Below are 67363 nucleotides of genomic sequence, written 5' to 3'. Positions count from 1 at the left end.
AGAGAGAGAGAGAGAGAGAGAGAGAGAGAGAGAGAGAGAGAGAGAGATTGATTTTGGGTGGCATACTTACACAGAGCCACTTAGATAATAATTTCCTACATTCAGCCATCCATACTCCGAGGGCATCTCAGCGATGTGTAGGGGACACCTCTGCTGCTTGAACTATTAGCACTCCTTAGCTCTGTCCATATGAGACTGGTATGATAGGCTTGCATTATTTAAGAGTCATGGCATCCTGGAAGATTCCATTAAATTTTCAACAAAAGGTCTAGGAGGTCATACCTTGTGTGCCAGGCTCAGGATGCCTTCAGGCTTCTTCTGACAGTGCTAGAAGTGACCTAAGAAGATCATAGGCATTCAGCAGAGTCAACCCAGGAGAGAGGCTAGATGAGCACCAGCTGGTGAAGTCACGGGGACTGGGATGCCCAGCATATGAAACCCACATCCTGTCCTTTGGGGATGGAAATGTTTTCCCTGTCCCACTATTTATGCTGGAACTATGGAACCTTCTCCTCATCCTCCTCATCCTCCTCATCCTCATCCTCCTCGTCCTCCTCCTCCCCTCCTCTCTCTCCTCCTCTTCCCCCTCCTCCCTCCTCCCTCCTCCTCCTCCCTCTCCCCCTTCTCCTCCTTCTCCTCCTCCTCCTCCTCCTCCTCCTCCTCCTTTTAACTTTTTATTGATTCTTGTGGTTTTCACATCACGCATCCCAGTCCAGCTCATCTCCCATCCTTTCATATCTACCTAGCAACCTCCCCCACAAAATAAAACACACATGAATAAACAAACAAACCATAGACCATCTCATCATGGAAGCTGTAGTGTGTCACAGTGTGTCCCACACTGTATCCCTCTGTTCACACAGCTACACTTGCAAATGTTCATTGCAATGAGTCACTGGGTTGATTCGAGATCTCTGGCTTCTGTGACTCTATCAATATTGGCTCTTCATCGGATCCCTTTCCCAGCTATCCTGTTATGGCCCTGTAACTTGGACATCCTGAAGCTTTGGAACAGCAGGACTGACCCTTTCAGATGTCCCAAACATTTCCAAAAGTTATAGATTTGGGAATGGGCTAATTCAAAGCCCTGGATCTAGGCCTGGGTGGTAGCTGAGCTGGTCAGCTCAGGAGATCTCCTTTATCCACTACACATCCAGGACTAGCTTTGCAGCACCGCTGCAGCTAAGCTACCCCATGCCTCTGTCAGAAGGAACCAGGGTCACCTCTCAAGTCCTCAGGGCCAGGTTCACCCACACCCATGCCTCCAGCGCTGCTTGACCAGTCTGCAACATGAGTGTGTGTGTGTGTGTGTGTGTGTGTGTGTGTGTGTGTGTGTGTGTGTGTGTGTGNGTGTGTGTGTGTGTGTGTAGGTTAGAGAATAACTTTCTGGAGTCAGTTCCCTCCTCCCACCACATGGCTTCTGGAGATGGAATCCAGTTTTCGGGCTTGGTGTCAAGCATCCCTAACCTGCTGAGCCGTCTCAGCAGCCCAGGCTTGAGTTGAATCATGCTGGAAGAGTTGAGCGGTTGCGAACTCTTGGGGGATAGAGTAAACATATTTTGAATTACAGTGTGACCATGAACCTTTAGTAGCCAAGGACAGAACTCTGTGGTATGAAATGCCCCTCGAAGGCTCGTGTGTTGAAGACTTGTTCCCCGAACCCTGGTGTTATTGAGAGGATAACTGGATCCTGAGGATGCTAAACTTTCAGTCTTCTTTGCTTTCCTTCCATTAAACTCGACTCAGCTCCAGGGCCCAGTGCTCATTCCCTGTCAGTTGTCACAGATGGCACTGTGTATGCACAGACTAAACAGCCTCATTTGACACCAAATCCTCTAGAATGGCTACTAGAGATGTGCAATAAGAACAAACATATTGCCTGATATAAGAGACAGTGGGGAATAACCTTCAACTCATTAGCATAGGAGAATACTTTTTGAACGAAACACCAACAGCGCAGGCACTAAGATCAAGTAATAAATGGGACCTTATGGACCTGAAAAGCTTCTGCATGACAAGGGCACCATCATTCCGACAAAGTGCCAGCCTACACAATGGGCGATGATTTTTACCAACTACACATCTGCTAGAGGGCTAATAGCCAAAATATTTAAAGGACTGAAAAAGACTATATATCAAGAAAACATATAATCTAATTTTAAAATGAGGTACAGATCTGAACGGAGAATGTTCGAAAGAGGAAACTCAAATGAGCTGAGAAACACTTAAAGAAATGTTCAACATCCTTAGTCATCAAGGAAATCCAAATCAATATTACTTTGAAATTCCCTCTTGCACCCACCAGAATGGCCAGGATCAATAACGTAAGAGGAACACTTATCCATTGCTGGAGGGAGTGCAAACTTGTATAGCCACTGTGAAAATCAGTGTGGCAGATTCTCAGGAAGACTGGAATCCATCTACCACAGGACCCAGCTATACCACTCTTGGACATACGCCCATAGGACATCCCCTCCTACCACAGAGATGCTTGCTCAGCAACGCTCACTGCTGCTCTGGTTCAGTCGCCAGAAGTCGGAAACAACAGATGTCCACCAACAGAAGAACGGATAAAGAAAATGTACATTTATACAACGGAATATATTACTCGGTCATAAAAAGAAATGATAGCATGAAAGCACTCGGCACACTACAAAAGGAGAATCAAGCACCAAGCCGGCCACAAAACCTTTGATCTCCAATCGTCTTCTGCCTACAAGATCTCCTGGTGCAATGGCGGTACTCCACCACTGTGGGATGAGCCGAACAATATCTGATTTGTCTGAAGGCCAATTCCATGAGCTAAAACCCATATCTGACACTGCTTGGTGACCAAGAACCTGAGATGGCTCGAAGACTACTGTTCTATATATATTTTTTTAAATAGCGGTAAAATGACTCCTAATGACATTCTGCTATACTCATAGATCTCTCCTGGCTCTGCCATTACCAGATAACTTCATCCCACACAGGGCCTGCACAGATCTGCACCAGATAATGTCCTAGAGCTGGAAGGAGAAGGGAGCCCAGGGCCCATCCCCAACCCAGATGCTCTCTGCAATCGATAACTATCTGCAAATGATAAGCTGGTTTTCTCCAGCGGAGTCTAACTGGGGTCTAACCATTCTTAAGGGTGGACTGCGTTCCTCGCAGTAGACGGCCAACAGACAACGGCACTGGGGATTCCTCACCTCACAATGTCGTGCCAGGCATGTTCTATATTTTATTCATGTGTCCTATCCTTTCACCCTATAGTCCTTTAGGTATATATTATTTTCACCGTATAGGTCCTTTGTGTATACATTATGGGCTCCAGGCTAGTGTGTTTGCCCAAGTTTGTGGATGAGCGAGTCTCTGTACCTACATCTGTTCCCTGTGCTTCCTCTTGGTCTCTCGCCCTTATGTTTGATTGTTTTGTCCATTCCCAGTGTCAGTTGTTGTTCTATATTAGTACGCTATATTTTATTATTATCCCGTAGAAACAGGCAGAGGGTAGATCCAGATGAGAGGGGAGGTGGGAGAGAACCTGAGGGAACAGGGAGGGCAAACTGTAATCTGGATATATCGTGTGGGAAAAATAATCGATTTTCAGTAAAAGAAGACAAAAACCTATATTGACCTCACAACTTCCTTCAAACAGAGCCAACCATGAGCTCCAAGGGCCTGAGTGGGCCCAGAAAAAAAACAAAATCTGCACTAAATTGTACATCCAGTTCAATCCAGCAGGGATTCTGATTCCTTTGAAAGCCAGGCCTAAGAATGACAAAACAAAACAAAATTAGACAGCAGACGTGTCGCCCCATGGCATTCACTTTGTATTTAAACAAAAATGTGTGTGGGCCAGGGGCATAGCTCGGCGGAGGCGGGGGTGGGGGTGGGGAGCATGTGCTCAGCACACTTGAGGGCCTGGGTTTGATTCCAAGTACCAGAGAAGAACAGAGTACAAAACAGGAGGAAAAGAACAAAAAGGAGAGGGGAGGGGAGAGGATGGTAGAGGAGGGGAGGGGAGAGGCAGGAGGGGAGAGGAGGGGAGGCAGGGAGAAAAAGAAGGAGGGAGTAGAGGGGATGGAAGGAAATGAGAAGTAAGGGAGAGGGAGGAGGGCAGAGGAGGGGATGGGAGAGGAGAGGATGGAAGGGGAGAGGGGAGGAGAAGAGAAGANGGGAGGGGAGGGGAGAGGAGAGGAAAGGAGAGGAGAGGGAGGGGAGGGCAGAGGAGGGAAGAGGATAGGTGAGAGGGGAGGGGAAGGGTGAGGAAGAGAGTGGAGAGGATTGCCATCACACGTTCAATCTACTCTGTGTCCCATCTCTTCCCTGGGGTCTCAAAGCAGCCCTTTGGGTGAAAGGTGGGTTACTGTGATCAAAAGCTCTTCTTTGCAGGTCAGTGACCCATCAGGGACAGAGGCACTTGCCTTGTGTAACTCACAGCGCTTACATTCATGAAGGAAAAAAAGCACTCAGAACTGTACAACCCAATACACGGCACAGGAAATATCCTTTATTAGACTGTACATTTATTTGGTTTTTTTTTCCACGAAGAGAACTTTCAAAATAAATCCAAAGCAGGCGCAGAGATTCGCATGACACTTGGACAGTCCATGACACGAGAAGATGCAAATGAAACAATCCTATTTACACAGACGTAGAGACAGCAGAGCAAGGATAGGTGCCCCCGACTTCACATTCACCAACCAGGGCCAGGCACCCTGCCTGTGGGCAGAGCTGTGGGTCCCCAGGCCAGCAAACACAGGGCAGAGCGACACCCTCTACCTTCTCAACGCTACCCAAGCATCAAATTGACTGGGCTGGACTTGACTTCTTCTCAAACATCAAGGCTTTCTGGCATGAGATGAAAAGAAAACTCTAAAAAAGAGGATCTACTGGACCTAGAGGAATAGCAAAGCTCTGCAGGCAGAAACCTCTATTTCTAAGCCCAATAGATGGTCAGTTATGGGGTCACTTCTGGAAAGCTTCTGAGGTGACATGCTTTCTTCATTGTGACTTTAGCACAAGGACATTATTCTACTTTATTCTGGTTTATGTTTTCAATTGGATGTGTCCTTTGATGACATGATCAAATCCCTGTTTTATAGAGATGTGCCCCACGTCCCAAAATCCAAAGATGCAAAGTTCCTCTCTCAAGGTATAGCTAATTGGCTGCAGAGCCACTGCTAATCAATTCTAAATGCTGTGCTGCCTCCTCTACACCAGACACCCACTCTGATTACTTCCTCGCCATAGTTTTTAAAAGAAATAAACACATGAAGTGAGTGAGCTTAACGGGGTAGAAATGATTTCTTTGGTAAGAACATGTCAATCTTACATTACCAAATCTAGAAAATCTAGACTGGATGACTATGCGGCAGGGGACTGGCTTCCTCCTGGGCTGGAATTAAGACAGTTTAAGGACCTTTGTTGTGTAGGATATCTGCAGTGAGTTAGAATCCACTTTCTCTCCTGTCTCACTTGACTCTAGAATGGAGACTGGCGGGCGGAGGCTGAGTAATGCTAAAGTCTTAAACAAAGGTCTCACATATCATAGAAAACAATTCTCTAAAAATCAAATTAACAATCAAAAGCATCGAGTGTCACATTCAGTACTGTGAGCATGCTGGCCCTGAGTGAGCCATACTACTAAGAAAAAAAAAAAAAAGTCAGTCAGAACACAGAAGGCAAGCATTACTTATGATGACACAGTAGCCCCCATCTGGAAAGTGTGGGTGAAAGGTGGGTACGGGTGACTTCCTAGCACCTTCGTGAGAACCTCCAGGGGCTTTCCGAGTGTCTCCCCACTCCCCCCCACTAGAGCACCTGGGCATAGAGCCGCAAACCACTTTGTCCCAGTCTCAGGAGCCCACTTTGCCACAAAGCAGCACCATTGCTTTAGTCTGGGGCTCATTCGGCTAGCACCACATTTTCAACTTCAACCTCCCCGCCCCCCCAGGAGGGAACAGTGTCTGCAGGCAAAGAGGTCACTCAGATGGCAACGAGAAAATGGTGGCCCTCTGCTGATCCAAGGCATCCAGGCTTTCTGAGCATGTGTACTGGAGACAGTCAGGTGGACACTTGCTTCTCAGGCCCCACTATTCAAAGGGTGAGTTGTCATCAAAGGCAAGGACAATGCCTCTCAGGGAGCCAGTGGGGGAAGATGAGTAACATCCTTTTGCCCTCCTCCCAACACTTTGTTCTGCTAAGAAACACTCTTCCCCCTTAAGTGGGACTTTGCGAATCCTGTTCGGTGTCAGCCCGCGGTAGAGTAAACAGGGAGTTCCCTGGTGCTCTGGACTGTGAAGACAAGAGGAGGATGGAGAGTCCACCCAGATTCCTAGGGAGCAGAGACCTTGAGCAAGCGAGATTTCTCATCTTCTCACCAGGGAAGCGGGCAGACAGGAAGCGGCCTTCCTTTCTACGGGGCAGCTGGGAGGCAGGGAGGGCCAACATGGATTGTTTACATAATAATAATAGTAGTACGATATTTTAAAGGTAACAACTAGAAAGGAGTTACTACTCATGAGAGGTGTTGAGGTGGTTGCTAGCAGGGCCCTGGCTTGCACCTACCTTGCAGTGGAGTGGAAGAACTTTCCCTTCCCCAACACTCCAAGGCATTTGCCAATGAGGGATGCTTTGAGCTGACATGGCTGCCTTACATGGAAAGATCAAATTTCCTCTGAGGAATAACTCAAGGACTCTGATTCGGGGGGGTGGGGGGAATTTTGGCAGTCCTCAGAGTAAACTATCTCCCCATCCCCAGCTGGCCTCACCTGGCCTCTTTTTACAGCCTCCATGGGACATGGGGACATCCTAATTTCTCCATGTGCCTTCTACATGACTCCAATCACACACACACACACACACACACACACACACACACACATGAACATGCATACCAACACACACATATACACACAAACATACACACATACACAAGGACACACACATATATACAAACATATATACACAGACACAGACACACACAAACATGTACTTATAGACATGCACATACATATACACAGAGACATACACACACACATATATATACACATACACAGATACACACAAACATGAACTTATAGACATGCACACACACACACACACACACACATACACACAAAACCTAGGAAGGGAATCCTACTATCACAATGGCAACCTATGATTCTAGATTTCAAGAAAGGGCGTAAGAGATTCAAACCAGAAACAGAAATGCCAAGGAGACACCAAGGAGACACCATCAATTTACCAAACCATCCTTTCCCTCAATGAACCAAACCTAACCACCAGAGGGCACTAGTTGCAAGTGTGTGTCACATGTGAAACTTAGAAACTTCCTGAAGCCATCTCTGCCTGTCCCCTCCAGTCAGAATACCCTCCCTGGACTTGAGAGGCTAGGCTGGGCTGTGGTAAGTCCCATCGTGCCCTCCAAGGTGCCAAGTCAAGTAAATAAGGAAACAGGCCATTTTCAGAGCCAACAGACTCCACTGCTCAGGCCCCCTGTCTGCTGCGGTTCCCAGGGGAAGACCATGAAGAACCACGGCAGCCTATCAAGTTGTCCTACGACACCCACCTGGCCTGCCAGGACAGAAGTCCCTGTGGTGGGCCCACATATCTGGCTGTAGAGAGACCCTGTCTCCTCCCTAGGAAGGCCTTGGGGACTACCCATATGTCTGACAGAACAAAACTAGCAGATGGCAGTTTGTCTAGCCGTTACTACCTTTCTAAAGGATCTGACTTTGGGGAACTCCCTCACTGGTGGTGCAGCTACATTCTTCCCCTAAAATCATGGTTTGGGGACTCTCCAAACACCAGAAGTTAGAGTAATATTCTAGGACACACCCAAAACCAGCCTTTGATTAACTAGATAGCTAAGTAAGAGAGTTTCTACCTAACACCCCCCCGCCCCCAGCCTCAGAATATCTACCAGCTGCATTTTCAGTGCAAATAAAGCCCCACTCCCAAATGGAGGCTCAGATGCCGGAGCAGTGACAGGATAAATGGAAAGAGAGGGGTAACCTGCACACCCTGGCCCCACCCTGTCAGGCTTTGGTTGGGCTTTTGATATCTAACCAGAAGCCAATCTCCTCTCAGCCTGGGTGAACGGAAGATTTCGTTTATGATCTGTAGCGCAAGCAAATCCGGGAGGGGTTTCTGCCCGAGCCGTGGACCTCAGCTGAGGTGTGCTCCCAATGCAGTAAGCTCGCCCTCGAGCCAGGGTTCCAGACTTCACGTCCCACTTCCTCCTTCTAGCCTCTTCCTTGAGGCTCACCAGTTCTCCACACTCACTGCCTCCGGGCCAGATGAACAGAAGGTGAACAAAACCAGCGTCACGGAATCATTAGTAACTGAGAAAAACGGGAGCGATGGGGAAGGTGTCTTCCAGGAGAGGAATCCCAAGGCGGTGTCCGAATGGGGGCAAAGAGGGTGCCCTGGATCTGGACGTTGGCGCCTGGGTCCTCTTCCTCCTCTTCCTCATTGCCAGGTTCAGATCGCCAGCCAGTGCCGCAACTGCAAAAGGACAGCAAGGCCACTACCGTGAGGACAGAGCCAGTGGGGACTTAGAGGACAAGGGACCAGCTGGTTGGGGCTACACGAAGCAAAGGGCAGACAAAACAAATAGCCACTTTATTGACCCAGACCTCAGAACACCTTCCCTAATTGGCTCTAAGGCCGGATGCAAAGAGACCACCCCAAAAGGAGAAGGTCAATAGGGATCCCCCTCACTACCTGGGCCAGCAACATGCTATTATTAATGTCCTGCAATTATGCCTTCTAGGTCTAACATGCTCAGCTTAGCTTGGTGACACTCAGAGGCAGAAACAAAGTCCAGCACTTGGCATCTCAGGATGCCAAGAAAAACAGAACAGCAACAGCAGGAAGCTGGCTGGAGACACAGCAATCTCATCTCCAGCCCCCTTCACCTTTGTCCCTAAAATGAAGGTGGCTGCCATCCGGACTTTCCTGTGATCTCTCGCTTGGGGGCACCCAGCAGGGGACAACCAGAACCCACCACATCCTGTCCCACACAACCCAAGTTCAGCTCTGCATCTCTACCTGGAACTGTCTCACGTCTCTCTGGGCCACCCGATGGTGCTCATTCTCCGGGGTGATTCCATAGGCCACTCTCTGTGAGAAGGGAGAAGAAGGGAGGGAGCCTCAGGAGGCCAGGGAAAGCGGCCCGGGGGCGAGGTCTTTGCCTTACAAAGTAGGGATATTCGAAAAGGCCACCAGCACTAGTTATATGGCCAAATAAGTGTCGTAAAATACTAAGTCAGAATAAGAGGTACTTCTGCTGTGTGTGTGTACGATGTATATGTGTATGTGTATGTGTGTATCATTTCAGAAACCCCTGGTTTAAGCTGATCATATTGTGATGATTTGAAAAATGGTAGCGGGGCTCCTACAAAGAGAAATGGGATATCTGAAGGCAGCTCACACATTGAAAGGGGACAGGCATGGCAGAGTTTTGCCTTCTCGTGTGAACAGCAGAAACAGACGTGATACTGGCAGGAAGCATGCAGAAAGCATGCAGGAAGCACTTCCCGTGGGCCAGGTTCTTTACTTAGTACCCGAGTGCTCTTCTCTTCCAAGCTACACAGCATTATTCTCAGGCTACAGGTGTAGAAACTGAGGCTCGGGGTGGGTCTTCTCAGCAAATGAGGCAGGTATGCCGAATCTAAGTATCCTTTATCTCCGTCTTAGCTCGACAGGACAGCCACCTCCACCCTCATGCCACAACAGCCACCCAGAGCTCACCTCCCACAGGGAGCCGCGTATGCTGAGGAACTTGTAGATGACATAGGCAGGTACCAGGATCATGGATGAGAGGGCAATGCCCCACCCGACCCAGTTGGCCCAGGGAGGATAGACGTAGTCATCGTAGGTGAGCGGCTTGAAGTTGATGATGCTGACCACCACCACAAACTACGGGAAGGGAGGGGCAGAGAGGGAAGATGGACGCAGGGAGCAAGTGAGGACAACAGTCCCTGGGGGACCTGCCCCGACTCCCACTAAGATGAAACACCCTCCACACCCATTAAGGCCTGCATGACCAGGGCTTCCAGACCCCAGCACTTCCTCCCTTAGGAAATAAGTAGGCACACCCTGCCCCCAACCTGGACTCAGCCACCCTACCGACAGGCACCCCAGCCACACCCTACCCACCAGGAGAAAGGCAGGGCTCACGAACTTCCAACACAGCCTCCAGTACAGGCCTGGCTTAAACCCCATCATCTGCTGGATATCATTGCTGAACCTGTCCACACCTGTGAGCACATGGGGCAAGCATGTCACAGGGAGCCCAGAGATGCAGGACCGGGGCCTCCCCCTGAAGCCATTCCATGAGGTGCTGTCAGAGTGCAGGGCAGGTGGCAGGAGACTGACACCTTGGAATGCAGGAAGTCTGGCAGGCACTTTGATGATGGCAAGCAAGGGAGCCAACAAACTCTGGGACAGAGTCACCTTGCATGTGTCATTGTGATTATCTTACAAGACAGAGACAGAGCTCAGAGAAGGGAGGGCCAGACTGAGGAGCCAGGTGCCTGGATTCCATTCTGGCTCTTTCTTCTAGCATAGACTTTCTGCGAAAACAGTTTGTTTGTTCGTATGTTCATGGACATGGACGCCCTCAACCAGAATCTAAGAGAGACCATTAGACACTCTCACTACGATCTTTTCCAGAAAGAGTAAGAACAAGATTTACCAAGGGGAAATGAGCAGTTAGAACCCATTTGACAGTTTAGTAAGTAAAATCCAGGATATCTGTTTAAAATTTAAGTGCAGACACATAATAGAAAAAAAAAATCAGTATCAATAGATTCTATGCAATATTTGGGTCCTGTAGATCTAAAAACCTTATGTTCATTTTTCACCTGAAGTTCAAGTTCAGCTGGGCATCCTGTTTTGTTTGTTCAAGCCGTCTGGGTTGGGGATCTGCAGCTCTCTACTGATCTATTTCAGGTGCTGGTACCTGGCGTCTCCCAGGTCTTACAACCCAGATGAGCTGAGGATTGCAAGAGACTCGGGCCTATATTTTAATAGAGGCTGCTCACCTCTGGAGATCCATCCAGATGGCTGTCCTGGACATGAAAAAAAAAAAAAAAAAAAAAAAAACCCTTTCCCCCTCCAGATAAAACAGCCTCCAGGAGTTCTAGGGACCAGAACTTAGGATGCTCACTTACCATAAAACCAGGAGACCCCAATCGCTTCCATAAGCACCGCGAACAGAATGGAGGTGCCTGCTGCAAAGGTGTCCAGCAGAGTGAGGACATAAATCCCTCCCTGGGGCACAGAGAGCAGAGAGCAAGGTCACTGACTACATCTACCAAATCCCACCCACCCCTATTCCCACCTGCTCCGGGCCATGTTTTTACAAACACGCGTAATAAGGCTAAGGTATAGCTCAGTGTGTCTGTATTCTAACCGAGGGCTCTAGGAGCTGCTGGCAGGGAGTGTTTTATTTGATAAACAGTATGATAAGCTTCCAGGGAACTTCTGCTGGCTCTAAGTCAGTGAGTGGTAAATAATGATGCTTGGAGATCATCAGCCCCCAAAGCAGCAGAAGGCAAAGGGATTCGCTGTTTTATTGACATACTGTTTAACAGAGCCCTTTTACACTCAGCCTTGTCCAGCTCACCCCAGTGCCAAGGCTGAGAATGTCCCGGTTTTTGAAACACAGTCCTAGAAAGTCCGAGAGTGTCTCATGTCCAGCCTCACCTTGGTTATACAGAACAGTGCCAGAAGGAAGGTGCTGATGGTGACAACACACGTGAAGAGTTTCCGGTGTCGCTTCAGGACCTGGAAGTCATCAGCTAGTCCGGTGATGACTGCTTCCATGCCTCCCATCTATAGAGAACCAGGAAGGTGGGGTGGGGATGAAGGGGTCCTTGGGGCTCAGTATCAACCTCAGTTACATAAGACTTTCCAGAAAATAGCAGACCCTGCCTTCCACCCAAGCATCGTTCCCTTTTTTCTACCCCAAACTCAACCAAGCTCAAGTTATATACGATGGTGAAGAGCTAACTCTTTCCGGACTCAGCAACCAGTCCCTAACCCCTTACTAGCTCAGCCTGAGTGGGTACTGATGAAAAACAGAGAGTAGGGGATATAGTTCCCAAATGATACACCTACATGCAAATGGGGCTCTCTGGAAACATCAGCCAAAGAATTTCTCCAAAGTGGGAACTTTATCCCACAGTAGATGACAAGGGTCCCTTGCTGCCTTGGAAGCAAGTATTCCCAAGCAAAGTGGTTACTTTAAATACAGACTCTTGGGGTCTATTCCTTACAGACCACGGTTGTGGCGGACAATAATCACACATGTCCCTTGTTCCTCTCTCCTGCCTTTGGCAGACATTGTTAATCAACATCAGTACTCTATCCTGGGGTCTGGAATCAGTCTCAGACCCCTTTCCAACACAGTGCTCTGGCAGATCCATCAAATGAGAAGCAAAGACAGTAAGATCCATTGGCTAGCTCCTCCCTACATCATTTAAGAATGAAGGGTGGAAACAGATATAAAAGGATGACAGGAATTTAACTTTTCACATGACTAAATAGTAATAATAGTAATAATAATGATGATGATGATGATGATAAAAAATAGGGATCTAGTAGCAAAACAGGGTCCAAAATGTTTGAGCTGGTTGTCAGTAATAAAATTTAAAGAATGGGAAAGTGCTGGGTCACAGAACGTACTATTCATGTCCTTTCTGAAGTCTGACTCCCCATCTGCAAAAGCAGAGTGTTGGGCTGGCGTGTCTGAGGCCCAGTACAATTTGGAGTTCCCATAGGTTCTGGCTGTGATCTAGGCTATCATTTGGAAGGGAGACTCACTTCATTGTTTGGATTAAAACAGTGCCCTTGGAAACAGACACCAGACAGCAGCAGCCCTACAGACTGAGTGCTGGAGTGGGTCTCAGGGGTGGAGAAAGGTGTTCTGAGAAGGGTCACTCACTGAACTATCTAGCCCCAGAGCCAGGAGCATCAAGAAGAACAGCACAGCCCAGAACGTGGATCCCGACAGAGTAGAGATGGCTTCTGGATACAGGATAAACACAAGCCCAGCTCCTGTAAGAAATATTAAGGCCTGATCAGTGGCTGGCATGCTCAGTAAAAGCTGCACAGAGCAAGGGAGCTCCACCCCAGCCTCAGGACATTTGGTCAGTCTTGTGTGGGCAGCGGCAGCACAGACTTGGGATCTTGGAATGAGTGATGGAGCCACAATTCAGTTGTGCTATTGTCTGGATCTCTGCTTCCCAAGGTGCCCTGTATCATAGACTTGATCTCCAGCTGGCGCAATTGTGCAGTGATTCAAACTTCAAGAGAAGCCCAATGTAGTCTTCCAATCTTTGAGGATGCACCCTTTAGGGAGATCCTAGGACCCAAGTTCCTTTTCCCTGTCTCTGCTTTACACCTTGGTCATCAGGTGAACAGGTTGCTCTGCCACGTGGGTCCCACCGTAGGCCCCAAAGCAAGAGTGCCCATTAGATATTGTAAGTAACCCTGTTATTTCATACATCAATTATCTTGGGTATTTTGTTAATAGTAATACAAAGCAAATGAACACAATCTGTGTATCAAACAAGCAGCAGAGAGAACAGCACCTTGCCTGAGCAGCTCTGAGTCATGTGTGGCCAACCCGCCTTCCACTTTGTGGGATTCTACTCTGATTCTCAGAAATTCATGATCCCCAGGATCCATTAAAGGCTACCCTTCCCTGGGTCTCACCTTCCTTATGGCCTTAAGAATATGGAAGGCCATAGAGAAGAACTGAGGTTCTAGAGTCAGGCTAACTGGGGCCAAATGCTAAAATCACCTCTCATTAGCCCATATTTAGCTTAAATCCCCAATCACTCATCTTTAAAGAGAATCCATTAAACCCCTGCCTTGTAGCTTTGTGAGAACTAAGTGGAAGGAAGTATGCTGGTATGTTTCGAACATAGTTTGTCCCCACTAAAGCTCAGGCTTGCTCCTCAAAATAGTGATGTGAAGAAGGTTGAGGACCTTAAAGATTTAATTAGATGCTAGTGAGATTAACCCTCTCTTTGGGGAGTTCCTACTCTCTGAGGGTTAAGCGGGCTCTTAGGGAATAGGGTGCTATAAATCAGGGCTGTCCCTCTAAGCATGACTCTTTTGACACACAGACATTTCTACTACTTCTCTATAGGAAGAGAAACAGACATGGCCTACACCAGAAGTCTAACTGATAACCAGTCTTCATGCTCTGGACTTCCAGAGGTGTAATCTAGCTAAGATTGCCAGGATGATGACCTCAAGGGAAAGTCCAGCAGATGGGGCCCAGAAATCTCCATAGCCAGACCTCTCCAACTACAGAGGCGTTATGAAGCCAGCTCAGTCTTTCTCCATTTAGCTGGAAGCAAAGTGGTTTGTCCACCTACCTTCAGTGGCAACATCCTCAATGTTGACCTTATGTTCGTGGGCCATGTAACCAAGGATGGAGAAGATGGCAAATCCAGAAATAAAACTGGTAACACAGTTGATGGTGCTGGTCAGCAGAGCATCCCTGGCAGAAAGAGAGAGGCGGCTAATGACGGTCCATATGACTCTATCTCTACTCTGCCCACCAACCACTGGCCATCTATGGAACATTCAGTCCGATCCAGCCTCAAAGGTAATCTCTCCTTTCCATTGACCTCCTGTCACATAGATACCCAAAGCCTTGCTATCACTGGGTAAGTACCTGCTGGTGCAGTGCATAGCAAAGAGCTAAGCAAAAGCATGCAGTCAACTCTTGGGGATCAGAGTTACTCTCCCCATAAGTAAACTCTGTATTCCTCTGTCTCCTAGCTCCTTGTATGGTCATTTCAGAGTGTTGCTAAGATGAACCACCCTACCTTCTTGTCTTATTTCTAATGACTTTTAGCATAGACTCATCTTAGCAAATAAAACAAATCAGCTCATTGATCCACAGACACACTGCCTCCCTGTTTTTGTCCATACAGTTTCTTGCCATAACTTATGTCATCGGCTCTACATCTGTCTACTGTAATCTCAACTATCCTCCCAGACTTGCCTTGGGTATACTTCTAGACTCTTGATGGTGGCAGCCTTCTAAGGGAATGATGGCCACCCCATTTTCCGACCTCCCTATAACCTCTCCTGACTGAATACCCATCCTGTTCTTTCTTGAATCAAAGATAGTTTTCTGCCTTAAATGGAATGAGAAAGGGAGACCCAAATCTTCCAGCTCTGAGGTCCTCATAGCACAAGGCCTGCAGGAGGTAGCATTAGGTTTTCATTGATCCAAACTGGAGGTTTCTTCTGTGTCCTGTCTGCCCTGACGTCTTACTTCTGAGCCAGCTGGCCCTCACCAGCCTGTTCATTCTGCCCCTGCCTGACAGAGTATCTGATGGACAGAGTCAAACAACTCCATCATCTCTTGCAGCCATGCCGTGCTCCTCTGTCGCAGTGATCCTTCCCCACAGGCTCCTATAGCTGCTGACGTCATCTTTCCCAAGAGGTGTCTTCTAGTGAAATCTGCTCCTTGGACCCCCATAGACCACATAAAAGGTCTCAGAGTGACCAGGGTGGTCCACAGGGGACAGTCCCATCTAGATAAAACCCTCTCGGTTCCTACAAGAGCCAGCTCCAGGATTCCTAGTGCTGGCGAGCACTAAAAGGGTGCTTACCTGTAACAGTTGTTGTCAAATTTATTGTAACTGGCAAATGCAATCAAGACTCCAAATCCAGCTCCCAGGGAAAAAAATATCTGGGTTGCAGCATCAATCCATACCTGGAGCCAATAAACAAAACTCATCACCATCTCTACTTCCTACAGACCGAACAGCTGCCCAGAGAGTGCTGTAGACTAGGAAATGTGGCAACAACCCGGGATCTCCCTAGATTCTCCTGGAGTCAGACATCAGAGTAATCATGTCCTGGTGGAGCCCAATGGATCCACTGAATGCCCAGATTTTGAAGAAATGTAATAAACTAGAAATTCTAAGCTAGAAACGTTGACAGGGCAAGACGAAAGATTCTGGCCATCTCAGCAGTTATGAAGATGGGATCTTAAGAAGATAATGATTTCTTTGGGACTTCCCCATGCAGATGGTGACAATCAATGAGAGCCTTAGGACACAATGGAGTTTACTTTTCTATCCACCCTCCCTGTGGATAGAAAAGTAAACTATCAAAAAAAAAAAAGTGACAAAAGTAGATGGCTGGTGAACTAAAGATCTAACCTCTTCTCCAATCTCTATGTCGTGGTTTGGCCCTAGCCAATCTCACCTCTCCAATATACAAGCTTACAGATACATTATATATTTATATATTATATATGTGTATATTGTATATAATATAATACTATTATAATTATATCAGTACACCTATGGCACTTGAGTGAGATAGTGTCTGCCATGTGTCTACTTACTATTATTTTTGGATTTCCCTAACCTTCTACTATAATGGGGAGAAGGCATATTCATTCACTGAAACCACACTAAGGACTCGGCGCCTGTATAGCTGACTGAATGAGGGGAAGCTAAACCGGTGCAGAACCCATGGAAGCCTGCTCTGCTTCGCGAGTTTCAAGATGACTCACGGCCTGTGGTCCATCATCTTCCTAAGAGTTACACAGGAAAGAGGTTGCTTCTAGGTCCTTGATCTACAGCACAGTGACAAGCTAGACACTCAACTAAGAAAGATGCATATCTAAATCTATACCTCTTAATGCTATGTTACTGCACTTGCCACCTTCCAACCCGAGGAGGCCTCCCTCCACCTGGCCGTTGGGTGGGTAGATGAACCCTTGGCACTCACCGTGGCCTCCTTGAGGCGGTAGAAGTCAATGTGCAAGTAGGCGTTGATGCCATTGGAGGCACCGGGCAGTGTGATGCCATGGACCAGGAGCACAAACAGGACAAAGTAAGGCAGGGTGGCTGTGATCCAGACAACCTGAACAATATACAAGATGGCTGTGAGAATCTCACCCTGACCATGACCTGGGGAGGTGCTAGGACAAGGACACTGGGTCTTTTCTCGGGCCACAAACACGCCATCCACCACTTCCTTTCTCTTAGTGTTGGAGGTGCCATCATCATTTCAGGGCCAGGTCCTCGGCCTGACCCCAGGGACAGAAAAATAAACGGATGCAGGGCTTATTCGGAGAAGCCCAGAACTGATCGAGTCAGTCACTGGGAGAAGAGAGGTGAGATGAAAGCTGAGGTCACCAAAGGCGAACACTAGGTTTTCAAAGCCCTTGATGCCTCGTTCTCAACAGAGCTGCCTCTCTCGACCCCTTTGCACTATTTTATATGGAATTGCATGCTCACAATGTAAGGCAGTGTCAGTCTTGTCAGCCTTGCCTCTGTCACACTAAAGACATGGGTTGTTAACACCCAACTTACAGGCAGGGTATTTAAAATCCCAGTCCTTCCTCTTCTCTCTCTCTCTCTCTCTCTCTCTCTNCTCTCTCTCTCTCTCCTCTCTCTCTCTCTCTCTCCTCTCTCCTTTCTATTTCCTTCCTCTCCTTTGCCACTCCCCTTCTCCTTTAGCCCTTCCTCCTTTGTGTGCTTTTGTTGCCTTCAGTGTTGAGAACCGAGCCCAGAGGATAGAATCCAGAACTTTCCACACGTCAAGCAAACGCGCTACCACTGAGAAACTTTTTTTTTCTTTATGAGACACTGGCTCACTTGTAGCCCAGGCTCCCTCAAATTCATGATCCTCCTGCCTCAATCTCCCAAGTGCTGGGATTACAGACACGTGCCTAACACTTGGCTTTTCTATTTTTTCTTTATCCACATTTCAGTATATCCTCTCAAGTCTAGTACATGTGACTGTGCAGAAAACAGGAAAAAAAAAAAGAATAAAACAATTCTCCACTCGATAGGAGAAGATTGAGATCAAGACAAACAATCTTTGCAAAAACACAAAAGGGAAGAAATTACCTTCAGACTCAAAACAGATAGCCAAACCCTTCCCGACATGGAGAAACAGAGAAAGGGGTGACTAGGGGGGTTGTCATCCTCACTGGTCCCTCATGCTCTTGGCCACACATTAAAGTACTCCAGGGGAATTGCACACGAGAATGTGGAAGACAGTTCCCAGGCCTGGGGTTTGAGGTTTAAATGGTCTAAGGTACAGCCTCAACTCCAGTATTTTTTTCCCAACTGAGGTCAACGTGTAGCCAAGGTTGATGTCTTCACTCTGTGGGCTGTAGCATTTTCTTTGCAGAAAAGCTGTGCACCAAACTGAGCCAGGGCTGGGTAGTCAGATCCAAAGAAGACAAAGCTGAAACATGAATGGGCATGTAGCTTAAAGACCAAGCTGTTCTTTCCCTACAGCTCAGGAACTCTGTCTCCTAAAAAATCCATACACCGCCCTGGATGGAACATGGAAATGACTTAGGGCATGACTGAGAGTAATATTCTTTGTCAGCCTAGAAAGATATCGCCCCCCCCCAAATTGACATATTAGTGACAAACTCCCACGTTTTTCCATACTCATGTTTAGAGGCTGGAATTTATCTTCCCAATTTTCCTGTTCCCAGTATATATGGTTCCTTTGAAATGCTTGTTAGGTGAGTGAATGGACAGTCACAGGGGTGAAATGTTGCACTAGAAAATGAGACAGATGGTGAGATACAGAATGGATTTTAATTAAATGAATGGATGGATGGGTAGCTAAGTGGGCAGATGGTTGAGTGAGATGGAAGAATGCAAGAGCACGTGAGCTACAAGCCAGAAGGTTAGTGAATGACAGTCAGTGGAAGAATGAAATTACAAGCAAAGGAATGGGGGAGGAAACACAGTGTGTAGACTCTCCAGTGGTGAGCACATCTGGTTCAGAGGGAACCAGGAAGGCTCTCCTACTTTATGGCATCCAGTCAGTCACTCTCCAGTTCTAAGAATAACTTTGAGAACATGAGCTTTGGGCTCTGTGTTCTTTGAAGGGTCATGGGTGCAGAAAGATGGCAGACAAACTTGATAACAAAAGGGGGAGAAAACCATGCCCTTGAAAGAGAGGTTGTTGCATCTGGGTGGCCTCACCCTGGTCTCAGATGATTCCGTTTCTCAAACTGGGGCAAGTGGATCCCAACCCTTGGCAACAGGAACAAAGATGAGCCATCATTCATCCTTATCCTAACAGTTACAGTTGCCTGCCACTCTTGTCAACAGCTGTGGCCCAGATGCACTGTCATGCCCAGGAGGCTGGGTGTGACCACACTTCTCCCATGCAAACAGCACCCAGTGTTCTGACTCCAAGGAATCGCCCATGGAGCCTGGGAGCTCCTGCACTGGCCAAGAGTGTGACTCCAACACAGATCTGGGTTTCCCCAGGAACGTATAAAGGTATAACAGAGCCGACAGTGAGTGTGTTAAGCATCAAGAAATGCTCATACATTCAAAGTTAAAGCTTTGGGTGGCAAACGTATTTTCAGACATCTAGGGCATTTGTCAAAACTAGAGGACATCTTCCTCACATCCATGTGCTTCCCTGTGCACATAGCAAAGGAAGAGACCTATGAGCTCTGTTATCTCCATCCCAGGCTTCTCTTTTAGCATGAGATAAAAATCAAAATGAGTAATTCCTTTTTCTGTTTTATTTTCTGTCACTTCAAAAATAATTTTTTGTTGTTATTACTTGTTTTGTTTTGCTTTTTTTTTTTTGAGACATGGTGTCACTAGGTAGCCCTGGTTAATCTGCTCTCATAGACCAGGTTGGCCTCAAACTTATTGGCATCTGCCTTACTCTGCTTCCCAGATGCTGGGATTAGAGGCATGTTCTATCATGTCCATCCCTAAACATAAATTATTACCCACTTGTATGTGTCTGTGGATAATTTCTGAAGTTCTACAGTACCAAATTCAAACTAATGGCTGATCATAAAGCTGAGGAAGACTGTAGCCTGTGGCTCATAAAAGGAAAAGCCTCCAGATGGCAGGGCTCTCTATTCAAAGTTGTCCAGGGAGAGGCTAAGTTTCCATTACTGAAAAGACACAAGCCTTGGGACTTGTCATGCATCCAAGTGTCAGGCCAAGGATGGGGCATTAGCACCGATGTCACCCAAAAGCTCATCAGAAATGGGAGCTCCTACCCCCACCCATACCAAATAGACTCTCTGCAAGAAAGATCAGAAATCTGTGCTTGTCCCTTGGGGTCCACTTAGACCTGCCATTGGAGAAGTGCTGGTGGTGGTCATGCTTCAAAACTAAGAATATAGATACCCACACTCCCAGAAGAAAGTTCCCTAGAGTTTGTGGGCAGCTAGCCTCCCCTACTTGGCAACTGCCAGACCAGTGAGAAATCATATCTCTAACAAACAAACAAACAAACAAACAAAACCAAGCACAGTGCACAGGAATGACAATCTGAAGTCTTCTCTCTGGACCTTGCCTGTTCACACACACCCAAATACACATGTGCACCCCACACACATACAAACGTACACATGTGCACACAGACAAGAACAAAAATAAATACAAAGTCATATCCACTCTGTATCCCTGTAAAACTGCATTAGTTTTTCCAGTTTTACTTTTTGTAGTCTTTGAAATGAATTTTGGGGCCATTTTCACTAACAATGAAGACAGTCTATAGTAGAGAAGAATTTACAGGGTATGGCATAACGATAACGTTGCTCAAGAAAATAAGGAGCTATAAATAGTTTAGTGTAAGCATGGACCATGTGCAAATGACTCTGTTCTGTGTTAACTCCATCAGGTCAAGTCAGGAAGGCAAGCTAGGATCAGCCTGGACTGACACAGTAAGGGGAAGACAGCTGGAATTTTGCCTTAACCATAAATAAAAATGCAAACACAGCAACAACAGCAAAGCTTTTTAATCAATTAAATATTCTAACGCTCTAATCATCTCTAAATTTGTCTGGCTTTCTCTCTTTTCCCCATTCTACTGCGTCTGCTAGAATCCAGGACATCGTTTACATACTCCAGTGGACTATGTGTTCCCATCTTCCAAGCAGACCAAAAACTGTCAGCGAAGCAGGTGATGGGGAATGGCTGGGGCTGGCCAGCTCTGTCATCCCATCTCATTTCCCTGGAAGAGGAGCCTCTGAAGTTTCTCAAAGTGTGATGCAGTGTGTAAACAGGTTGTGTGGGAGACGGGGAGACGAGCCCTGCCCCGATCCCTTCTGACCTCCTTCTACTTTGAAGTGATCGCTGGACCAACACAGCTGCCACTGAGTGCATGGTCTGGGATACCACCTCACCCCAGCACAGACTGTGCCCTGCTCCCACCTTCCCAAGAGCCAAGCAGTCAACAAAGCACCTTTCCAAATCATCTTCACTTGCACATTTCTGACTCATTCCAGGCCTCCTCTGTGACTCTGGGGGATGACTAAGAAAAGCGTGTGTGCTGTTCCAGAAAGAAATACGCAATACTCTCAGATTCCTCATCAGCCAGTTTATAAAAACAATGAAAGACGAGGCACTGAAATGTCCCAAGTGAGGCCGATTCTAGAAATAACCTCGTCATGGACCACCTGGGGCCTCTATGTGCTCAAACTCAGGGGGGGCTTATGCAAATGGGGGCCTTGGCTTCAGTTGACTCTGTAGGGCCTAACACATCCCTCATCATGTCTCCACGTGGATGGTGCCTTCATGGGAAACACTCCTTCGCAACTCAGAAAGTACAGTCAGTGAGAAGAACAGAGCACGCTCAAGCATTCCTGCTCCTGCTGGTATCTTGGTAACACCAGTCTCCCTGCCGGCAGCTTATTATGGTCTGCTCATGACTTTGAGGAACAAGTTGGGTTCCATATTAGAATACTAATGGCTCACATCCATCTTCTTCAGCTCAAAAGATGGGCTGTGTGGCCTGCTCCTGGTGCCAAGGGTAGCCCAGAGAAACCTAAGCAGGGCTTGTATGGGGCTTCCGTACCTTGGTGACTTTGCTCATGGGTTCTTCCAGAGAGACTCTCTCCCTTTCTTCTCACTTCTTCCTATGCCTATCCTGACAGGGGTAGCAAAAATATCACCTTCTCCACACACCTTTCTCTCAGCTGACAGAGCATTCGTTGCCCATGGCCTATAGTAAGAAATACTGCCTACCTCGAGTCAAAGTGCAGATAAACATACAGCTGTCTGCATCTGTCTGGTGAGAAGTAGCAAACTGAGCAGGTAGCCACTTCTACAGCTTGAAATAATACCAGCTTGAAAGCTTACAGTTGATATTTCTATTAAGGAGTAACTGAACTACCTAATGTGAAATTATTTCTAAGGGTAATGGCAAGTTTAAAACAAAACAAAAAAAGCAAGCTACATAGTAACAAGTGTAGTTTGTGACCACAAGTGCTTATTTAAAGGAGGCTACACATCGATGTGTCTGTATCGACACTCAAAATACTGCACATCTGGGTCAACCCCAAGCCCATCAGGGACACAAACAGAAGAAAGAAATGGAGGAAATAATCGGTCCTCTATTTGTGTAGCGCTAGTCTTAGCATCTGAAACAGCACGTAGTAGGTGTCCATAAAAGCTTAGTAAGTTGAGCTTAGCACTTAATAAAGTCCCTGAAGCTTGTCCACCCATCCTTCAACCCATCACTAAGCATTTACTAAGACCTATTATGCACCAAGCATTAGATGACAGTGATCCTAGATCGGTTTTGGCATTGAGACAAAGAATAAGCATGATGCAAGCAGAAACCGGAAGAGCTACTTCATGCAGGGTCTCCCCTGTGTGAATTGTGTTCTGGGAAGTCAGCTGTCATGATGTACAATGTCCAGGAAACACAAAAAAAGCTACATGGAAACAATCCCATACCCATTGACTCACAGCTCCAACCCCGCTCCTAGACAGCCCCGACCACCTAGGATGATTCTGTCCAGCCAGGTCTCCAGACACATGGCCCAGGCAGTATCACACAGAGCAGAAGAACCATGCCTCTGAGCCCAGCCAATCCTCAGAATTGGAACATGATAAGATGTTGGCCATTTTTAACTCTCTCTTCTTAGGACTGGCTTGTTCCAAAGCTGTATGTAAGCAAAACATCAGAAAGGACACCTCCTAGCTATGTCACTTCAATTACAGTTGAGTTCTAGACTGCATCCAGTCCCTGGGAGATTGTTACTCCCATATTAATCCCCAAGCGGAGAATCATCAGGAGCCACCTCCCAAACATACTCCATCCCACAGAAGACCTCAGAAAGCAGCAGCATCCGAGTTCAAAACACCACCCCATTAGTCTGCTAACCTGTATCCTCCTCCTAAGTGTCCAGACACTTTCGGGAACCCAGCATTTTATTAGAACCAAAGCACACATCTGATTGTCTTTCAAAGAATTTTCTCCCAAACATCCATACATAGACTTATTGATTCTATAATAAAGCCCATTGTCAATTTCCCAAGAAAGATGCAATGCTTACATGCAGTTTTAGGTAAGATTTCAAGGCCAAAGATCAGTCAGTGGTTGTTTTAGCCTTGGTCTCAAACCTTAGAGGATGCCCCAGGCTCTGATCTCTGCTATTATGGAAATTATCCAGAGAAAATGTGAGTATCCTGATCCACTTGCAGCCCTTTAGCCTGCTCTAGCACAGAGTCAGGCTCTGGGTAACAGATGTATCCACACAGGGATAGAGATGAGGATGCAACCAGAACTTGTGCTCCTAGAGCCACCTCTTTGCACTAGCCATATGGCTGTAGTTAGGAACACACACACACACACACACACACACACACACACACACACACACACCACCTGTGTATCTTTCCGACGTCCCAGCTGCGGAAGCACAGAGACATTACCTTTCCTGATGTCTTCACACCTTTCCAGAGGCTGAAATACAAGACAACGATGACGACCATCAGGCAGAGCAGCAGCTGCCACTGAGGCAGGCCGATGTCATGGATCCCACTGCTCTCGTGCAAGTGTAGGACTCCGCGTCTGCGAGCAGGAGAGAGGACAGCATTATGGAGGATGACCAAGTGGCCTAGAGATGGTAACAGGATCTGCCATTCTCCGTAAGTCTAGAGTTCTTGTGTGGGCCAGCTCCGGTCAGCTATGACCCGCATCTAGGATGGCCTGTTCAAGTACCACCTGCTGGCCATGGGAACACGATGACTAGAGAGGGAAGACCCCTCCTGTCCTTCAGACTTCATTCTCTAAACTACCAGTCCTCAGAAGGAGAAAGAACTCTGTCCACACACACTACAACCCTAGCGTGTTAATAGCTACCATTCGTAGAATTAATGTTCACAAATGCTCCAACCCCACATAGTAATGCCTACCATTGGTGGAATTAATGCTCACACAAACACAACTCCATCCCACATCCCAATACAAAACTCCACCATTAGTAGAATGGATGGGGTGTAGGGTACTGTGTAGCATCTAACCTCATGGAGATGAGCCTTTCACATCTTACTGTCATGGCAACAAATAAATGAGCATTTTCTTTCTGATTCCATTCATATGAAGTTCTGTGAAATATAGAAACTTGATCCAGATGGTTAGAAGTCACTCTGGGCTGGAAGAGGGGTGAGCAACTAGGAAGCGACTCATGGGCACATATAGAGACCAGGATTCCTGGACTGGGTGTTAGTCACATGACTGTTGGTGACAGTCCCTGAGCTGGCCCTTTATGATATGTTACCCTTCAATAAAAGGCATTTTAAACAGCAAAATCAAGCAGAATGAGCACTCTGAAAGCCTGGGGCTTTCAAGACCCCGTATATCATGTACAGCGAGGGAATGAATGACAGAACAGCAAGGAAAATGACCACTTGCTAATTAGGACCCAAAGTTACTTGTGGACATGGTCAAATGAGACAAATGGATAGATAAAATAGAAGATGAAGTCGATGGAACAGGGTGTCCCAAAGGGCACAGACGCTCACCAACAATACACACCCTCGAAAGTCAAGCAAGTGGAACAAAGAATACTGTAGTATTCTTTGGAATACTGGCCCAATTCTTTGGGCCTTGGACAACATCTATGCCATGCATTCCTCTCCAAAGGGTGCTGTAGGCTGACCCATTTGGGCTATAGACACACTTGGGAAGCATCTGGCATTCAACCCCTGCCTCGGTGAGGTTATACTCCAACGTCAGCAGTAGCCTTAAGTGTAAAATTACTATAAAGAGTGACTTTGTTAGGAGGAGTCAGGAAGCTGCAGGAGCCCCCCCAGAGTGGTCTCTGCCTTCTTGCTTCACTCAAAGGCTGTAGCTGGCTGACAGCTGTTGCTTTCAATATCCTTTCCCCTAAAAAGGCTCACCACTCATCCTTGATAGACATCTTTAACCCATTCAGTTCCCGCAGCTCCTGACTCATCTGGCAGAAGAACTGCCACACAGTTGCCCCTCAGTATCCCTGGGGGATTAGTTCCAGGACCTTCCATGGATATGATAATCAGTGGATGCCTAAGTCCCTTAGATAAAATGGCATTGTATTTGATATTTCTTGCCCAAGCCCTTTCTGTACATTCTAGATCATCTCTAGGCTGTTTTAAACACAGTAACAGTAAACGTGCTACTCCGCATCACTGCAGAGACAAAGGCAAGATACAAACTTTTGTCTGTACCTGTTCAGAATAGACACATCTCCACAGTGTGATATGGGGGGAGGGGGGTTTCACTGCGCAAAGGTCTTCCCAGAAAGAAAGGTAAATAAATGACTCCTGGGTGGCTAGGGCTCAGCCCAGGTCTGGCAGCTGCACGTCGGATTCAGCACAGACAAATATCCTAACTTCTTTTTGCCAAGTCCAACAATCTGTCTTCTACTTAAAATAGAAATAAGAACCAGAGCCACCCCCAAGGAGATCTAGGGAGAAAAGGTGAGTCTCCAGAAAGCATGATTTTGCTTCTCTGAGTAAACCTGCCTTCTACTTCTGGTTAAATCCCAACTTTCCAGGTCCTTCACACTGTCTGCGCAACCTCCCATTTTCCCATGTAGACACTTCATATGTCTGTGTGTCAGTCTGCAAATGTCTATGTTCAGCTTCAGACAGTTATCAATCGTACTACATGTTATAAGGAAGCAGCAGGTTCGTATACTATCCTTCCTTAAAACAAAATATTAATTCAAATGGCATACTGATGGTAAAAAAAAATTGAATACATCTTTGATGGAAAAACAAATTATACATACCTATGTATATATTTACATATATAGACTATCTATAATCATATATATGTCTTCTATGCCCTCTTCCTCTTCATCCTTCTCTTCCCTCAGTTTTCTTCCTCTTTGTCCTCCTTCATGCCCCAAAGAGAATTATGAGATAGGGGCTTTAATTTGAATATAATTTGGAATCTGCCAGAGACACCAGCTGATCATGTAGCCCCATCTCCGAGCAATTTCCCTCTTCAGCAATAGGATTCTCAACTCACATATTAGTATTAACTGTCTAATGCCAAAATAAATCTTTCTGTTTGTTGTCGTTTGATTGTCTGTTTCACTGTGTAGCCCAGGCTGCCTGGGAACCTACGGCTCTCTTCCTGCTTCGTTCTCCCATGAGCCAACAGAGCAGACAAAAATCAATTTTAAAAAAAAAAAAGATATATTATATCATAAAGCAATCTGCTGCAATCTGCTCACTCTTAACCAATTAAGTCAAACCTCTGTGGAGTTGGCACTTGGGTAATAAAGTCTTTGGCCACCAAAGATTGAATCCACTGAGTCAGATACCCACCCAATGACAAGCTTCTTCTAGACCAACCCAAGCCTTCCAGAATGTATTTACTGTCCTGGCAAAATACAATTGGCTTTCTGTGCATGAGAGAGGGGAGACTTGAGAAGGCTCCTAAGAGAAGGGCTTGTAAATCTTCTAGAATCCTGGGTGTTTGAAGGAGGGCACAGGTAATTGGGAGTTGAACTGCCTTTACTGGACCAGCTCAAAATAGATAGATAGATAGATAGATAGATAGATAGATAGATAGATAGATAGATAGATAGATAGATAGATCAGATCCAGTGCCCGTGAGAGTATCTACTCCCAGTCTGGAGATCCACCAGCTTGTCCCTGAGTAGTTAATGTTTGTGAATAGCCTGAGAAGGTGTGAAGGTCACTGCTAATCCTGTGTGCTTCCATTTTGTAATTCATTCATTCACGTCAAGTGTCTAGTATTTGCAAGAACACAAGGAGAAGTTGAAGTGTGGTGGACAGAAGTGAAGTCATCCAGGCTCCCCCAGTGGGCCCTGTCCCTGGATCCTGTGTGACCTGACCCCATGCTAACACCAAGCCTTCTGTAGCTCAGCTTTGATCCAGGTTGGCGTTAGAGGCTGGTGACTCCAGCATACATGAAGTTCCCAGGATAGGGGCGATGCGAATAGGCTCATGCCAGCATCCCCACCTCCGAGCTTTCTCCCTCTCGTGAGGATTCAGTTGCAGAAGGTGGGCCATACCCTAAGCCCAGGAAATGACCCCCTCCCCCAGAGGACAACTGGAGCTATCACTGCATCTGGGTTCTAGGCTTCAGGGAGGAGTTCACAAAGGAAGTTGAGGAGTGCTTGCAAGGTTCCACAAAGAGCGCAAGTGGGTTGGGCTCTTCTGACAAGGTTGCTAGGAGCACGGGGCAAGCTGGCAGCAGGTAGACAGGTGCAGTGATGAACGAGGATGTGAGCATTTGTGAATGATGAATGAAGCTTGGTGAATGCTCAAGACCCCCAAAGACACCCACGTCCCCCCAAACATCCAGTCTCTGAAGCCCCAGCTCACCTGTTTTGACTTCACCATGTCTTACCTCCTCCCCCAACACACCCTGGGTCTGACTCTTCCTAGTCCTGTCTCCGGTCCTCACTAGCCTGCCCCACACCCTACCCCTCTAGAACCATAGAAGATGCCACTGGTTCCCCCAGTCCTCGTCTCTCTGCCTCTCACTAGCTCTCTTAAATCCCATCCAGCCTAACCTCAGACAGATGTGACACATCGGGGTCTAACCTTGTCACTCTTTTGACACATCGGTCTAACCTTGTCACTCTTTTGCCTCCAAATACTCAGAGATTTCATATCATATAAGACAGAACTTCTCACCAAGACGATTCTTGTGTGTGGATCTTTCTGGTTATTATGTATATATGGAGGGACAGGGTAGTATTTGTATCTATTGAATAAAGGTCAAACATACAGAACAGTGCCCTGCCCCCACTCCCCAGAAAGACTCGTCCTACCATAAATTATGCATGTCAAGCTGTCAAGTCCCTCTCCAGGGGACACAAACTAGCCTTTTAGCATCAGAAAGCTTTCAGAGCCCACCACTGCCAAGTTCATGCCTCTCGTGCCAGTCTTTTGCTCCTGGCAACAGCAAGATACTTGTCTACAGTCTTCAGGAGTTCCTCCGATCCTTGGGGAAAATCTTGGGACCCTTGGGACTTTCTGTGCCTGCATCCTAGAATACATTTCCCAGCCCAACTTGTCAGCCTGGCCAACCTTTGAGTCCCGATAGTCTCAAATCAGAAGTGGTCCCCTGACCCGTAGCTTTTATTTCCAAAGAGAGCAAGGATGGAAGGTGGGATGGGAAAGGGACACGTTGGGAAGAGAAGAAAGGAGAAAATGAGGGTGGAGACTTGGAATGGGTGACTAAATATGACCAAGGATTAGTCTGGCCTCACTCGATGCTTAGTTCTTAGTTCTGCTTTGCCTCATTGTTTTATGGGTAAAATGTGAATGATGGCAATTGCCATCTGGCTAATTGGACTGTTAAATCTCTCAATCTCTCTCTTTCTCTTTCTCTCTCTCTCTCTCCAGGGAGTCATCACCACCCCCTGCTTGTCTGAAACTTGGAAAGATTCCCTAGGGTACAGACACACAACTAAAGCACCCTCATGCAATGGGCTGCCTCACCCTCACGTGCCGTGCATCTGAAGAGCCAGACTCCAGAGCCGATCACGGAGGAGAAGACTGAGGGCAACCTCCCAGGCTCTGAGGTTGGCGCATGTAACTTGCGTTTGTATTCCTTTCCCCGCAGCTTAATGGGCGTGAGTCATCATGGAGAGCACCATCCAGGTTTTCCACAGCCTGTGAGCCAAAAGGGCTCCACTCGACATTTAAGCATGAAGAGTTAACGTTGGGGAGGAGGGAGAATGCCCTTCCTCATCAGAAATGTTATGGGTAGGAATTTTCTATCCTGACGCATTCACTGAAGATGCCTTTTACAGATAAGGATGGAACTTCAGTGGCCTTCAGTGATGGGGCCACGTGGCTTCAGGCCCAGAGCCTGGGGAGAGCAGCAGTTTTGTTCCCTTGAATGACATGTTCGGTCTGTCGACCTAAATGAGCAGAAGATGGCAGCAGACTTGACCAGGAGGCCTCGTGGGGGGGGGGGGGGGGGAGGAAGGAATTACCCAACCTCCACAGGGCTGGCACTGGTTCACATCTGCTGGCTCTTTGGGGTTGAATGATCTTAAAAGCACATCACGCCTTTCAATAAAAGGGAGATGAGCTGCACAAACTCCAGAGGCAGCCCATGGCAGTGCTGTGTTCTGGGAAAGCTCATAGGCAGGGCCGACTTGAGAAAGTGAAGCCTGAGAAGGGCTACTATCTACCTGCAGAGGCCCCTGCACCCTTGTCCCACAAAAGGAAAGCAGGAGCCAGACCTATGAGATGAGAGTCCTAGACCAGATGAGGAGACCCAGGTCTGCCTCAGACCTGAAGCTGGACCACACCTTTGTCATCTGGCATTATACCTCATTTCCACCTCCGCAAATGGAGAAGGAGAAGATAAGGCAGGAGTTGGATGTGAAAACATGCTAGAAACCCAGTTCAGGGGGAGCTATGAAGGCTTCCAGGGGCAGGGAACAGATGAGGGAACAGATGAGGGAGACAGAGAAGTCTACAGAGAAGAACGCTGCTGATAGCCTCCCGCTTCCTGCTCTCCACGCTAGGCCCCCAAGGCCCTGTGTCATCTTAGACAAGAATGTGTTCTCTGCTCTTAGCTGGGTCTGGAAAAAGCTCAGCTCTGCAACAAAAGCACTGGAGGTCTCATCCCCCTCCTGCTGGGCATCTCTGCGGGAGATGTGCTGGCCGCTGGGGAGGGGGAGGAGTCAAATACTAACCAGACCAAGATGAGGGACTTTCATTTACCACTTTAATTTATAAGAACAACGGTTGCGGTTGCCAGGAGGTAAAGGAAAACCGGTGTTCTTTGCTCTGCGAGGGGAAGAGAGAGGCATGCTGGGAAGCAGGGAGCAGCAGCCACGCCCTCCCCATCCCCCATCTTTCACTGGCTCCGTGTCCAAACCACACTCATGAACTAGGAAGAAACTCCCAGAACCTTCACCCACAAACTCTGCTCCTCTGAAGAATGAAGGAGACCCTAAATCTTCTATGATACGACACACACACACACACACACACACACACACACACACACACACACACCCAGAGACAAGGACCTGCAGTGACTAATCCTGGGGTCTTCAATGATGACTGGATGTAAGGATTCTGGGGAGACACTGACAAAGAAAGTACCCTGGCTGGACCCAGGCTGGCAAGATCCAGGCAGTGGTGACTTCCTAAGCTCCCCCAGGAGATTGTGATGTGTAGCCAAGATTTAACTCCACTGTGCTAAGAGCTTGCATCTGGACCAAACTCCCTTCTGATGCTCCTTCTAAACAGGGGATCTGGAAGAAAGCACTGGCCAGTTTACGCCAGTTTCTTCATTCATAGAGCAAGCAACATTTTAGTATTAATCAGGTCCCATCTTCTTAAGCAGGAAGAAAAACTACTCAAAATCATTTCCACATTCCCTGAAACTGAGCAGATTCACTCGGCCCCTCACTGCAGGAGTAAGCATCAGAAGCCGAGTTCCCCTGAGACCAGGAGAACAGAGCTGCCAAGAGGACTCTCAGAGGAGGAAAGCTGCAAAGACTGAGAGCATCCCAGCTGCCTGGAAAAGGCAGAAACCAGCTGATATACCTGGAACCAGTTTTGAGCAGACTCACTTGAAAAGGGCAATGTGCGGTGAGCTCCAGGCTCCCCGCTTTTGTGATCTGTCACCCATTCTGGGGTGGACTTTGCTGATAGAACTCTCTCTGAGTCATTTCTGCTCCAGTAAGTAATCCCTTCACCCATTTCCATGTAAACAACTCCAATAAGCTCATGGCTCAGCAAGCTGGACTTTGGTGGTATCCGTACTTTCTTCTTTGGTGGGCTCCTGTATGACCTAGGTGATAAATCTATGTACATGACCCGAAAGCCTCAGAATCTCACATCTCAGTTCCTGTTTAGTACAGTGAGAGGCTTCCACACTGGATCACATGAGCTCTGAGGATAGACGCTGGTGGCCTTTACCTGTTGTGATGCACATTCGGGGCCTGGACTACCACTCACATGTGACTAAGCCATCGTTCAAATAAGGGTCAACCTCACTGGAGGGAGCAGTTGAAGCTGTCTTCTGAGGGTAGAAATGGGCATGGAGTTAGAGGACTGAAAATACATCAACCACTCCCTTCACTAAGACCCATCAAGGCAGACCAGAGACTGAGAATCCAACAGACTGGATAGTGGGGGCTCAGGAGTCAGCCACAGACAAACTAAAAGAGCCCATTCTGAGCTAAGTGAATAAACTGGATTAAATCCATGAGGGGGAGAGCTGGTTTTCACAGCAGGACTCTACTTAGTTATTCTAGAAGGATTGATGAAAATAACAGAGGACGATTAGACATGAAGTCAGAAATCCTTACCTGCAAACATTAGGATTGGGCAGTGAAGGGAAAAGTAGGAGAAACAAGTTGCCTGCCTAACCCTTTGAAAGTACCTCTCACAAAGGCACAATTTACCAGAGTAAAAATATCCCTATCCAGGAAGAAGCTGGCAGCATCCACCTTTGCAACATTCAAGGTTAACCTCGCCATAACAAGACAGATGGACATCATGTCCCCCAGACAAGGCTCGCCGAGAAGAGTGCCACAGTGCCTCTCTGGAGTGCCCTTGTGGAAAGTGAACACCCTCAATCAGAATGTGAGAAAGCAACAAATAAATCCATCTTGACATATATTTCATAGACTCCCTGGCTATCACCCTCTAGAAGGGTCAAGGTCATGAAACTCAAGGAAAGCTCCAAAAAGCCACCCATATTGGAGGGGAATAAGAACGTGCAAACAACTAAACAGAGTAACATGGTGTCCGTTGGGAAATGGGAGATCACAGTAGGCTAGCTAATAACAGGTGAACGTTAATTTTCTGATTTCGAGAGTGCAGAGAGGGTCACCCAAGGTGTCAACGTTGGAAGCAGGGGAGGGAGTGTCCCATGTACCGTCCGCACAGCTTTTCTATCTCTGAAATTACTCCAACTGAAATGTTGTATGTATTTTTAACAATAGTCTGTCCACTGCCACCAGGCCGTGCCTCTCATCCACACACCATTAAACACACCATCACCAGGCTACATGTATCTGCTCTGCTTACCCCCGTATGGGAGCCCGCAGCACAGGGTAGAAGGAAGGGCAGCTTCAGGACCAGACAGATGCAGATTCCAGTTCTGCAGTCACCATCTACCAACAAGCTTCTGGACGTTCTCTTGGCTAATATCATCAGTATGTACAGTCACTTCCCTAGAGAGGCTGTCCCTTCCACAAGCTCCTGTTCACCCACATTCTTAGTTTGGCTTCTTAAAGGCAATTACTCCCTCCACAGTGCCTTTTTTTTGTCCTGCAGGCCGTAAGCCCTTCCTGGCTTCATGCTGACGTTCTAGCTCCCAACCTCCACTTTCCTGTCCTATACCAGCGGCTCCACCAGGCGCTCCACACACTACCATGTCCTCCGTCCTTAACTTGGCATCAAGCCTGCACCTTTCCACTGCTGGCTGCCATGCCCCTTAGCTTGGTCTGTGTTATTTCCCAATACCTGGCTCGGCTCCCGCCCAGGCCTGAGCTTGCCAGCGAAGCACCCGTGACTTACTCATAAAACTCCGCAGCCGGTGTGAACTTGTATTTGGAGTATTTGGTATGGTCGCCCAGCACCGAGGCGTTGAGGAGTTTGGGGTCCGTACAGTTGGGACTGTTCCAGGCGTGGCCACAGTTGGTCCAGGGCAGGTTCAAGGTGAAGGATGCGAAGAGGTAGTAGAGTGACCAGGCGATAATGACATTGTAGTAAAAGCCGACATAGAGGGCAATGAGGATCACAGCATAGCCCACTCCTGTGTGGGGACAAAGAGGTCAGGCTTTCCCAGACCCAGTCTCAGAGCTGTACCACACACACACACACACACACACACACACATACTGACCCCCGGAAGTAGGCTCCAGCCACTGCACCTCTCCTATTTTCTGGAGCATATTATCGGAGCCTCACTCATAATCTCTTGACACTGTACCTCTCTTGGTCCACTTTCCTGGTAAACAGAGTGTAATACCATATCTGGTGTTGGTGTATAAATACTGCAGCTCCCTTGACACTCAGGCAGGATAACACAGGGTGTGTTTTCACACTCTCTCCCCCTACCCATGGTGCAACTGGCCAGTGATGGGCTCCTGAACTGGAGACAGGCGCTCTACCTCCAGCTGATGCTCTGAAGACCTATGCAGTTTCCCTGGTAACTCCTTAGACTTAAATCCTTCCCCAGGACCTGTCTAGGGGAAGATCCAACTGTTGAACTTGGTGACATTTAACCTTGTAGCTGCTCACAACCATCTTGACTAGCCAGTGATAAGAATGTAACTGGGGACAGGCGGTGGTGGCACAACCTTTAATCCCAGCACTCAGGAGGCAAAGTCAGGCGGATTTCTGAGTTTGAGGCCAGCCTGGTCTACAAAGTGAGTTCCAGGACAGCCAGGGCTACACAGAGAAACCCTGTCTCAAAAAAACCAAAACCAAAACCAAAACCAAAACCAAAAAAAAAAAAAAAAAAAGAAAAGAAAAAAAGAAAAAAAAGAATGTACCTGCAAATGAGTCTAACATAGAAGAAACAGACAGAAGAGACAGAAAGATTCTGGACCCTGGATCAAAAGTATGTGTGTGTGTGTGTGTGTGTGTGTGTGTGTGTGTGTGTGTGTGTGTGTAAGTATATGCATATACACACACACTATATATATATGTATATGTATATATGTATATATATATATGTATATTATATATATTCCATAACGAAGCCCATTGGTTTGTACGCTAACTTTATAAATTAGTTATATTTTTAAAAAAACATAAAAAACTAATAAAATGAAACCATCATGAGCTAGATCTCAAGTGACTTAACAGAAAAGATGCTAATCCATGTGTCTTGTAAGACTTTTATGTCAGTCTGTCCTCTTCATCACTGAGCCAGTATAGACAAGATACTGAAGAGATTCTTGCCTCTTAAGGAGAGGATCATGGGAGACACACTTGTACTCACTGTCTCCATTTTTCTCTAACCAGTGTTTGGGAGATACTGGCCTTGTTCTTCATCCTTCTCCCAATAGTCCAGGGGATAGAGAATGGTAGGTGTCACGGCTAGTTCCCACAGACCTGTCATAAATTTGAGTACAAGCTAATCTTACAGCAGTCATAGCTGTTCGGTCAAGGTGTCTAAGGTAGTTTTCTGCTTGAACTTGAAGGCATCTGTGATCAACTTGCCATGCCTCCCATGAGAGAAAGAAGTGAGAGCAGAGGTGTGTGTACTGAGGTCCCTGCTATCTTTGTGTTTCCCATAGCGGGGCCTAACCTGGAGCTTGAGTTTCAGGCTACACCTCATGTATCCTAGTTTCTTTGTGTAAACTTGAATGGTGGACAGTCTTTGACATCGCCAATGCTCATAGCCCCAGGTGAGACTTGGTCTACCTTAAGTCTCACCTTGGGAACAGATTCTTCAGTATATACCAAGGAAGGCTTTGGAGAAAATATTGGACTTGCCTCAGATCACTCCTACCTTTGAAGAAAGGGCAGATCTTCCACACGGTGGCTGCCCCCTCCCGATTGTACTGCCCCAGAGCCAGCTCCATGTAAAACAGGGGCATCCCCGCGATGATGAGGAACAGCGTGTATGGAATCAGGAAGGCACCTACAAGACATAGAGGCAACCTCAGACCTGCAGGATAGACACCCCTCAGGGGGCTGTAGTCACTTTTCTACAGTAGCTGTGTGGATCCTGTTCATCTACCACTTGCTCATTCCCCAGGGGATGTTTTGTGGCAATAGTTATGCAGAACACGTGATTGGCATAGCAGCAAGTATGACGGTCATAGTGTTTATAATCATAATAATGCTCATCTGTCATCAGAGGAGTAAAGTTTGGGTGAAGCCCAGGGACAGAGCTGTGTTCCCACAGCTTCTCCTAGCCTTCAGTGCACACTATATGCCATGAAACACCACAAGATACAACTTCCACCTAACTCATCTAAACCCAGAACCTTTCCTTCCATGAAGTGTCACTCTGAAAACTCCTATGTAAGGCCAGCCTTTCCCTTCCTCAGGCGAAATGACTGAGACCAGACAAGGAGGGACACTGCCTAAGGTGACATGTGGAGTCTCATTTTCTCACACCGGTATCATTGTAAGGCATCACATGGCTTCTCCAAACCTGATTTTACTGAATCCCCCCCTCCCAGAGTGTCACGGAAACCCTTGAGAAACTGTTGTAATTGGGATCATTGCGGTCCCCCCCACTCCCAGAGACATTGTTAGGCAGAGAGAGAAGTCAACACTTCCTGATGGCATTTCTGACAGAAGATGGATTCTCCTTCAGGGTTCCTTCCAGTTCATGGGGCTCACCCTGCTGTAGGCTACTGAAGGAAAAGGCTGTTACAAAGGGCCCATAAGAAGTCCACCTGCAGGCAAGAGAGATGACTCAGTGGTTAAGAGCACTGACTGCTCTTCCAGAGGTCCCGAGCTCAATTCCCAAGCTCCCACATGGTGGCTCTTGACCATCTGTAACGGGATCTGATGCCCTCTTCTGGTGTGTCTGAAGATAGCAACAGTGTACTCACATACATAAAATATGAAGGGGGTTCTAGGCCACCAGAGGCAACTCTGGTGACATGGGACATGTCTCAGTGGCAGGGACAATTCTCTGTGTACCCTGACACCCTGAGTGAGCAACATGGGCCATGACCATAGCTCATGCTATGACTCATGGTTATATGCCTGGCATGTCAGCAGGGTCAAACTAAAACTGTAGCTCCTATCCTGAGACAGCCAGCACAAAATCAAACTCCTCCCAGACTTCCGAATGAGGTACTCGAAACATGGAAACACCTCTGACCCATCCGCACCAGGAAATTGAACAAAGACGCAAGTGTGTATAGATGACAGCATGGATGGTTCTAACATAGGGATCAGCAGCTCCCTCTGGCTGAGCCCCCGATGTGGTGCAGACACAGTCCGTGCAACCTCATTAGCTCATTAGAGCATCTCTACAGAGCTACATTTCTACAGATCATGGCTACCTCCATTTGATGGGTGGGGACTGAAGATCTTCACTTACAAAAGAATTGAGGCAAAGGGACGTGCTCTCCAGGGTCAAGCTCACCCAGTGACTCAGTGTCTGCCTCTGCATGGAAAGCCTGGGGCTCTCAAAGATAAAGCATGGCGTGCTGGTCCTGTTGCTGCAAGACTGAGATCATTCCCAACCAGAGATAGGCCAAGGGTGGAGAGCAGGAAAAAGGACTGCACATTTTTATCATGCATGTCATGCAAGGCAGTAGAATCTAAGTTCAGCTCTGCTACACAGAACTCCTCTGATGGCAAACCAGTGCCACGATCACTTTCCAGAGGAGGAGACAGGGGCATAGGGTCAAATCAAAGTGAGCAGGCTTATATGTCGGGTAAGTGATAGATATAGGATTTGGGCCCAGATATGGTTGGCTCCTGAGTTCTAGACCCAACATACCCTGAGGACTCTAAAGCATCCTGGTGCAGATAAAGGATATAAATCTGATTAAGATATGGGAAGGGTGGACAAGCCAAGCTATCTGGTCTGTTTGTCATAGGCTCACCCAGCACTCCACACTCTGCTCCAAGTTGGAATTTTTTTTTTTTTTGTAATACCACATGTCAAGGTCTCCTTTCTTCCACTTAACTTCTGCCTCTGTCCCTCTCTCACAGGAAGGGCCCTTCTGGCATCTGTTCACATGGCTGACAGGGATAGTTGCAATAAGTATAGCTCTGACTGGGGTGGGGTGGCATGGGCTTAGGGAAAGTAACGTCCCACTTAATGGGAACCACACAGTGTATGCCAGGCCACACTAGTTGTACACAGTAGCCATTTAGAACCCTCATGAGAGATAAGCACCACTCTGCAGGCAAGGGAACCAAGGCCTAGAAAAAAATCAAGGTCCTTCTTCACACTGGGAAACATTTACAGCATAGATTCAAAGCTGGATTTTCCTGGGTCCCATTCTGCTGTCACATGCTGTAGGTGTCCAGAGCTGGCACTGATGAAGGAGGCTCCGTCCTAAAACTACCGAGTAAGTCTGAAGACTAAAGTCAGTGCCCCAAGGGGAATCGGGGGAGGGAAGAGCCAGATACCGGTGCTCCGATGGTGGTTCTGAGATTTGCCAACCCAGGGTCCACATCGTCTTTAACATGGCCAAGGTAAAGAACCCTGTCAATCCATCACAGGTCTGTTTTAGCTCATGCCCTTAACTCGAAACTTCCAGATGGTACCACCAGTCCAGCACACATCACTCAGTGTGAAGCCCATCTCCCCTGCTGCTGACTTCAAGTCACAATAAAGTGAGGGAGCACAGACATGGATGGATCCACGTGAGCCACAGTTCTCCACAGGAATGACTCTGATGTGGACCAATGGACATTTCATGCACTACAAATCTCAGAAGACACTAGAATGGTGACACAGGGAATGAAGGAGGGGTTGGAAGGAGGAGATGAAAATTGTATTTTAAAAATTTAATGGGGACACAGTAAGTATAAATGAGGAAACAGAAAGTGTCCATGGTTCAAGGTCTCTGTTAAAAGAGGACATTAAGTAGCACACTTGTGTGAGCTTTCTTATAAATAATAATAACAACAACAACAACAACAACAACAACAAAGTATGGCTGAACAGTTAAGAAGGAGCTTCAAGGAGCCTGTGGTGGACTGAGGACACCTCTTTATAACCAACTCTGCACCATCATCTTAGAGCTAAAGGCTGCATACAAAAGTACTAGTCTGAAAGGGCCATCGCTGTCATGCCCTAACGTCCCTGTATATCTCCTATGTGGCCGTGCATTGCAGTAAGCTTCTCACAGGGCTTGAAAGTCCAGAATCCAGTCATGGCTCTGAAGTGCCCTTGTTTCGTAATTGCAGGGCTCACATGAACAGACCTGGGAAAACCAGAGCAGGATGTACCTCTGTGAGGGCTCAACTTCTAGGAGATCCCCCAAAACATATGACTTCGCAGCCTCACATGCTCATATAGACTCATGCAATGCTAGAACTAGATCATGTACGCGCACATGCATGAGCAAACGCACACATGCATTCACGCACGCACTCACTTTCACATCATCTTAGAAGAAAGAGAGGTGTCCATAGAAGTGTCCACTGTGAAAGAGACTCTGGACAAAGGCCTTTGGGTAGATCTGGTAAAAATTGGAAAGCATACGTCTCTCAGGGCCACCGAAGCTTCCAGATATCCCTCCATGGCAAAGAGATTCTGGAATTTTCTGTGTAAATGCTGTTTCGTCAGGAGGAAAAGCCACCGGCCACTGAGATCGTTAGATAGCCTCCTGAGAAGGAAAGGGGATCTGCGTAAAGGTGACTGGGGATAGGGAAGGAAGGGCCACTGAGAGGAATGGGAGGGTCCGACTCTGAGGAACTTGGATGAGGTCACCAGAGGCTGCAGCAGAAGGAGTAAGGTCATCTAGAACAGCCTCCTGAGGACAGACTTCCGTCAGCGTTCAGGCTAAACTGAGTAGTGAGAATGCACAGGACAGTTTCCTGAATATCTGCAGCTCATCTGTGGGTTGTCGCTGCCTGAGGCTCCCGTCAGGCCCAATAGTGCCTAGGCTGATACCTAAAATAGCCAGAGGTGGTCTCCTGGAGCATCTCAGGGTCTCGTATCTAAGTCCAGCAAGCTACCCAAACTCTTACAGAACTGGGACACGGTCCTCGTGGAGATGTGGCTCAAAATAACAACTCCAGCCACAACTGTTCATCAAAACGTATCTCCTTCCTACTTTGACAAGAGACCTCTATAATAGTTCTGTTAAAAGGTCCAAGTTTGGAATTCTCAGCTCTTAGACTTCAGGCCACATGAGAGGCCTCTGGCATACGCTGGTGGGCACTCCTTTCTGTCCTGTGCCTGGGTTCTATTCCCTGAAGGCAATACCATGACCTGCACATTTTTTCAACAGATCTTTGGAGCCATTTGGCCAGGAAAACCCAGAGCCAAGTACCTGTAGCAGCGCTGAGTAGAGGGACAGTGACTCTCTCACTTTTATGTGACTCAAGCTGACCTCCTGCCCGAGCCTTGATACTCAGGGACAGCTCCAGTCAAGTAGCACACTGCCCTGTGGAAGGAGTCATTTCCTCCCAGAGGTCAGTGGAGGTGGGACTCAGGGAAACGGAGGTAAGAAGCCACTTCTCTCTATGCGGTACTTCTCCTTACATGGTCATGCCTCAACTTGACTTACCCTCATGGAGTCTGGTTCCCCGTCTCCTTCCTTCTAATCTCTTTAAAAGGACTAAATCTGCTTGGGATGCTCAGAACTATATTACTACAGGAAATGTGACCCACATAGGATTGAGTACAACCTCATTTCCCGCGCTCGAAGAATATATAGTACTGCATGAACTTTTAGAATATCTGCAGCAGACCGTAGCTCCCTACAGGCAGGGATTGTCTTCCATGCATCTCTGTACTAGGGGCTGGCATTAGCCAATGAGTTTCTCTTGAATAAACAGGTCTCTGTAGTGACTCATATTGAGGATACGACGAGTGAAAGCCCTGGGCCTTCTCCAGCGGTCCTAGAATTTAGTCCTCACTTAGGCAATTGGGTTTGAGACTGTGGGGCAACATACTCAGATACCATGTAAGAAGGGATGCTTCATAGAGATCAGTGGCCTCCGAACTCATTTCCCTCAGCCCCACCCCAACTGACCTCTGAGAGGAGCTGATCCGTTCTACAAGGGCAGTGTGCTTCTTGACAGCGGCTGTTTCTGAGTATTTTTTTTTTCTCCCTATTAAATCCCATTTGGTTGGGAGCAGCCCTTCAGCTCCGTTTGTCCAGCTGAAAGTAATGGGCCACTCGATCACAATGAGCCTGCGTCAGTTCCTTACTCCTTCAAAGTGGTGTGCACACTCCACAGCTGGTGTACCATGATGGTTGGTTCTTTGCGCCTCTGAGCCAAATGATGGGTCACCTGAGCAAGATCCTTATGTGGATAAACCTGTATCCAAACTGGACATAAAAGTATCAAGTTGGAAAACCCCAGGTGCCTGTATCAGCACCACCCCCATAAGCACTACTGCGGATTCCAGACATTTGCGTAGTGAGGCAAGTATGCTGGGAAGTCGGCGTTATAGTATCTCATGCAGGACTGCTAAGCCCTCTGTCCAGGTGTGCAGTCTTTAGTGACATGCTGTAGCCCAGCTGTTCTCAACCTTCCTAGAGTCCTCGAGCCTCCTTAAACACGGCTCCTCATGCTGTGCTGACTTCCAACCATAAAACTATTTCATTGTTACTTCAGAACTGTCATTTTGCTACTGCTATGAATCACAATGTAAATATGTGACGTGCAGGATATCTGACATGTGACCCCAAGAGGAGCTGTGATCCACAGGTTGAGAACCACTGCAAAAGACTGTCTGGACACGTACAAGACCCACCTTTTGCCTTCTAAATCTGCCACACTGTGGTCTTAGGTTTAAGAAATTCTTTTTTTTTTTTACCTTATCCTCCCCTTCATCAATTTCTCTTCAGAACAAATTATATTTATCTTAGAATTAGGACCTCACCCTATACCTGTATTAAGTATGTAACCAGAATCATAAAAAAATATAAAAATGGCAGCATTTTTGTTTTGCCTCTATTATGTGACATTACCCAAATACTTTAATCTATATTGTCTAATGTTATCTGGTCCTGTAGAAAGAGCTAAAATTACACACTCCCTTTGCTACACAAGGAAATTTAGGCTTAGAGACACCATATGACTTGTCCAAGGCCACTTCTCTATCAAATACCATACTCTGAGTCAAAGCCAGGCATGCTCAAATCAAAGGATTCACAGTCACCACAAGATCCAGTGCAGAGCTCTGTCCATGCACAGAGGACAATCCAGAGGTCACTTCTAGACATGCGTACTCAGCCACCTGCATATTTGTTCCTTTCCAGAAACCAGCACAGACCCGACCTTGGGTTCAAAGGGAACAATCTGGAAGGCACAGCCTGACATCCCAGCAGCTGGTCTTCAGGAAGATGTTCAGACAGGCTGATCTTTGACAGTAATTCATTCATAAAATATTAGCCAGAGGCATAAACTATTGGCAACTTCATCATTTCAAAACATTCTCCAGTCTGGGCCAGTATAAACACTCAGACTTGGAGGGTTCTATGTTAACACTGGCACCAAAGAACACAAAGACCCAGGGCCAGGCTGGCAAAGAACAGGATGATGAAGCCTGGCTTGTATACATCTGTAGTCAGGGCATCGGGGAAGCAATGAATTGTTGGGTTATTTCAAATTATGCCCCTTTATACCAGGAATATGCCTGTGGTCACAGTGAGTGGTGGGATGGGATTTAAACTCAAGTCTTTGGCTTCTTCCAAGATTGAAGAAAAACCTGCCTGCTCACCTGTCTCTGGAGCTGAATTCAGAATTATTGAAGGAGAATGGGTCCCCACAAAGAACAGTATGAGGTCTCAGCAGAGATGAAGGCCTGGGGAGGTAGCTGAGCATCCCCTGGAGCGGGGAGTGGGAGCACTAAATGAGAGTGCTCTATACTCCCAGATGATGGACTGGACTATACTACCCTTCCCCAGAGCAACTGCAAACCTCCTAAGCAGCCATGGAAATTCACTGATAGCAGCCCTTCCCCCTCAGCCAAGATTTCCACAGCCCAGCCTCAACTTGCCTCTCGCCCTTATCTCTCCTGGCTTGTTCCTCTCCAGAGGAGCCTGTTCCAGGTGGATGCTAAAATGCTGTTTTTCCAAGCCCTCCCTGTCCAGAGCAGCTGAGTTCCAGCCACAGCTCTCTTCCCCTGAGTCACCACTAAACAGCCCCTCCTTAAACCTCTATAGCAACAGTTGCTCTCCTATCCCTTTCCTATGGCATCCTAACGATGCTGATTAAAAAGCAGCAGCTACACACTCTGAGCCATGCATCACATAGGCTCTGCATGTGCACTGAAGGATTTAGTCCTTATCCATGTGTGTAGCTGAACAAGACTGATTTTATATATATATATATATATATATATATATATATATATATATATATGAGAAAAGGATAGAGAGTTTGTCCGAAGTCATACATGTTAGAGACTGGAGACTGTAACTTCACAGCCAATACTCTTAATGCTTAGACTGCACATGCGCACACATGCACACACACATACATACACACACACACACGTATATATGTATGTGGGTATGTATGTATGTATACATCAACATCTCCAGCACCTCACTGTGTTAGTTCCTATAGTGTTTCTGCTATGGTTTGTAAAATTGACCATAAGTCTCTTAGAGATTGGGTTATTTTGTTGATATATTTGCTCAACATAAGTGGGTAGGAACTGTCTACCACATTCCTAGGACTTGAATCTTATTGGGGATTAAACACTAACAGTCTGTGCCCTCAACTTTTCTCAGACTGCTTGGAAAACAGGTCCATAAACGGCAGATCATGGAACAACTCAGGATAGGCCGCTCCAGGATGAGTATACGCTGGAAAGGGAATGTATGTCAGTCAACTCCAAAGAAAACTTTACATCTGTGACAAATTTGCGGCACTCTGTCCCTAGGCTCTCAACTTATCATCCAGCACACAGCAAGTGCTCTTTCCAAAACACAGCAGTGGCCAAGTGGACAGTGTCAATGAGAACCCTGGAATACCTATTTAGCTCACGTGTCAAGTTGGCCACCCGTGTTGCTTCGGTTTCAATGGCATATCACAATGGAAAAGACTTAACACAGCATAATAGCAAGGACTTCTGGGAACCAATGTCCCAGACAGACAGAGTGCTAGCTCATACATCCAGGTGACCCCTACAGAGCCTAGCATTATGTCCTACACTGAGCTAACCCAGAGAAGTATTGCTGATTAATGACAGGCTGTCTGATGTCTAGGGACAAGCAGTCTCAGACAGTCACTAAGGACACACAACTTGCCCCAAGGTCTCCCAATTTATCATTTATTCTTCATCTCCCTGCTTGCTACAAATATAGATTGTACCCTTTTGCTCTTGTTACTATTGGACCCCAAGGACCAGAATGCTCCAATCTGCCCAGAGTCCCTGGAGGATCTGCAACCACAGAGTGAGAAAAAGTGTCACCTTTGGGTTGAGCTAAAGCCCACTTTGTCATTATATTTGTAGGAGTCAATATAACATTCTTCCTTCAACATTTCTTAGGCCTTTCAGGCATACCACGACGTTATTCAGATTACCCAGATGCCTATACTACATGAAACCTTTGTGTGTCTGTCCTTTCCTTAGCTTTCTCTCTCCACCTATCAGCATCTACAGATGAGAGCACTGAGCCAGAAGAGTAGAGACAGGAAGCATTCCCTGAGACTTGAGACCTTTGTCTTATCTGGGGTATCTAATGGTTACAGTCTCATATCAGGAAGGGCTCACAGGACTTCTCATCAGTTGGCTCCTCTTCCTTGGTGAGAGCTGATGCTTCTGTATGCAACACAACTCAGAGCCACCTGCTCTCTTGGGTGACCACACCCTCTTTACAAATACGGAGTCGTGTTTATCCCAAAGCAAGTGTCCAGACAGAACACAGAAATAAAGAACCGGGCATCTTGGTTTCTGAGGGCACACGCTTCCCATGCCCCCAGACCCCTGTACATTCTCACCCTGCCTCCAACTGATTTCCCTTAAATTCCAGGACAGAATTACTACATGGCAAGGTGATCCAGCACAGGCCAATACCTTCCTCTAGAAGCCCACAACACTAGGCTCTGTACAGGGCGCCTCTGAACTTGTTTGGTGGGGTTAGGGTGGTTTGGCCATGCTAGGCTCCAAGCCCTTCAGAAAGGAGCTTGAGGTTTTCCATTGTGCTGGATGTGACCGCTGGGATCCCATTCCAGGGCACATGGGTAAAATGACAGCTCATCAGGAAGAGGACGAAAGAGCTGTCTGCTGGGTGTCTTCTCTAGGGTCGCATGCACTGGGCATCACAACTTGGCCAGAGCTTGCAAAGTGCAAGAGGACACTCCTGTCTCCCAGGACTCCTGCCTCAAGGCCCAACATCTAGTGTCCTGATCTCGAAAAGGCTGTGTACACTTACCCCTGCAGCCCACGGGTGATCCAAGGGCTCTCGTTTTATCCAGCCTAGTGTCTGAACTCCAAAGCTGAATGCTAGAGTTACCACCATCCTGTGTCCCGCCAGAACATCCCAAACTCTTCTGGGACCCTTTCAAGAACTTCCGGATCTCTACTCCCTTTTTCTGTACCGCAGCATTGACTCTGAATTCCTCACCCAACCAGATGCCCTCTATTCTGTCCCTGAGCCCCTGTGCCTACTATTGTTCAAGGTCCTGCCTCTATTTCCCTAATGGAGAACACTCTGATCCTATTTCTCGGTGCTCTTAAGAGTTCTTTCCTGCACACTAAATTTGTTCCTGCATCTCCTCTTCTCCTCCATGTGCATCCCTGCTCCCTCCCCAGCCAACGCCACAAGAACAGGCAGCATCCCAAGCCCAAAAGCCTTAGCCAACCCTGCGCTCACCACCACCATTCTTGTAGCAGAGATAAGGGAACCGCCACACGTTGGCCAGGTCCACCGCGAAGCCCACCACGGACAGCAGGAAATCAATCTTCTTGCCCCAAGTCTCTCGGGGCTGCGCGTCGCCGTCCTGGGACGCCAGGAGGCACTGGACGCCGTTGCGCTCCTTCACCACTAGCAGATCGGCGGTTTTGCAGGGCCTCAGGGGCTGCTCAGGCAGCGGGTCCGCCCCGCCGAGCTCCGGCTGCACCTGCGGATTCATTCGCGCCAGAAGCATGGGTGCGGCTGGAGAGAGGGACTTCGGAGGCTCTGGGGACACACCAAAGTTCTGCTTGTATGAAAGGAGAAAAAGCAGTCAACAAGGCTTGCCGCCCGTTTGCACCAACTGAGACCACCCAGGGGAACCCAGACGTCAGGATCCGTGAGCTGAGCGGGACTCCCGGCTTCCGAGAAAAGGAGCGCCTGAGTTGGGACTTTTTGGAGACCGAGTTGTGACGTGCGTCCGATTGGAACAGAATTTATAGGTGGGGACCTCCTTGGGCCGCCCTGTGGGTCGGGCTAAAGAGCCCACCGAGGTCTACCTGGATCATTCACTGTCTCCCCTCCCCTAAATGCCAAGTTTCCTGAGAGCCCTGAGGGACCAGAGTTGACTTAAGGGCCCTCCCAGCTCCGGGGGGGTGGGGCGCCCTCCGACAGCACTAGGAGCCTTGGGGACACTCTAGAGGGTGCAGCCGCTCACGATGTGCCTCGGAGCCGGTCCGCACACTTACCGGTCCCGCGCGCAGAGCGCACTCACGTGGCGGACAGCACGGGGATCCCGGGCTCCAGCCCGGGCTGGGCTCCGCCGCGTGGCACTCAGGCGGGGCCCTGGGAGCGCTGCGGGCACCGGGTGGCCGGCAGGACGCGGGCTGGCTGGCTCTGGCCGCGCCAGGAGGAGGCCGACCTGGTAATGTAGCCTGTGCCCCAGGTAACGCGCCTATTGCATTAGCCCCGCGCCCAGCCCGCTCGGTCTGGAGCCTGTTAGCGCTAATGCAGACTGACAGCGTGGCCAGGACTGGCAGAGGCGGGGGCGCAGCTCCTATGGGCTCCGGGGTGGCGGGAGCCTGACTCCCAGGGACTCGCAGGGACCTGGCTTAGCACCCTCTCCTACTCTTTGGCAAAAGTAGCGCAGGCAGCTCCCCCAAACACCTGGCTCTCACCGCTGGACAGATGAAGAGAGCGACAGATTCCCAGAACTCGGGTTAATTCTGTCAAAGGGTGGTTGGTAAGGATAGGGGAAGTACCCACCACCCCAGTGCCACCAGCGTTGTCATACACCCAGACCACTTAACCTATTTGGTGAGAGTTTTCTCCACTAGCAACATGGGAACTTGGTGCTCAGATAAGGACTGTGACTGGTGGCCTGCAGGCTGGGCCTTTGGGTCAGTGTTGTTTGGCCAACTCTGCTGATGGAAAGGTCATAGCCCTGGATTTTATTCCTGGCTCTATTTGTGACCAGACTGTGACCCTGTTCTTGGAGTCTGTGACCCTGATCTATAAGACTGAGAACTGATACATAATCATTCTCAAAAATACCTCCCTAACGCCAAATCAAGCCTTTACAGCTTCCCACAAGTGGACAACACCTTCAGAGAGTCCGTTGTTTGGTCCCGGAAACAGGAGCAAAACAGGAAACACATAAATAAATACTTATTATGGGCGAGAAGACTGGTGTGGTATGGACTGGGGGCAGGTAAAGCAAAGTAAGGAAATGGATGGGGAAAGCAGGGCTGCACATTTTAAACCATATGTTCTATAGTGTTTAAGCGTGGACTGGAAAGTTCTTGTGTCTGAATCCACCCTGCAAGGAGAGCCACAGAGACAATTCCCAGGTATTCTCAGTCCCATGTGCAAAGAACTTAATGCCCTCAGAACTGGTTGTGATCATGGGAGAAGAGGAAATTGGGGGAAGCCAAATAAGTTAGGTCAGCAGGCAGGAATGTAGGGAAGACACAAAAGCAGTATGGGAAGGCAATTAGGTAAAGACTAGCCACAGGGACACTCTTTCCACACTTGCGACATTCCAAGCTCAAAGCTACCCCCCAGGGCACTCATTAGTTCTTGCTTCCTTCTAAAGTTGTTCAGGTCTTAGTGAAGATATTCCTTCTCAGACTCATGCATTTAAAGTTCACCCCCATTCTCTATCAGATCACTGAATTAATTAACTCATCAATTAATTATCAATTAACCCCATCTCCCCTTTAATGGCAGTTGCACTCCAGAAGAATAAAAGCATTGTCTACCTTCTCCAGCTGTGTGTCTCTGGCAGTAGAACTCACTAAACACTATATAAGATGAACATGTGACGAAACGTATAGATGATATAGGGTGGTATTTAAAGAATTTTCACAGACAGGGCCAGCAACACAGGTATCCCGTGGAGAGGATACAGAGAGGAGAGGAGGGGACAGCCAGAGGGTGGGAGGTTCACCCTGACCTCTTAGGGACTGGTGACAGGAAACAGGAGATTAGGCCAAGGGTGGACCTGAAGTTTCAGGATGAGAACTGGAGACCATAGGTTCCCGCTCATCAAGAGAGGTCATCTCAGGACCTCTGTGAGCTTCAAGAGGCCTGATATGTGGGAGGTGTCAGAGCAGAGCTGAAAGGGATGCTGAGTTCTCCTGGTTCCCCAGTTTCTGGTCCCTCCACCTATTATGGATAAAGACACCGGAATCCCTCTGGCTAACCTGTCGTGCCCTGCTCTGTTCCATGCCTGTCCGGCTAGTGTTCGATCTCCGGGAATCTCATTCCTAAACGCCTACGAAGCACCCCGCAATCCTTCTGCAACCCCAGAGGACCCCCAATGTCCCCTCCTGCTCACCTCATTTCCCCCATCTTTCCAGCCACACACTCATCCCCAGTTGCCAGAGAAATTCTTGAAACTCAAGACCAAGACCATCACCTGAAATCCCACAGACGTTGCAGCGTGGCTGAATGAACCATAGATGCAGAACAGTCTCCTTTAGGATGCTTGGGATGTATCTGCCCACTTTTCTACAATGAGCATTTGATACTTGGACAGTCGGAAAAAGGTAACTCCCAGTTTCAAATGATCCCCCTGCCTCTCCAAGACAATACACACACAGGGTCAGCAGTGCAGACAAAATTTTGTTTGTCCATTGATTGCCATTAATTTGATTACTATTAATTTTATCACCATTCATGTTCTCCTTGCTTTCCCCCAAGTGTTTTCTCCGTCTTCAAGACTGCTCAGTGGTTATCAGTACTTGCTGCCCTGGGAGGAGGAGACTCAGAGTCGGTTCCCAGCACCTACATGGCACCTCACATCTGTCTGTGACTACTCTTTCCTCTTCTGACTTCCACAGATACCAGGCACGGACGTGGTGCTTAGACATCCGTGCAGGCAAAACACTCATCCACAAAAATAAAATAAAATAAGTCTTCAAAATATACTTTCTTCTTTAGCACCTGGGTGATACTTAAGAGTATGCTCTTATGTCCTGCTGAGGTCTGAATATGCTCTTCTCATCCTTTTGGCTGAGGAATTCCTGCTCACCCTCTCAAACCTCCAAGGCCAGTGCAAAACCTTCCCCAACAAGCAATGCTCGCCAGAGTCGGATCCTACTTTTTATAGGGCTTCGTGTGTTTGCCTGCTCTAGTTATTTGTGCAGCTCCTCTGTGCCTGATAAGGATGGTGTCTGATCTAACCTCCTTCATGGCTGCGACTGCAGAAACTCATATAAACCAGAAGGGAATGGGAGCCTTCCTTGCCTGGGATAGTTAGTGTTGGAGTCATTCAGACACAGAGCTTGAGACAAAGGTCAGAACGTGTGAGGGAGGGACCTTCTGGGAAGACTTGAGAGAGTTGAGCAAGCAGGACAGGAAAGGATGTGAGACCAGGAGAAGGTGGGCTAAAGAGCATCTCGTGAAATCAGCAACTGGTGTCGTCATCCTGCTGGGACCTCAGAGGCACAGCATATGCCTTGGAGCTGGCCCACCGAAGAGAAAGCCAAAAGGCTCACCCATGAAATTTGTTCCCAGTTATCGACTCTCCCAGTGCTTCCTGTCCGACCTAGGATGGGTATGTGTCGGCTGCCAGAGAAGAGTCTGGAAGCAGAGCCCCAGGTCCTGGAAGCAGAGCCCCAGGTCCGGGAAGTGTCTGTTACAGCATGAAAAGAAGCATTCCCATCATGCCATGGATATTACCAGAAGGCTGATTGGCAAGTCCTCAGAGTTCCCCCCTGTGGCTTCCAAGACATCTGGGGGACTCAGTAAGGACACCAGGCTGGGGCTGTGCCGAAGGAGAAGATGTCTCCTCCGTCTCCGGCCCAGACTCCCTGCTCATGGTTCTAAGGGCCATCGGGGCCATGTGGCTTCTCTCCAGCTCTGTGCCCTGCCTACCAGGTGGCCCGAGGGCAAGTAGTGGGCAGGAGGCTGCAATATTATCAGAGCTAACATAGTCTCTAGGGAGGCGTCATTTCCACTTACCATGGTACTTGGTGACACAGGCCATGGGAGGCAAAGCAATCGCTGGGGCTGTTAGTCCATCTTTGGTCATCTTCCTGCAGACACCAGGCCTTGATAAACAGAGCTTGGGCTGAGGTGCATCTAGAATTCAAGGGGCTGAGTCCTGGAGGCTTTTACAGTCTTTATGTTTAAGGCATCATAGGAGAAATTAAAGCAGGAGCAAAAGAACATTCCTGTATGAGAGCTCTCTCTCCCCCTCCTTCCCTCCTTCCCTCTCTTCCTCCTTCTCTTGCTCTACCTGTCTTCCCTCCCCTTCCTCCCTATCTTTCCTTCTCTTTCCATTAGAATATTAAATATCTTTCACTGAAGCTAGTCTGCCCAGGGTTATTGATCATTGGTTTATGCTGTGTTCTAAATGCAAGTAGCATTAACAAGTGTCCCCCCTTCCCCAATATAAAAGCCTTCATGAGTTAAAAAAATTCTGTCTCCACCCACTTACCACTAAAACCCCTTGGGGTTCTTAAAGCTTCTTGCCCAGAACTTTGTAGCTCAGTCCTTGGTCTCTTCGCTGTCAAGTTCCAAGCCCAGCTGGCCCTCTGCATGCACTGGAGAGCAGGCGATGGTCCCTCATTAACCTCCACATTTAAATCATCTGCCTGGATCTCCGCTCTGGGTTTCCAGCACTCTGGATTCAGCTACCCTCTGGGCCTCTCCACATGAAACAGAGGCAATGAGCACCTGAAACTGGCCACAAGCAGATCAAAGCTCCTGGCGCCCAAGTCTGACTTATACATTAAGCTGCCTCATTGCACATTAAGTTGGCCTCAGTCTAGGTTACACTGTCTCCCTCTTTTTGGCTCCTCAAGGCAGTGAGCTTGAAGTCGTCCTAACTGCTCTTGCTTCTCCTATCAGCTTCTGTGGATTCTAAATCGCGTCATGTCTCTGCACCTCGGAGGTGACTTGCCTCTTCCAAGCCTTGTTATCATCTCCATCCAGGATGGCTGGAACAGTCTCCAGGTGGCCTCCCCTGCTTCTCTCCAGTCCTCTGTGACTTGAATCCTCTAGGACTACCAGGAAGACACTTTAGCAATGTGTTCATGCCCCCGTTACCCTCACTCTTTTCCTTTAATGGCTCCTGTCTTATTTGGGACAAAATCTAAAACTCTTCCCTAACCAATGAAACTTGTTTGCACCGGTCTGGGGAAGCCCTGCAGCCCCTATATCAATCAGGGACTGGGGTGTGAGAGGTAAGGATATCTTGAATAGCAGTAGTACAGCAGAAAGGGTGGCTGAGGTTTGGTTGGACTATGCAGCTGTGGCTGAGGCCATCATGGAGGTGAGGTAGGTCACAAAAAAGAGAAGCAACACACACAGCAAGAGAACAACCAGGAAGAAGAATGGTATGTCCAGCATACATGGTTCGGTCTCCCCAAAGGAATGGGGGTTTTCCTTTCTTTCTGTGCCTGCCCACACCGATCCTTGGATGGTTTTAGCATGGCCATCAGAGTTACAAGACAGAGGTCAGATATCCAGCTCCTGTCTCTCTCCTGGGCAGAGGGAATATGATCAGCCTGGCACTGGGTCTTTGTCCATCTCAGAATATCAAAGCAGATGGGAGCTCAGAAGAAACCATGAAAGCTGTTTCAGACAGGTATCCCATGAGTAGCCACGTAAGTAAGTCCATAAGGAAGCAAGGACTTGCTTCCCAGAGAGAGCACAAATGCACCATTCTTAATTGAATGTGAAATTCATAGAGTATAAAAAAAAGCATAAAAACATTGGGTATAGTTCACAGTTCATAATTATTATTATATGTATCCACAGACTCCATTCAATCCTCCCAGTTAAATAGGGCGTCCCCATGTCCCACAAGGCTGTGATCTAACAGTATACACACAGCCTGTCCTAAAGGTAAATCATCGTCCCTATGTTGTTTTTTATGGTATTACCACCTATGGATTTATTCCCAAATATTGCATTGTTTGGTTTTATTATATAAATTTTTTAGATTTATCCAGAACGATGGCATTTGCCATAGTCCCCTCATTTTTATTATCGTATATATTCATTCTGTGGAATGGATGGTCACAATTTATTTATTTACTGGGCATGAAACACATGGAGTTTAGGGTTGTTTCCAGGGTGTATGTGTGTCCATGGGGGTGGTCGGGAGGAGTGTGTTAATATTTCAAACAACCCTATACATAAACGTGTTAAAATGTCCACATCCACATTTACACGAATTTCTCCAGGGAGTGTTCTTGGAAGTTCTCTGTTGTTTGTTTTTGTTTTTTATTTTTGTTTGTTTGTTTGTTACACTGTACTCAGCTTAATGAAGAAATGATACACTGTTTTCTAAGTGATTAAGCCAACTTGCCATTTGCAAGTTCCTAGTTCTCGTCTTCAGATCCTCAGTAGCATTGGTGTTTGTCTTCTGGGATGTTGATTCTTGAAGATCTTCTGAGTGGGAGATGATATTTTTATCGTGGTGAACTTGCACTTCTCAGATTGTAAACGTACTGCTTGCCTTCCCCCGTGTCTCTGGATCCCTTGTGTTTCTTTTTCTTCTGGAAAATGACAGCACATTTGGCTGGTTGTCTGTTGGCTTGTCTTAATTCATAGAAGCCCCTGAAGCATGCTGGCTGCTCATCTTACTGCGTTATGCGCAAGCATCCTTACGTGGTTGCGCAAGACTCTTCTGCTCGGTTCATGATTCTGATACATTACCACAGTTAGGTGTGTCCACCTTTTCTTAGTGTTTATGTGTTTTGGTGGAATTTGACAAGTTCTTCCTTTGCTGAATTCTCCTTTATTATATGTTAAAATTTCACAGTTTGGGCCCTTCATATTCATATCTGTGATCCATTCAGTGAGAGTTCCTTTTTGAAGGTGTGTGGTGGTAATTCCACTTCATTATTTTTTGTGAGAACAACAGATAATAAATTATCTTGGTGACAAGTTGTCACTGCTCTGCTTTGATTAGCAAAGAATTCTCTATCTTAAACACTTTCCTTCTATAGTTTAGCTTCTTCTGGGCTTTCTCTTCTAGTCTACTGACCTATTTATCTGCCTATAAGCATCAAATACCTCACTAGCTTATTAACCATTACTTTATATTCCTGGCTAGAGAGAAAACTCACCAGTCCTTCTTCATTGAAAGTGCCTTACCATTATTTCTGCTTAAATTCTATATTCACTTGCAGAGTTTTATGGGGGACTGGATCACTACACTTCAACAGTGACTGTTCTATCCGAGTTCAGTCTGAAGAGAACCAACCTCTTCACAGGGTCTGATCCTCTCATCTGAGAATAGAGGGCATGTCTCCATCTTCCTTGGTACAAAGCATTTAAACACTTTGTGGAACTTTGCATCAGAAGGAGAATGGCACCAAGGCTAAAGCACAGGCCCAGAAACTGCATGGCCTGAGTTTAATACTATCCCCAGCACTGAGTGCCTGCAAACGCTTGGCTGAGATTCTGTTTGCCGGTGTCTGTTTCATCTTTAAAGTGTGTAAGATGCTGCTGCTGGCGGTGATGATGATGGCGATGGCGTGGCAGCCTGAGCAATGGTGGTGGTAGTGGCAGTGGTGGTGGCAGTGGTGGTGGTAATGATTTACCTCATGGAACTGCTGAGGGGATGAATGAGTAAATAAAGCACAAGGCACTTAGAACAGCATCCGCAAATCAATATTTCCCATACATTTATTGGAAGTACAGAATTTGATCCCCAGAATTTTAAGTTAGGCCTACCTAACTTCAACTTTTATGACCAGAAAGAGTCAGAAACCGTGGATGGTGTTACGGCTGTGCGTGCAGCTTCTGGAGTTATAACTAAGAGCCAACTTCAGCGCCGCACATCAACCTTTGTTTGTCGGATGACCTTCAGATTCGATTTCCCCATCTGTAAACTGGGCATGATGGCCCCTATCATGGGAGTGTTTCAAGGCTCTGTGACTATCAGTAGGATTTACCGTTGCAAGGCTGTCGCCTTGTTTGCCGTGGCTGCTTGCTTTATCTTTATCTGGATCTTTGTCAGTCTAGTAGATTCCCAGGCTTTGTTCTGGACTCCTGGATTGAGTGAATCCACAGCTGGGCCAGGAATCTGCATGCTTATGGCATGGTTAGGGTAAACACCAGAAGCCCAACCTCCTGCCTTTCCCTATATCACAAATGAGCACAGAACTCCACACCTTTCCGTTAGGAACATGGGATTAAACCCAGGCGCCCGCTTACCAGCTTTGTCACCTGACACTGGTGAGTGCCTCGGTTTCCCATTTCTGACACAAGATCATGATGGAATCCATCTCATTGAGTAGACACAAGGCTTAAATGAATCCGTGACTGCAAAGGGCCCAAGCAGGGCTGAACGCATGCTAACACACAATGGGTACCACTGAGCTGCACAGTAGATCTTTGCTTGCTGCACAAAGTGATTCTAGGCACTGTGCTAAGTTTGCTTCATAGAACACTCACTGTTGCTATTCGATCTACTTCATAGGTGAAATAGTGGGACTGAAAATGACCAAATCCCTTGTCTTGGGTAGAAGGGCTAGAGTGGGACTAGATGGGACTTGAGTTCAGGACGTATACACTTTGCCACTCTCCCATCCCAGGGACTCAGCCACTTGCTATTTGGTCGCCACCCTCCTCCATGGTCCTCCCTGTTCACAGTCTCCATTCTCAGTAGCCTGCTCATCCATTGTGACTAGAAACCTTGAAACTGATGCATCTCTGAACCCCAATCGTATATACCTGCCAGATGCTGCCTTCTCTAGTCCTCTTGCCTTTAAAGATTCACAAGCTCTACCCAGGCTCTTAGACCCACCTCTTTCACTGTCTTTAGAACCTACCCCAAAGTTGCCCTTTCTCCTCTTCTCTTCCTCCCTGGGAGGTTCCCACTTGCCAAGACTTCGACACCCAGAGACACACTCCCCTCCCCACTTTCCTCTGCTTTATCATCTTCCTCCCAGGGAGCTGAGAAAAAGAATCCTCCAACTCACCCACCCCCAGGCTGTACATCCTTCATTAGCTGGCACAGGTTAATCATGACTCTAAGACTTAAGGTTTTGGTCCCCTGACACTTGAAAGGAGACTCTTCCCATGCCACCTGTCATCATGTGACGCTCACCAGCCATCCATCATACCAGGTGGTCTGGTTATAAAGGTTGGAGAGGTAGACGAAGAGTCTATAGGTCCAAGTAGAGTCTTGATAGTGGCAGGAGGAGGAGGGTCCAGGTTAGGCAGGTTTCTCAGTAATAACAGAAACAGGGTCACCCTCCATAGGCCACTGTTTCCTGTGATGAGTCACCCAAAGTTCACAGGTCCCTATGAGGAGCTTAGCAATTCACACTGCTTCAGAGCCATGAAGTGGTGAACTAATGCCACGACTGACACTCAGTTCCACCATCATACTAGAACAGACATTTCCATGGGAAAATGGGGAGATGGTGGTCTTAGGAGATGAACCGAGTGCTGTCTTCAAGTATGGATATGTATCCTCTAAGTATACAGTCATTGCAGGTAGATCCTCTGTGGCCTTACACTGAGATTAGCCCATAAATGTGTGTGCAGATTTGCCAAATGATAAATACATGCAATGTGTATTTGGGCAACATATATCATACATAGATGTACATAATATACTTAGCATGTACTATTAGATATATGTATGCGTATATATCCCTAAAATATGTCAGTATATCCCTAAAGTTCTATATTAAATACATGTACGTGCATACATGTATACACATATATCCACATTTCTCTGAGTGTAAGAGAAAACAACTAATTATAAGTGAACTTTGTAACTAGTAAATATACCCATTTAACTATATAGAGGATATTGAAAAGAAAGGCGCAGCCTTGCAAAAGTTCCCCTGACCACTCTCCCAGTCAGTCCCCTCCCTCTGCCCAAACAGAAACTCTGCCCTGACCTCTGATGGCACGAATCCCTTTCGCCTGTCTAAACAATAGAGAGCATCACTTTGCGTATGTTGTAAGTTTACATAAATGCTATCATTCTGCCTGAATCGGTCTGCAAATGTTCTTGAGATTTTGCCAAGTTGATATGTAAATTTCCTTTCTTTAAACAAATGGGTTTGATTAAGGAAAGCAAATTGATTGGAAAGAAAACATCGAGACTACTCCAGGACAAGCGGAACATGGAGTCCCAAAACCTAGCTACCACTACACCCACCCTCACCATCATTCCCTTTTATGGTTATGCAAACTGAGGCCAGGGACAGTGAAGGCTGTGTACCCCCCTCCAGTCCCCCTCCAGTCCTCCCCCGTCCCCATCTGTGTGTGTGTGTGTGCTCCTATCACAACAGAATGAAGTTCCAGCCAATGCCTGAGACCAGAGAGCTTCCCTATTATGATATGTTGGCAAGAAATATTGCTCTTTATTTCATCCCACCCATAATTAGACACCAACCCATTTCCCGGACAAAGTTACTTCTCAGCCTTGAACTGCGGAAAGTAAACTGTTTTGTTGAATCAATTGCCTCAACATTAAGTTGGGGGTGTGACTGCACAGGGAGGGGGGGCAACCTGCTCCCACTAAAGCTGCTATCCAGCCTTCAAAGTTATGACAAGTCTTCTATCAGCAGCCCACCTCAGTGACCTATATTTTAATGTGTGCTATTAGATTATTGCTAATGAGACATCTTAGGGATAAAAGAATTATGCTCCCTCCCTGCTCAGGCCATGGTAGAAGTACAATTGAATTAAAGGCTGGAATCGTTTAGGACTCTGCTAGACAGGCTGTCCCCCAGGCTGGGCCTGAATACAGATATTAGGCTTTGGAAATTACACAGGAAAAATAAGTATAATTGATCTAAGGTAACCGCACTCGTCTAAATTAAATAATGTGATTGTTACAGGCAGAGAGGCTCAAGATGAGGAGCGAGGCGGAAAAGGCTCCCTATCTGCAAACAAAGTTAGAAGGAAGAGCCCCAGGGAATTGACTTTTCCCTGATGAGCTGCGATCCCCCCTCCCGGCAGCCTCTTGGTAGCAGTCCACTTGGTAGCAGCAGGATGGGAACCTGATCTGGGTGTCCTAGAATGTGAGGCTGGCCAGGCACCCCACCACCACCCTCATTCTCTCCCAAAACTTGGGTCTGGGGGGGGGGGAAGCTCACAGCCCGCCCCCTGCTGGCTGACAGATGACATTTCTGTCTTGTGTGTTTCCCCTGTGAGGATGCTCTCTCAGCTCTCAGGGTTGTCCAAGGTCCATTCATGGTCATCTCACCTCCTTGGAGAACATTTCCTCCTATCCCATGTCATCACTTACGTGACAACTGCATCTGAGTGCCAACCTCTGACCAGCCCCTGACAGTAAGTCAGAAGACCCAAACTGTGTGGGAGTTGTTCCTTCTTTGGGCCCCCCAGGCAGCATCCTCAGCTCTTTCTCTGAGTCTATGTTACCTGGAGGTAGCCGTCCTCTGGAAGCACACAGTGGCTGGTGCTGGCATCACTTGTCACTGGGGAGAAACAGGCCCATGATTCTGTGCACTGAGAGCTCTCACCTGCTGGCACTTCTCTCTCCCTTGGCTTCGGTATACCCCACACATGGGCAACTCAGTGGACAGCCTGGAAAGGAAGATGTGGTTCCCCCCCCCCAAGGATCTTGCCTGCTGCAAAGTACTGCTGCTCTGGGGCCTTGAAGCCCGCAGTGAAGACTTAGAAGTGTCACTCTCTTGTGGTTAAAACCATCTAGAAAATACACAGAGTGAAGACATTTTCCTCTCACCTCGATCCTTTCTGCAATGTATAGCTGGTCTTGATTGCCATCTGACCAGGACTCAAAGTCAGCCAGGAGACATACCTCTGAGTGTGTCTGTTGGGGTGTTTATAGAGAGACTTAACTTGAATGTGTGCGGCACCACTGCACGGGCTGGAAACCCTGATGGAATAAAAAAGGGAATAGGAGTCGGCGGATTTCTCATTTCGAGGCCAGCCTGGTCTACAGAGTGAGTTCCAGGACAACCAGGGCTACACAGAGAAACCCTGTCTCGAAAAAAAAAGGGGGGGGGATAGGAATATACCACCCGAGTGCCCACACTTCCTGAGCTGCCTACATGTCAGCAAACTCCTGCAGCCACAAGCCACTCCACAGGACCAGCTGTGCCCTCCAACCCCGTGCCAAAAGAACTGTCCCCCAACTTAAGTTGCTTGCTGTCAATATCTGGTAACAGCGATAAGAAAAGTCACTAATATCCTTTCACATTCCTCCCTTTCGTCTTCCCTTCCTTCCTGTCATGAGCATTCCACGATCCACAATCCTGGACAAGATAGGTTCCAGGAGCCAAAACTCGAATGACAAATAAGACAACTCAAGTCCCTCCTTGACCTCAAGGAGAAAGGAAAGTCTAGAGAGTAACTAACAAAAATAAATACAGCATGGCTATGCATTGATAAAGGTTCTGAAGAAAATGCCAGAGTGGTGACAAGCCATAGAAAGTCCTGGAAGGGCTCTTGGCTGGTCCTCAGCGGCCCCTTCTCTGAGGCTTCTATATCAGAAAGAAAGAAATCAGGAGACCTCAGCCCTGTGGAGAGCTGAGAAGGATTGGCTGTGTCAGAGGGAGCAGCAGCATCCGCCAGTGTCAACCGACAGAGGCTGAACACCAAGAAGGCCATGGCTTGCAGGTGGGACTGAGGAGAGGTGAACAATGACCTGGTTTTCTGGCCCCTTCTGGCAATTCTGAGGGGCTGTGGTTCCCCTCTCCTATGAATAAGGACTCTAGAAATGATTTTGGAGTAGAGCAACCTGACTGAATCTGTGTTTAAAGGGTCTGGAAGGCTGCATGGTGCAGGGACAGGGTCATGGGTGGAGGGGGTTGGGGGGGGGTGCTGATCAGCAGGTTCCAGAGTAGTCCGGAACAAAGGAAGAAGAGAAGAGGCTCTTGTCCCAGAGCAGGAGGAGAAAAGATGATCGGGATGACGTTGTAAGGCCCAACCTAAGGACAACCTGTGACATTTTCAGATCTGAAAATATTATTAAGGCAATACAGGCAGACCGGACATTGGCTCTGTTTCTTGACTTTCAGAGAGGAGATGGGACTGGCTCAGAAGCCAGTGATCCAAGAAAACCCTTTTTCTACCTTGCAAGCAAAGTCCATTCAAAGGCTGCTAGCCCCTGACCGGCTGTGGACATCGCACACCACAGATTCTGGCTCTTTCAAGTGCATATATCTTAACCATGACCTTGTGCGTAGAAAGCTGGCTTTCACTGTGGGAACAGAAGAAAAGGCATCATTTGATCAGGTCTCCGTGTAAATTCCTGCAGACAATACTTTAAAGGCAGAGTTCAGCTCTCTCTGCCTTTCCCAGTATTGACTCACCCCCCCCCACACACAGTGTTAATTAAAAAGAGAAACATTGCAGCTCCCACAGAGCCCCCATCCTCCCCATTGTATCTGCACAGAATCATTTTTTGGCACTCAGCTTTTCCTCCTATATAATCAAGAGACGGTTTCCCAGCATTTACTTCAGTTCTTGCATCACAAGTTCTTTCTGTAGGGAGTAACCAAATGATGGATGTATTGCCTATGATGTGGGCTAGCACAGACCATTCTCCAAACATGGCGAACCTCCAGCCCCATTGTGTCCTAGAACACAGAAAGGAAGAGGGGAGCCTGGGGCAGGGTAATCTGCCTGCCACAAGGGACCCACATATCATTCTGTAATTACTTGTTTCCAGCTTCTCCTACTGTTTGGTCACCTGGGGTCTTTGTGAATTCTTCATTACTTTCTGATTACTTGACTTCCGTTTTTTTTTTTTTCCCCATGTTACCTTCATAAGGAGTTTAGTCCAGTGATTCATCCAATTGACTTCCTTATTTCTTTATTAATTTACTTTTTGATAGACACATATATAATGCATTGTGGTCATATTTACCTCTCTCCCCCTCTCTTATTCCTCTCTGACTCCCATCAACCTCTTTATCCCCAAAAAGCTTTTCTCCCGCTATGTCTTTTTTGTTTAGTGTTGTTTCTGTTAGTGAATCGCTGAGTTTAGCCAGCACTACCTTTGTGGGTATGGGTATGAAGCCATCCCCAAAGGATGACTACTAGCAGGAGATAGGATGCCTGTTGTGACAGATACACAATGCTCTTAAATGCATCCCTCACCATATTCACATTTCATGATTGACTGGTCAGGATTTGTTTTCCTATACTCTTCGGTCCATACAAAATAGTAACTCAATATGTATAGTTCAATATATTGGCATAGAGGACCCAGATAATAAATCCAAGAAACCACAGCCACCCTGGGTTTTGACAAAAATACCAGACATACACATTGAAAATAAAATAGTATGATCAACACCTGATGGGGAAACTGGGTATCAACATGCAGAAGAATTAAATTAGATCTTTACTTCTAAGCCTGCATAAAAATCAGCTTCAACTGGATCAAGGACCTCAGTGTAAGAAGTCGGGGTGTGCCTTAACACAGGAGCACAGGCACATTTCCTGAGCAGGATTCCAGTTGTGCAGGGAATACAGTCAACAGATCAATAAATTGGACCTTAGAAAACTGAAACAAACAAACAAACACAATCCCAAAGCAAACCAAACCAAATACAAAACCAAACCACACCACACCAAACCAAACCAAACCAAACCAAACCAACCAACCAACCAATCAAGCCAACCAAGCCAACAAAATGTCTTCATGTGGCCAACAAGATGGCTCAGCAGATGAGCCTGGCAACCCACGTTCCATCCTGTAAATGTGCTTGTGTGTGTGTCTGTGTGTTTGTGTGTGTGTATTGTGTGCACATGTGCACACACACACACAAATTAATCTGTTAAAATATAATAAAAAGGTTTTTTTCTCTTCTAAAACAGCTTCCTCAGCAAGGAAATGGTCAAGGAAATAAAAATCCCAGAAGAGGATAAAATCTTGGCCACTGATACAACAGATAGAGGATTCACTTCTAGACTGTAAAAACAAACAAACAAAACAAAACAAACAAACAAACAAAAACGAAGAAACAGAACATGTCAAAACCTACTTGACCTTTTATGAATTCCAGACTCCCATGTCCCCACCTGCCCATTTCCATTCCTGGTTCACAGAAGCCTGCCTTATATTTAACTGTCCTTGGACAATCACAAATTACCACACTGTCGGTCAACCCTGTGCCCTCTAGACTACAGCACTTTCTAGATCATTCTGTTATTGGGCTGAGAGTACCATTGTCAGGGACGAAAGAAAAATCTGAATTTCCTTTTAAAGAAATCATGACTGATTCCAAGCGGGTTGGAAATCACAAGCGGTGGCAGTTAGGACAAGCCTGTTAAGGCAGGCCTTTCCAGGGCAGTGGGGAACTCCAGACCCCATCAACAAGCGCCCCTCTCTGCACTTACTACCCCCCCAACAGTGACTATTACACCCACCTGGATTCCTACTGGCACAGAGTGGGATGGGTGTGGACATGCAGCCCGTCCTCTCTTCAGATATCTGTGATGTTAGGCCAGGAGGGTCTGCTTCCCTAACTCTGACCCTCAGAGTCACACAGAAGCTGATAACCAGCCATCCTGCAGACATTTGAGTGTGGGAATGACAGCTCTCCCAGTCCTCCTCAACCCACCACCCACCCACCCTTTTTTTCCTCTTCCTTGGGCCCCTCTGTTTCTCCTCTGTTTTTTAGGATGTCTTAGATATTGGTTCTAGAGTTGCCTCTGGAATTCAGCAGCTGCCAGGATATCAAAGCTAATGGCTGAAGAGTCCCCAGGAACACGTTTCCTCCCTGCCTCAGCCATGGATTTGTCTCAGCTCTTCTTCACCCAGTTTGCTTTGATTGTGTCCCTGTGGAATATAAACACGAGCCCCAGCCCCACCATCCTGAAAGATCTTCCACCTGCTCTATCACCAGGGGGTGGGGGTGGGGTGGGGGGTCATAACCATTTGTGATCACTCAGAAGGATACCCAAGGGACACTGAGTAGCTGTGGCACTTCACAGTTCAGGGTGGATCAAGGAAGAACTTATACCTCTGTCACAGGGACTCACTAGCCAGGACCTTGTAGAACACCCGGAGGCCTGGTCACGCTTTCTTAATTCACCTAGTGCTTTTCAGGTTGAGAGATTCTCTATAGAACACCTGAGTTTCTGGTTCATAGAAAGCTGTGGGAGTTCCCTTTGGCTAGCCTGAATTTGAGGGAGGGTACGCATTCTTCAGATGATGTCCGACTCCCTATTTCCATAGCACTGGCTTCTTTGTATCTATCTTTGAGATGTTTGAACGTTTGCAACCCCTGTTATTGACACATCTCCCTCTTCCGGCAAGCATGCACTGCCCCAGAATGTTGGCGCTGTCGGATAAGAGTTATCCCTGCTTCTCTGTGAGCATCTAGGATTCCCCATTCCCATCTCCCTCCCAGCCATGACTAGCCATTCCCCCTCCCCTCCCCCCCCATGCTTATCTACTTTAGTGTTGCCAAACTGTTGCAAGTCCAAGTCCGGTTGGCCCTTATCTTTGTACCTCCCACTCCCTCAGGGCACCTCTTTCCACCAAACAAGCACCCCGCAGGATCGACTATTAAGTCCTCTCATCAAGGTTAAGACTAAGGCTCAGCATTATTATTGTTGTGGCTGCTTTTGTGTATTTCCTGCATATAATAAGAAAAAAATTGAAGCCTGGATCCTCAGCGAAGCATAGTGACATCAGATCTACAGGTGGGGACCAGAAGAAAACAGAACCTAGTCATTGTTACCATTGTTCTTACAAGACTTTAGAATTTCAGTGTGTGTCTAGGTGAGATCATCTAGATGCAAAATTCAGAGGTAAACAATGAAAGGTGAGATGGGCTGGATGTATCAGAACCAGACTCCAAAGTAATGCCCTGGGGGGGGGGGGCATGGCACCTGGATTTGGGAGACTGGGAGGCTAGACCTAAGCAGACCCAACACAGCAAACACTGAGTCACTTGCCAAACACAGGGCATGGCTAATTTACTCTTGGACTGGTCAAACACCTAGGACTGCTATACTTTCGCTGGCAACCAGTGAGTAAGGCTTGGGAAACAGTTTCTGTGTGCTGTCCAGAACACACCTAGGAGTCCACAATAGCTGGAGTCATCTCCACTCTTTCAAGTGACACAGGGGCTACAGACTGAGACCAAATTCTAGACAGCCAACAGTTCCTTAGTGCTGCTAGATCCAGAGCATGTATCATGAAATCATGGCCATCTTAGGGGACAACAGCTATTCTGTGAGCCAAGGCTGGCGTGGGCCTCACTCTCTGGGCCTGATGTCATCTTTTCTCTACGACAGATTACCACGTTCGTCCAGCTAAATCTTACCAAGATAAAACAAGACCCCACCCAGTTCGGTTCCGGTGAACCAGCATGGAATTCCAAGTGCAAACACATATGGGTCGATCCTGATATGACCTTTCTCTCCTGAACCGACTTCATTTCTTCTATATGTGAGAGAGAAGTTGGCAGCTCCTGGTACATGCCTTCTGGTTGGTTGGTATAGGCTTGTGCTTTCCACAGACTTCAAGATCTGAAAATTGTTCCTACCCCATAAGGCCTTCCCCACTCCATCCTGCATTCATCCATTTAGTTGCTACAATAAAGCACCCGAGGTAGGGTACTAAATAGAAAATGAACCCTATTATGCCTATATTTTTAGAGAATGAGTGTTTAAGAGCAGGAGGCCCCAACTGTTGTGCCTTGTGTGAAGGGCTGGTGGCAGATGGTGTCATCATGGCTGAAGTATTGTGGGATCAGACAGTAAGAGAAGCCAGAGATTCGGAGACCAGGCTTGTTCTTTTTGTAATAACTGACAAAGGGGACCATGTTAATCTTTATTTAAGAGTAGACACCCTCCCACCCCACCCCCCAGTGCTCTAATTCTTTCCTATTGCTCCCCATCTCTCCTAGGTTCCACCAGCTGTCAACATCACCGCACCGGGACTCCAGGCTTCTAGCATGGATTGAGACACATTCAAACCATACCTGAACTGCAGCCCTCGTGTGCAAGAGCAAGCTACCCTTTCCCCTCTACCTCATGCTGAAGCAAAGGCTGGAAAAAAAAAGAAAGCTTAACTCAGTTGGTCAAGCACGCCACAGCCTTATCAAAATAGGAAGAAACAAGTTAGGAACATTGCGGTATTGATCCTGTTTGGGCCATGAAGCCTGCCTTGATTGGGGAGAGGTGATAGTGGGTAACACCCCTGGAGGAGATGTGGAATCCCTGTTGCTTGCCTCATGGAAGAAATAATTATTCCACTGAAGTGACAGATACACGAGTTCTTCGTCTCATTCTTGGTTCACCCCTGCCAGGGGCCTGGGTACCATAATGCCAGAAGAGTTACAGAGACTACCCCTTTGAGAAAGAAGCCCTCCCAGGTGTGGGATGGTGGCTACAGCCATGCTGAGGTGCAGCAGGGATGCATGGTAGGGGAGAACTGGACAAACAGTGAAATCTGACAACAGTTTTGAGAGTCTGTTCTCAGCCACCTAAGTTTTCTAAGGCCTGCAATGCTAGGCACTTCATTTCGGCTTGAACTAAGAAACAAATGGCTTCCACTTGAGCAAAGAGGTCCAGAGAGAGGACAGAAGCTCCTGGAATGAGGAACACAGGCAGTGTAACAGAGAGAGAGGTGACTGGGCTCTAGCAGCTTAGATCTGGTAGGCGAAGCAGCATCTCTCGGGAATTATGACAAAGGCTGACTCTTGAAACCTTGAAAGAGAGGAGGGTTTCCCATAGCTCCTAATGGTCAGTTTGGCAACATTTTAGTCTTCACACACCAGCAGTAAATAATTGAGCAGCATCAGCTTAGTGTGAGAGATGACTCCAGGAAAGAGGAGTGAAGGAACTGAGAGAACAAGAGCCAGAAAAAGACGAAGGTAGAGGTCAAGGTGTGCTCCAGGCTGAGCTGTGCTTGCATCCACCACAGCCTCTGCTCTGGGAGCCTCCAGCCTTGTCCCTGGATGGAATACAGAAGCTTTGCTCTTGGGTTTATAGAGCACTGCCCACAAGGTCTTACTGGACACTGGCTGCTGGGAGCAGAGAGTAGAAAGGCACACTGTACTCCCTCGAGGTTGTGAGGTTGTGTGTGTCACACCCAAACGTGAGTCTGAGGCACCTCTAAGAATTGATCACAGCAGCTGAGAGGAAAACCAGAAGTGGGTGGAGTGGTATAAAGATGGATACCAAAAGGTTCTCTAGCATCGGTATGCTAATCGGAGAATAGCGTGCAAAACCAGGCCAGCTTCCTGCCCCAACTTACTACTATACCAAGCCTGAAGGTTCACCCTATCCCTTGTCCTCAGGACAGGGTTAGTTAGGTAGCAGGGTAGACCTGGCACCAAAACCAAGGTGATACGCTGAGGTCCTCCTGGAGTGTCTCAGACACATTGGAGAATGTGCTCATGGAGAAGTTTTATGTCTGAGTGTAGCTGGTGACATACTGAGAGAGGTAGAGCGAGATTCAGGGGGCAATCTGTGAAGGTTTTGTCTTTGATTAGAAGAGAGCGCATCCTGAATAATAAAATCTTAGTTGTCAGGAAAGGGTGAGGCAGAAAAATCATCCCCTTGTTCTTCCTAGTCAAAATTCTGGCTAGAGGTCAAAGTCATGGGCGGTTGGTTCTTCTCAGGGTCTGCAGCCTTCATTGTGGAGGGAATTAAATCACCCAGCACCTATGATAAGACTTAGAATACTTAGCATTGCTAGTCTGGCCTGCACGGCATCTTGAGGAGGGAGTACTTTCAGATGCTTCTTCTATTTCAGTCACACTGGACTCCCAAGCCCTCCAGTACATACAAGCAGGACCCTCTCCCAGCAAAGCTAGTGATATTCCTTCTCTTTTCTTACAAAATAATAATAATAATTAATAATAATAAAGTTCCAGGTCATCAGCTCTCAGTCCATACATAACCAAATGCAGCGGGTTCTCATCCTCTTGAGTATACACCAAGAGGAATGGGCACCTTGCTAAACATGCCCACTCCTGAGAGTGTTTGATTAAGATCATACAGTCAGACACATTGTGAGGCATGAGTAGATGATGGAAGGTTAAAATGGTAGCTACTTAGGGTCATGCTGGCCTATGGCAAAGATGGAGGAAAGAAAATTATATAGGCCTGTGTAATCCTAGCTATTAGAGACATGAGACAATAGGACACACAAGTTCAAGGTCTTCCTGGGCTATAGCGTGAGTTCAAGGCCAGCTGGAGCCATGCAGTCTTAAAAAAAATGTACAGGTGGTGATATAACTCAGGGGAGAAGTGGTGTGCATGAGGCCCTACAATTTCAAATCAGCAATGGAAGGAGTGGTGTGGAGGAACAGCTCTGGGCATGAACAGATTGTGTCAAAAAGTTTTAGTTGGGGAAAACAAAGAGAACCGTGATCACTGCCTCTGAAGATGTATGTCAAGAGAGGTGTCGGCTCCCTAAAGGGGTCAGCCACACTGGAACTGGCCTGGTGCATCAACACGCAGTTCCCATCCAAACTGTAAGTGACTGGGTGTCTTCATTTCTCTTAACAGCTACCAAGTTCCTTTGTTTCTTTAAGTCCTGGGAGTTAAATCTTGGGCTTTAGGCAAGCTAGGCTAGGCTCGACTCCCACCACTGTGCCCCACCCCCAGCTCCATCCAAACTCACTCTGAGGTCTACATTGGCCTTGATCTGGTGATCCTTTGCCTCAGACTCTCAAGTATAAAATAACAGGCTTGAACCACCAACCCTGGCTCTCTTTATTTTCCTCAAGGGAAGGAAGAAATGCTCCAAGTGTGAGCTAGGAACCCTTTAGGGGCTTCTCCTGACTGGACTCCATTGCAGGGAAAATCATCCCTGAGCTCTGGGAGTGTCCCCCCTCCAATGCTCCTTCCTAGACCACACCCATGTGTTTCAGATAATGATGTTTAATTTTTTTCTAATTATACTCTAGTTTTAGGAAGTTGAGAGGGGAAGTTGGAATGGACTTATGACTAGATTCCTGAGATAGATTTTAAAAGCTACAGTTTTAGCTTTTGTAATTCCAGAAGAACCAAATGACTGACTTGGTTCGACATTTCGAAAGTAAGGCTTGTTATTTTTCCTGGGTTTGAAATTCATCTAACCTCAGTAAGGGAGTCCACTGGACAAGACACACACACACACACACACACACACACACACCTCCTGTCCACTCTACATCCAGCTCTCTATCTGAGGCAGCCCCAGCATCAGCTCAAGTTCGTTCCCTCTCTCTTTTCTCCTCTAAGTCCTTTGAAGGTGGTTGGGCCAATAAGCGGCCACCTCTCCTACTTCCCAGAAATACCTCTGGATCCTTCTAACTCATCTATCAGAGAGTGTCCTAGGACATTAGAAGGACTGCCAGGCAGAGATCTGCAGAAGCAAAACATCAAATTATACCCTCCAGACTTGTTGCATTTTCAGAAGCTTACAGGATCCTGTTGGCTAAAAGAAACACTTAACAATGGCGTGGGTGACTCATGCTGCAAGCGCTTCATCTTACTTCACTCTCTCTGTATCTCTCACAATACATGTATGTATATCCCCAGCGCACGCACGCACACACACACACACAGAGAGAGAGAGAGAGAGAGAGAGAGAGAGAGAGAGAGAGAGAGAGAGAGTCTGAATTCAGTAGTAACACATAGAAAAAGAAACATTTACATTTGGGGAAAATGAGTCACTGACAGCAAGAGCCATAGCAATCTATGAGGAAACACAGGCACTAATCCCATAGACTCCGGAAGCTATACAGTAGAGGCACTAAGAGGAAGGCATACTATGGCAGAATGGATAGAGGGATATTGAGCAGGGAGACCCATTCATATCCATATGCCTCTTCTGAGCTCCCATCCCTAATATGCACACTCATCCTAGTCTCAAGCTGTCTAGCAAGCTCTTTGGGAACAAACACGATTTTCTTCCAACTCCAGGACACTCTCTCCCACCCTTAGTACTGGCACCACCCTGGGCAGCCATGCGTCAGAGGCTGGGGCCTGATGACCTCTGCAGGAACTCCTCCATAAAGGCAAGGACAATGGCACAGGAAGCACTGGCCTTTAATGTGCCGAAGGACTAAATCGCCTTAGTGCTGGAGTGTACCTAAAGTGAGAGTTGGGAGTTTTGGATTTCTAGGACTACCTCTGGCCTCAAGGTGTAGAAGTTCTGTCCCCAGTGTTGGGACCAAGCAG

The 67363-nt window shown here is 47.4% G+C and overlaps 1 protein-coding gene across 1 annotated transcript; it reads right to left on the bottom strand.

Annotated features, from left to right (window-relative positions):
• Nucleotides 1-7212: 7212 nt before the first annotated feature.
• Nucleotides 7213-46165, bottom strand: Slc6a2 (solute carrier family 6 member 2). Its single transcript, XM_021220318.1, has 15 exons — nt 46055-46165; nt 44732-45035; nt 34753-34884; nt 32808-33045; nt 23715-23853; nt 16771-16905; nt 15639-15742; nt 14388-14512; nt 12944-13056; nt 11704-11832; nt 11169-11268; nt 10153-10253; nt 9745-9912; nt 9043-9114; nt 7213-8496 (listed from the first exon to the last, which is right to left on the bottom strand). Exons 2-15 carry the CDS (start codon nt 45003-45005, stop codon nt 8473-8475), a joined length of 1854 nt encoding a protein of 617 aa, XP_021075977.1. The 5' UTR covers nt 45006-45035; nt 46055-46165; the 3' UTR covers nt 7213-8472.
• Between the last annotated feature and the right edge of the window lie 21198 nt (nt 46166-67363).

The sequence above is a fragment of the Mus pahari genome, chromosome 20 (genome assembly GCF_900095145.1).
Source record: "Mus pahari chromosome 20, PAHARI_EIJ_v1.1, whole genome shotgun sequence".
In the NCBI taxonomy this organism is placed as follows: domain Eukaryota; kingdom Metazoa; phylum Chordata; class Mammalia; order Rodentia; family Muridae; genus Mus; species Mus pahari.
Note: the sequence above shows the minus strand (reverse complement) of the source record. Positions and strands in the feature narration are given on the sequence as shown.

Coding starts and splice junctions, on each gene's coding strand:
- Slc6a2 (XM_021220318.1), bottom strand. CDS start 45,005: ATGCTTCTGGCGCGAATGAATCCGCAGGTGCAGCCGGAGCTCGGCGGG. Junction 33,046..34,752: donor GATCTGCCCTTTCTTCAAAG/GTAGGAGTGATC, acceptor GTCCCCACACAG/GAGTGGGCTATGCTGTGATC. Junction 11,269..11,703: donor CACTGTTCTGTATAACCAAG/GTGAGGCTGGAC, acceptor TCTGTGCCCCAG/GGAGGGATTTATGTCCTCAC.